At 46.6% G+C, this 72089-nt stretch overlaps 1 long non-coding RNA gene across 2 annotated transcripts; it reads right to left on the bottom strand.

Moving 5' to 3' along the window:
- Window positions 1-625: 625 nt before the first annotated feature.
- On the bottom strand, window positions 626-12886 carry LOC110121952 (uncharacterized). Of its 2 annotated transcripts, XR_011484782.1 has the most exons (4): window positions 12569-12886; window positions 11071-11127; window positions 6520-6629; window positions 626-6060 (listed from the first exon to the last, which is right to left on the bottom strand). It is a non-coding gene; the product is annotated as an uncharacterized lncRNA (long non-coding RNA). The 2 variants fall into 2 exon arrangements; XR_011484781.1 differs by having other exon boundaries at window positions 626-6629; window positions 12569-12884.
- Between the last annotated feature and the right edge of the window lie 59203 nt (window positions 12887-72089).

The following is a 72089-nucleotide window of genomic DNA, read 5'->3' on the forward strand; positions in this document are numbered from 1 at the left end:
ATGATCCCACCTGGGTTTACATGTGTTAAACTCACTTATTGCTCAGGACAACCCTTGAGGTAGGCATCAGTGATATATTCATCATATAAATGATACAGTTGAAGCTCAAGATGATGCCCAAGCTTGCCCTGGTATCTGGACTCTAAAGACCTGCCTGAAGATGAGCTTGATTCCTTGTAAATGCTGCCAGGTAGGACTGTTGAAATGTTGTTGTTCAGTTGCTAAGTTGTATCCAACTTTTTGTGACCCTATAGACTCTAGCACACTAGGTTCCTCTGTTTCCCACTATCTCCCAGAGTTTGCAGTGTTTCAATTCCCTGATTTTTCAAGAGAAATCAGAGATCTTATGTTTTTCTATGAAATTTCCAAATTTTTATACTGCATCAAGGATCAGGTTTCTGCTCGAGGCAACTGATTTTCAACATCTGGGCTAGTGGAGAGAGCCTGGGATTTCCATTCAAAGGACCAAGACTTGGAGGCAAACACTCCAGTTCAAATTGTGTACATGGACTTCTCCTCTCTGAGCCTCAGTTTCCCCACATGTGATGGTCGAGGAGGAAAAAATTTTCCGCTCCCCTTTCACATTCCTCTGATGGGTCTAGTCATTAAATTGACATGAGACAGATTCACAGGAGAAAATCAAATTTTAATTTTGTGTGTACAGGAGTTTATAGAGATGTGAGACTCAAAGAAATGACCAAAGCAGGAAGTTTTTGTATGCTTTACACAAAGAAATAATAAATTTGTGAAGAACTGACAAAGACAAAGAAACTCAGGCTTGGGCATTAATTAGTGAATTACCAAGGCAGAATTTGTTTACACAGCCGTCTTGGCTCCAAAATTCCCTATTTCTGGTGATGAGGATGCCTTGCTACCTCCTGGTACAGGGAGGGCACCTTTCACGCAGGAGATTTATCTTCTGCCTTCTGGGGACAAAGGCGGGGGGGTCAGAGTGTTCTTGCACTGGCTGTTCCTCAAGGAGCTTTAATTCAAACTAATGAATATGCCACTTTGGGGTGACCTGCCTTGAGCTCCAACAGATGTCTCCTCTGAAACGTCTCTGGAAGTTTTGCATGTTAACAGTTGAGCTGGCAGCAGTGGAAAGAAGCCAGGTTAGTAGCTGAGTGGTAGTTTATTCCATATTTCACTGAACCAGTTACTTAGTCCTGAGAATTGGTCAGTTTAGTTAAACTCATTTCAGGAAGTGGTGATGTAAATGGGCTCCCAAAGTTAGGCCTATGCTATTTTGTACAAGAGATGAGGTGTTTAATAAGAGCCACTGCTATGGAAACGAAGAACAATTGTTAATTATTGGAGCAAATTATAAGCCAGTTGTTGAATTCAGAAGGTAGCCAATCAAGAAGATTTCTAGATGTTAGACTTGAGGCATCTTTAGATGGAGTGCGGGCAGGCGGTGGCAATCTGAGATTCTCCTGGCTCACAGCTGGAACACCTCCAGTGATTTTTCTGTGTGACCACACAGCAGCAAGCAATTGCAAACTGTTACACTGACATTTTTTAGACTTGAAAATTTATGAATACATTAAATAATTTCTAGAAACATACATTTCCTCATAGCACATTTTTTTCAAATGTGGCACAAAATATGTTTTTTAATGTTTAATGAACATTTAATAAAACATTTTAATGTTTAAAATGTCTATAGTTTCTATAATAAGGCATCAAAAGTAGATAAACTTAGACTTGTTTAGCAATTAATGTTTCAGTATTTTATCTTATTTGGAAATGATCAAGACATTCAATGCATTCCTATCATTAAATTTAACAAAGCTTCGAAGTTTCAAATTACCAAAAAGATTTTGGAAGACATATACATGCCATAGCACACAATTATTTTAAAAAGTTCAACTATAAACACTTATCCCATTTATCTTTATTTATATATCATTTGCTCCTAGCATTTATGTTTAGACTACTCATGAAAACTTCATGAGACATTAGACAAAGTCATCCATCATTCCAAAATATTTTTCCTGATGACAAATTTTGTAACAGATAACATAAGCTTGTTTGACTTTAGGTAGACCTAGGTAGATGGGCTTCCCAGGTGGTGCTAGTGGTAAAGAACCTACCTGCCAATGCAGGAGACACGAGAAATAGGTTTGATCCCTGGGTCAGAAAGATCCCCTTGGGGGTGTGTGGTAGGCAACCCACTCCAGTATTCTTGCCTGGAGAATCCCATGGACAGAGAAGCCGGGTGGGCTATAGTCCATAGGGCTGCAAATAGTTGGACACGAATGTAATGACTTAGCATGCATGCACAAACCTCAGTTCAGCTCAGTGGCTCAGTCATTTCCAACTCTTTGCAACCCCATGGACTGCAGCACATCAGGCTTCCCTGTCCATCACCAACTCCCAGAGCCTGCTTGAACTCATGTCCATCACATCGGTGATGCCATCCAACCATCTCATCCTCTGCTCTCCTCTTCAAAAGCATCAATTCTTCGGTGCTCAGTTTGCTTTAGAGTCCAGCTCTCACATCCATACACGACTCCTGGAAAAACCATAGCTTTGACTAGACAGACCTTTGTTGGCAAAGTAATGTCTCTGCTTTTTAATATGCTGTCTAGGTTGGCCATAGCTTTTCTCCCAAGGAGCAAGCGTCTTTTAATTTCATGGCTGCAGTCACCATTGCAGTGATTTTGGAGCCCCCAAAAATAAAGTCAGCCACTGTTTCCACTGTTTCCCCATCTATCTGCCATGAGGTGATGGAACCAGATGCCATGATCCTAGTCTTCTGAATGTTGGGTTTTAAGCCAACTTTTCCCACTCTCCTCTTTCACTTTCATCAAGAGTCTCTTTAGTTCTTCTTCACTTCTGCCATAAGGGTGGTGTCATCTGTGTACCTGAGGTTATTTACATTTCTCCCAGCAAGCTTGATTCCAACTTGTGCTTCCTCCAGCCCAGCATTTCTCATGAAGTACTCTGCATAGAAGTTGAATAAGCAGGGTGACAACCTTGACTTTCTCCTTTCCCGATTTGGAACCAGTCTGTTGTTCCATGTACAGTTCTGACTGTTGCTTCTTGACCTGCATACAGATTTCTCAGGAGGCAGGTCAGGTGGTTTGGTATTCCCATCTCTTTCAGAATTTTCCACAGTTTATTGTGATCCACACAGTCAAAGGCTTTGGCAGAGTCAATAAAGCAGAAATAGATGTTTTTCTGGAACTCTCTTGCTTTTTCGATGATCCAACAGATGTTGCCAATTTGATCTCTGGTTCCTCTGCCTTTGCTAAATCCAGCTTGACCATCTGGAAGTTCACGGGTCACATACTGTTGAAGCCTGGCTTGGAGAATTTTGAGCATTACTTTGCTAGCATGTGAGATGAGTGTGCATGTGTTTGAGAATTCTTTGGCATTGCCTTTCTTTGGGATTGGAATGAAAACTGACCTTTTCCAGTCCTGTGGCCACTGCTGAGTTTTCCAGATTTGCTGGCATATTGAGTGCAGCACTTTCACAGCATCATCTTTCAGGATTTGAAATAGCTCAACTGGAATTCCATCACCTCCACTAACTTTGTTTGTAGTGGTGCTTCCTAAGGCCCACTTGGCTTCATATTTCAGAATGTCTGACTCTAGGTGAGTGATCACACCATTGTGGTTATCTGGGTCATGAAGATATTTTTTGTATTGTTCTGTGTATTCCTGCCACCTCTTCTTAATATCTTCTTCTATTAGGTCCATACCATTTCTGTCCTTTATTGTGCCCATCTTTGCATGAAATGTTCCCTTGGTATCTCTAATCTTCTTGAAGAGATCTCTAGTCTTTCCCATTCTATTGTTTTCCTCTATTTCTTTGCATTGATCACTGAGGAAGGCTTTCTTATCTCTCCTTGCTATTCTTTAGAACTCTGCATTCGAATGGGTATATCTTTCCTTTTCTCCTTTGCCTTTAGCTTCTCTTCTTTTCACAGCTATTTGTAAGGCTACCTCAGACAACCATTTTGCCTTTTTGCATTCTTTTTCTATGGGGATGGTCTTGATCACTGCCTCCTGTACAATGTCATGAAACTCCATCCATCATTCTTCAGGCACTCTGTCTATCAGATATAATCCATTGAATCTATTTGTCACTTCCATTGTATAGTTGTAAGGGATTTGCTTTAGGTCATACCTGAATGGTGTGACTACCCTACTTTCTTCAATTTAAGTCTGAATTTGGCAATAAGGAGTTCATGATCTGAGCCATAGTGAACTCCCGGTCTTGTTTTTGCTGATAGTATAGAGCTTCTCCATCTTTAACTGCAAAGAATATAATCAATCTGATTTCAGTGTTGGCCATCTGGAGATGTCCATGTGTAGAGTTTTCTCTTGTGTTGTTGGAAGAGCGTGTTTGCTAAGAACAGTGCATTCTCTTGGCAAAACTCTGTTAGCCTTTGACCTGCTTCATTTTCTACTCCAAGGGCAAATTTGCCTGTTATTCCAGGTATTTCTTGACTTCCTACTTTTGCATTCTAGTCCCCTATAATGAAGCAAACATCTTTTTTGGGTGTTAGTTCTAGAAGGTCTTGTAGGTTTTCACAGAACCATTAGACTTCAGCTTCTTCAGCATTACTGGTCAGGGCATAGATTTGGATTACTGTGATATTTAATGGTTTGCCTTGGAACTGAACAGAGATCATTCTGTCATTTCTGAGATTGCATCCAAGCACTGCATTTTGGACTCTTTTGTTGACTGTGATGGCTACTCCATTTCTCCTAAGTGATTCTTGCCCACAGTAGTAGATATAATGGTCATCTGAGTTAAATTCACCCATTCCAGTCCATTTTTAGTTCGCTGATTCCTAAAATATCGATGTTCACTCTTGCCATCTCCTGTTTAACCACTTCCAATTTGCCTTGATTCATGGACCTAACATTCCAGGTTCCTATGTAATATTGTTCTTTACAGCATCAGACTTTACTTCCATCACCAGTCACATCCATAACTGGGTGTTGTTTTTTCTTTGCTTTTCTCTTCATTCTTTCTGGAGTTATTTTCCAGTAACATATTGGGTACCTACCAACCTGGGGAGTTCATCTTCCAGTGTCATACCTTTTTGCCTTTTTATACTGTTCATGGGGTTCTCAAGGCAAGAATACTGAAGTGGTTTGCCATTCCTTTCTCCAGTGGGCTGTGTTTTGTCAGAACTCTCTGCCATGACCTGTCCATTTTGGGTGGCCCTGCAAGGCATGGCTCATAGTTCATTGAGCTAGATAAGGCTGTGGTCCATGTGATTAGTTTGGTTAGTCTGTGATTGTGGTTTTCATTCTGTCTGCCCTCTGATGGAGAAGGATAAAAGGCTTATGGAAGCTTCCTGATGGGAGAGACTGACTGAGGGGGAAACTGGGTCTTGTTCTGATGGGCAGGGCCATGTTTAGTAAATTTTTAATCCAATTTTATGTTGATGGGCAGGGCTGTGTTCTCTCCCTCTTGATTGACCTGAGGCCAGAATATGGTGGAGGTGATGAAGATAATGGTGACCTCCTTCAAAAGGTCCCACTCACACATTGCTGGACTCAGTGCCCCTGACCCTGCAGCAGGCCACCACCAACCCACGCCTCTGCAGGAGACTCCTGGACACTTCCAGGCATGTCTGGGTCAGTCTCCTGTGGGGTCACTGCTCCTTTCTCCTGGGTCCTGGTGCACACAAGGTTTTGTTTGTGCCTTCCAAGAGTATGTTTCCCCTGTCCTGTGTATGTTCTGGCGGCTCTATGGTGGGGTTAGTGGCGACCTCCTCCAAGAGGGCCTATGCCATACCCAGGTCTGCTGCACCCAGAGCCCCTGCCCCTGTGGCAGGCCAGTGCTGACCCGTACCTCCACAGGAGACACCCAGACACAGTTCTGGCTCAGTCTCTGTGGGTTGGCCCTGCGTTTTGTGCCCTTCCCCAGGTTTGAGCAGCTCAGGTGACCAGGTGCTTGGTGCATGCACTGTCCCAGGTGGGCCATGCATCTTAATCACGGTCCCTGTGGCTTGGTTTCCTGGGTATGCTGGGAGAGCATCATCTCAGGTGTGCCGTGTGTCTCCTCTGGGGAGCTGATCTCAGGCTGTGACCCTCCTGGTGGATGTCAACCATACAGAATCTCAGGAAGACGTGGTAAGCAGCTGGGAGCCTGCTCACAGTTTGGTGGAAGATGCAGCAGCTCCGTGCCTTCCAGCTCTGGCTGTGGTAAGTCTGCCTCTGGGCGGGGAGGAGCTGGTTTGCAGTGGCTAGCTCTCCTTTGGTATTTGCTCAATCCTTTGTTCTAAGAGTGGGCCAGGTGGCTCGTTAGGTTGTTAGGTTAGAGCCTTTGGCAGGAAAGTTCTCTTTTCCGCAGTAGTGGTTAGGTGTGTATTCTGTTGATTTTTTTTTTTCTCCCAGTTATGTTGTCTTCTGAGATTCTAAAACTCCCCACAGACCCACCTGTGAGAGCATTTCCTACTGTGTGGAAACTTCTCCTCCTTCACAACTCCCTCCCCAGAACAGGTCTCTGTCCTTAACTCTTATCTCTCTTTTGTCTTTTATATTTTGTCTTACCTCCTTTCGAAGAGAATGGACTGCCTTTCTGGGTGCCTGGTGTCCTCTGCCAGCATTCAGAAGTTGTTTTATGGAAGTTGCTCAGCATTCAAATGATCTTTTGATGAAACCTAGGTAGAATAAAAGTTCTATATTTAATGCTGATAACTCTAAAGACACGTCTGTATTAATTCAATCAACACACTTACAACACAATTAATTTTTATTTACCAAAGGGTTTTTTTTTTTTCTCAGATCACATGAACTTGAAGGCATTTGGGTTAGTTTCTATATTTCTGAGCATTTAGAAATACTAAATTTATATGAGTGCTTATTTTTAAGGTGGTTAAATAGGGGTCTTTTACAAATTAATTTTGGCAATACCATCTAGGAGTAGAAAATATTATATTTATAACATACAAACCTACAGAGATTTTATAGCTTTTGTTGTAAAACAATTTAAAACTCACTAGTGTATTAATAATGGTTTGTGCTCTAAAAATGTAACCTGTGATATCAGTAAACAAAGGATGTTGCAGCCATCATTGTGTTGTGTGTGTTTTAGTCGCTAAGTCGTGTCCAGCTCTTGTGACCCCATGGACTATGCCTGCCAGGCTCCTCTGTTCATGGGATTCTCCAGGCACGTATACTGGAGTGGGTTGCCATTTCCTTCTCCAGGGGATTTTCCCGACCCAGGAATCGAACCCGGGTCTCCTGCATTGCAGGAGCTATGAGGGAAGTCCAAAGTATTACATTACAGCTGCCTAATAGTGAGCTCTGAGGGAACTCAGGATGGATGTAGGATTTGCCTGCCATCTAGCAGTCAGCCACTACAGCCACCCCCTGCCCCCGCCATATGCCCCCTGAGGGGACTTGGGATGAGACACAGGATACCAGCCCCAGATAGGTGAGGTGTACATCAAAGGAAAGATTTCAATGAGCCCAGGCTTCCCATTCATACAAAAATGTTAAATTCCTTGAGATATCTTGTTGCTGTTGTTCAGTTGCTAAGTTGTGTCCATTGCTTTGTGACCCCATGGACTGTAGCACGCCAGGCTTCCCTGTCCTTCACCAATTCCCAGAGTTTGCTCAAGCTCATATCCACTGAGTTGGTGATGCTATCTGACCATTTCATCCTCTGTCGGTATCTGGTCTTCTTCCTCTGAGATATCTGGTTTTCTTTAGTTAACAGTAATCTTTTGATGTTCCAACTACCTAGTCTTTGTTGGAAAAATTCCTATATATCTTGGCTCTACCCTTGCCTCTTTGGAGCAGTTTCTTGAAGTTGTCTGAGATGCTGTGTCCTGGGCTTAAGTCCTCAGTTTTGTTGGCCAAATAAAACATAACTCTCAACTCCTGGGCTGTGCATTTTTCTTTTTTTCAGTCAACAAGTTGGAATAAATTAAATTTACTTACTCAGATGGCTAAAGGCTTTTACTATTTGTGGAGACAACTTAAGAATTGTATTTGTCTCTGAAGTAATCTTAAGGAGTCTGTGGTCTAGAGTTTGGCAAGAGAGTTTTTTTGCAGTTTGTATTTTAAAAGATTTCTTTCCATTTTACTTTCCTTCCCTTTAGTCTCAGGCAAATGTGGGCTCTGTTTATATTTCAAAGATAAGATAAGGTGTATAACTTCAAGGGACAGAGAAAGAATGCAAGTTTTTTTCCTCTAGGAGTTTTGAGATATATTTGTCTATTATTAGAAGCATAAAATAATTGTTATTAAAAATTTCCTTTTCTTTTCTTAAGTGCAGGACAGTTGTATTTCAATGTCCTGATTTTTCAAATATCTGCAAGTTTCTGAAGGGAAATAAGAAAAGTTCTGAGTGGATTTTGAGTTGTTTTCAGAGTTACACATTTGTTTTTCTAGAGTCAAGTTGTGGATTAAGAATTGTTGATTTTAACTCTTTTTCATTTCCATTCCTTCAAGCTGTCTTCAAAGGATTGGGCAGCCATTTTCATTATAATACTTAGAAGTTTGTTTGCTCACTCCATCACATTATTTTGAACTTTCCCTTTTATATCAGAGAGAAAATTTCCCACTAAGATGGAACTAAAAGGATTTCTAAATTCTGGAACCCTGAAAACATGGATTTTGGGGTGGAATTCTAGCATTATACCTGCAAAGGACATTGCATAAGATGACCTGAAGTTGGCAAAGCCTGAGAGCAAAACAAGGCTTACTCTCTGCCTGGATGCTTCTATTAAACTTTTTCCCCTGGATTTTAATATTTACATGAGTAACCTGTATACTGTAAGCCTGGAGATTAGGCTGGAGTGCTCTTTATAAATCTTGTAGGGAAAGGGAAGTTAAACAACTGGGTGTTTAAGGGATTTTCTAGGGAAGGTGGAGTTTTGGGAGTTAAGGGAATTTGTTGAGGACATGCACCTGGATTTTAAGAAGGTGAGTTAATGTTGGGTGTGGACTTAAATTTTGCTCTAAATTTGATTCCTGTTCTTTCATCTTGTTAGGGAGTCCCTAAAATCCCCAAAGCTGATGCTGTTAAAGTGCTGCACTCAATATGTGAGCAAATTTGGAAAACTCAGCAGTGGCTGGAAAAGGTTAGTTTTCGTTCCAATCCCAAAGAAGGGAAATGCCAAACAATGTTTAAATTACCATACAGTTGCACTCATTTCACATGCTAGCAAGGTTATGCTAAAAAATCCTTCAAGTACGTGAACAGAGAACTTCAAAAGTACAAGCTGGGTTTAGGAAAGGCAGAGGAATCACAGATCAAATTGCCAACATTTGGTAGATCATAGAGAAAGCAAGGGAATTCCAGAAAAACATCCACTTCTGCTTCACTGACTATGCCAAAGCTTTTGACTGTGTGGGTCACAACAAACTGTGAAAAGTTCTTCAAGATATGGGAATACCAGATCACCTAACCTGCCTCCTGAGAAACCTATGTGCAAGTCAAGAAGCAATAGTTAGAAGCAGCCATGGAACAACAGACTGGCTCAAAATTGGGAAAGGAGTATGTCAAGGCTGTATATCGTTACCCTGCTTATTTAATGTCTATGCAGAGTACATCATGTGAAAGACTGGGCTGGATGAATTACAAGATGGAATAAGATTATCAGGAGAAATATCAACAATTTCAGATACACAGATGACAACCACCCTAATGGCAGAAAGTGAGGAACTAAAGAGCCTCCTGATGAAAGAGGAGAGTGAAAAAACTGGCTTAAAACTGAACATTCAAAACACTAAGATCATGACATCTTGTCCCATCACTTCATGGCATATAGAAAGGAAAAAAGTGGAAACAATGATAGATTTTATTCTCTTGGGCCTCAAAATCACTGTGGACAATGACAGCAGCCATGAAACTAAAAGATGCTTGCTCCTTGGAAGGAAAGCTATGACAAACCTAGATAGTGTATTAAAAAGCAGAAACATCAGCTTGCCAACAAAGGTCCACATAGTCAAAGCTATTGTTTTTCCAGATGTAAGAGCTGGACCTTAAAGAAGGCTGAGCGACAGAGAACTGATATTTACAAATTGTGGTATTAGAGAAGACTCTTGAGAGTCCCTTGCAGTTTGACTGCAAGAAGGTCAAACCAGTCAATCCTAAAGGAAATCAACCCTGAATATCCTTTAGAAGGACTGATGCTGAAGCTGAAACTCCAGTACTTGGCTACCTTATGTGAAGAGCTGACTCATTGGAAAAGACCTTGATGCTGGGAAAGATTGAGGGTAGGAGTAGAAGGTGGTGACAGAGGATAGATGGTTGGATGGCTTCACTGACTCAATAGACTTGAGTTCGGACAAACTCTGGGAAATAGTGAAAGACAGGGAAGCCTGGCATGCTATATAGTCCATGGGGTCACAAACGGTCGGACTTGACCAACAACAACAAAGTCTGGCCATTATATATATACTTTTTTTTTTTGTTTGGTCATTATACTTTTTAATTTAGTCTGTCCATAGATACCAAGAAGACAATTGTCTAAAAATTTTTTTAAATTTATATTTTCAATTTAAAGCATCCATTGTCTGGCCACCAACAAGTAGAATCTTATTAGCAACGCAAACCGATAAGCTTTTATAGGTAAACAAGGATGCAAGGGGTATCCCATAAGAAAGTACAACCCTCACTAGCTCCAGAAAGTTCATTTTCAAAGAAAGTCGAAGAAAGCAAAGGCCTTCATTGCACAGGTGGTGAGAATGGTGTCGCGAAAATGTTGTTTTCTGTCTCTCATGGGAGCATGAGACACCTCCAGTTATAAATGTGCTAGTCTGCGACACCAAGAGAGTGTTGCTGGAATGGGATTTTTCCAGCACTAACAAAGTAATGAAAATTGAGATGACAAGGTCTCCTGATGGACTGGGACCCCTCATGACAAGCTCCCCCTGAGAGCTGCACAGCTAGACATTCTGTCTTGAAATCTTAGTCTATTTGGATGGCAGAGACCAGAGAGAATATTCCGCTTGGCCACAAAGCAAGCTCTCAGAAAACGAAACAAGAAGAAAGGAAAAACATCATCCAGTTTTTACATGGGGATTGTTTTAGATAAACAGAAGATTTTGCCTAAACAAACTCCAGTCTGATGAGAACTGTGAGCTTACCAGTCTGTGAGTAGCTTGTAGGGTCTCTGCCTGTGTTTTGTTCTGTGGTTTTTCCTCCTGATGACAAATGACACAACAAAGACAAAGAAAAACAGTAACCATCTCTGGGAAGAAAAATATCAATGGAAATTGAGAGTCTTTGTTCCCAAGTTTTGACCAGAGTTACTATGTCTCACGGAAATAGTTCCACAAATATTTTCTTCTGATAATCAAAATTTTTATAAAGAAAAGGCCTCTTACCACTCTTGCTAGCAACAGATGCCGTAGGCAGAGATCCAGGAGGCTGAGGCAGTAAGAATTCCTACCTTCTGTCTGCACTTATCAGGGGTCCCAGGATCTAAGTTGACTCCGCCAACACTTGGGGAGGAAAAAATTTTTGTCTCTACCCTTCTAGGTTCTTCTGGCTGATCTAGTCATTAAATTGACATGAGACAGATTCACAGGAGAAAATCATATTTTAATTTTGTACATACAGGAGTGTACAGAAATGTGAGACTCAAAGAAAATGGCCAAAGCAGGCAGTTTTATGCCTTTTAGACATAGAAACTATATTTTAATATTTGTGAAGAACTGATTAGACAAGGAAACTTGTGCTTGGGTACTAATTAGTGAATTCTGGAAGCAGAGTTTGTTTACATAGCCTCCTTGGCCCCAAATTCCCTACATCTGGTGATAGGATGTCTCTCTACCGCCTGGCACAAAGAGTACATCCTTCACATGGGAGATTTATTTTCTGCCTTCAGGGTACAAAGAGGGGGGGTCAGAATGTTCTGCTTGCTCTGGTTGTTCCTCAAGGGTCTTTAATTCAAACTAATGCATTTGCTACTTTGGTATATCTTGGGGTGACTTGCCCTGAGCCCCAGCATGACGCTTGCCTCATGGCTGCTCTCAGCAGTGGAGGAGATCATGGTTTGCATGTCACAGGCCCTGGACCCGCATCACGTCACACTGGCATCCTCACTTCCGGGATGCGTGGCCCCTCCCCCAGTCTCCCACCACCCACTTCCGGGCTCAAAGCAGGGCTTTCCTCGCCTGCCAGGGCACTCCGCCAGCTGCACTGAAGTTTCATTTCTGCCCAATTGGACCTGTCTCAGAGGCTCCTCCGTAAAACCCACACGGACTCCGACCAGTCCAGCCCTCGTCTGGCTCTGAAGCGTGCTCCAGACTCTCCCCCAGCCTGAATCTGCCTCCAGGAGTGACCGTCATGACAACAGTCAACGTCATAAAGAAAACAGTGACTTGCGCAGAGCGGCCATTCGTTGGGCCGGTGGTCAGCGCCCCCTGCCTCATGTCCCTTGGTCTTTCCCCTTATACAACCATCACTGTCCCTGTTTCAGAGCTGCGGAGACCCCGATGAGACCCAGGCTCAGAGAGGCTGCTGCTGCGGCAGGTCCCACAGCTGGGAGGTGGCTGAGCACGGCCTGAGGAGGTGGCCTGCTTCCCTCCCTCCCATCTCTGACCTGGGAGCTCCTGGAGGACAGAGTCCAAATCTACTCACCTCTGGTCCGCACCAACACCAGCCAGGCCACCAGGGCCCCCGTGTATGGCCTGGGGAATATGGGAGGCGGCCCCACACTCTGGACTCCGTGGACTGGGTTCGAGAAGCTGGCCTAGATTCAGCTCCCACTTTTCTAGATGACTCTGTGCAGGTCAACTTCCCTCCCTGGGCTTCAATTTCCCCATTTGTAAAACGGAGGCATTGGAATCCAGGACTATTCACTAGTTTTCCAGGTTGAATTCCCAGGTTTCTGCCGCTGGTGCTGGCATACGACACCCAGGCCCTGCCCCTTCCCCTTAGCCTAATCCTCCTGAGCCTCTGACCGAAGGTCAGTCAGCCCTGCCCTCTGCCCCTGGCACATTTCCCCCTATGCGCAGAGACAGCAGGATATGTTGTTTTTCAGTCACTCAGTAGTGTCTGACTCTTTGCAACCCCGTGGACTGCAGCATGCCAAGCTTCCCTGTCCTTCATCATCTCCCAGAGTTGGCTCAAACTCATTCCACTGAGTCGATGGTGCTATCCACCCATCTCATCCTCTGTCGCCCCTTCTCAGCGTCAGTCTTTCAGAGTGTGTACTTCTGGAATTCTCAATCCAGGGCAGGCTAACCCCTATGGATCTGCCTCATGACAGAGGGACGTTAATAAACAGATAAAACCCTGTGATACCTTCCATGGCAAATATGAAATGTTTTATTAAAATCAAGATAGATATGCAGTGGAGTCATAAAAATTTTAAAGATAAGCAGAAATTCAAATTGCCCATGACTCATTGACCTCTGCCCCCACCCCCACCTTTGGCCTCACTCTCCTGAACCTTCTACATGTAAAAGATCTTTGGAAGCATAGGACTATAGGCTCATTCCCATCATTACCTTTCAGCAGCTGTGCATACCTTGGGCAACTTGTGTTGCCTCCCTGGGCCTCAGTTTCTTCATCTGTTAAATGGGCATAGGTGTTTTGGATGAATAGGACCTGGGGCCCAGATTCTCCTGGCAAGTAAACTTAGGAATCATTCCTTCCATAAGTATCTTTTTTCATTATTCAAATACATTAGATTAAAAGAGAAGAATTTATTTCTGGAGGCAAGTGCCTGCAGGTAAAGAGGGAAGTGATGATGGTAGATGGGGGGAGGGAGGGATGGCTGCCTGCATCGTGTTCTTTTCTTTTCCCGGCTGCAGGGGCAGGTTTCCAGTTCCATGGGGAGACGAGTGAAGGCCAGAGCTTGGTTATATTTATGACACGTTGTGTGAACCTCAGCTCCCAAGTAGTGTGACTCAGGGGCCCAGGTAGCATCCAGACAAGAGATGGGGCATTCTCTCCAGGGCAGGCCATCTGCCCAGTACCTCCTAGGCCTTCCAGGGTCACTGCCTGTTGGAGCAGGGAGAGACCCAGAGGCTCGGACTCCTGGAGACATCAGCACTGGTGGCAGAGTTGGGAGGCCTCACTGATGGCCTGCGGGGGTCAGCAGTCCAGGAGGAGGGCAAAGTGGACGCTGAGGATGGGTGGAGCCCTCAACATGTGACCCCCCAACACAGATGCTCAGAGCTAACAGGGGGTTCTGTGGTCCTTGGGTGGGTGAAGGACTGTTGTCTGACGTTAATTTGGCCCCTTTATTTCTTGCTTTGAGACATTCTGATCACAAGAAGAACAGTCTACCCTTCCTGGAGCAGCAGGTTCTAAGGGACATGCAGTGCTGAGAGATGCCAGCAGGTGTTTTCTATGATCGAATCAGTTTGCGTAACTGTATTAGTCAGTTTTTTGCTATGTAGTTAGTCATCTGGAAATTTCAATGGGTTACAATAGCAAACATGTCTTTTCTTGATCACGGCAGGTGAGATGGCTTTTCTTCAGGGTGTGGGTGGGCTCCAGGTCTGTTCTCAAGTCCTTTATGAGCCAGCAGCTCCCCTGGGCATGCTCCTCCAGAGAGAATGAAGAGACCTTAAGAGGGGTGAGTGGGAACCTTCAAAGGCTCTTTTTCAAATATTTTGTCTTAAATATTTAAACAGAATTACAAACAGTAAAATCCACGTTTTGGCAGTGTGCAGGTCTCTGAGTTTTAACACATGCATGGATTAGTATTACTACGGCCAGCACCAGGATACAGCAGTTCCATCACCCCCAAACTCCCTGTGTGCCCCCTTTTGGTCATACTCTTTCCCCACCACTAAGCCTGGCAACCTCTGGTGTGTTCTTCATGCTTAGAGTTTTGCCTTTTCTAGAACGTCATACAAGTGGAAACACAGCATGTAGCCTTTTAAGTCTGGCTTCTTCCACTTGGCATAATTATTTTAATATCTATCCATGTTGTGTGTGTCAGTAGTTTGGTCCTCTTTGCTGCTGAGTAGTGTTTCATTGAATGGATGCACAGGCTTCCCTTGGATTCTGAGGGGCATTGGCTCCAGGGTCCCTGTGAATACTGAAATCTGAGGATACTCAAGTCCCTTATGTAAAATGGCATAGTATTTGTCTAGAACCTATGCACATCCTCGCATACACGTTTTCATCTCTGGATTACTTACAATCTTCCCAAGTGGTGCTAGTGGTAAAGAATCCGCCTGCAAATGCAGGAGACTGTAGGTTCCATCCCTGAGTCTGAAAGTTGCCCTGGTGTAGGCAATGGAAACCCATGCCAGTATTCTTGCCTGGGAAATCCCAGGGACAGAGGAGCCTGGCAGGCTGTAGTCCATGGGGTTTCAGAGAGTTGCGCACGACTGGGCACACACACAAAGATTACTTGTAATATCTAATACAATGTAAATGCTATGTAAAAAGTTGCTGGTATACCATGAATTCAAGTTTTGCTTATTGGAATGTTCTAGGCAAGCATTTTTTCCCCCAAATATTTTTGATCTGCATTGAATCCATGGATGCGGAGCCCAGGGATCTGGAGGGCTGATTCTACTGGAGTTTTTATTCATTCACCTGTTGAAGAACATTTGGGTTGTTTTCAGTTTGGGGCAGCGGTTAATAATGCTGCTCTAAACATTTATACGGGCTTTTCAGGTGGCGCTAGTGATAAAGAACCCATTTGTCAATGCAGGAGACATAAGAGATGCGTGTTCAATCCCTGCATTGGGAAGATCCTCTGGAGAAGGGCATTGCAACCCTTCTTGCAATAGAGAATCTTAAGAATTCTTTGCTGGAGAATCCCATGGACAGAGGGACCTGGCGGGCTACAGTCCATAGAGTTGCAAAGAATCAGACGCGACTGAAGTGACTTAGCATGCAAGCATTTACATGGGCTTCCCTGGTGGCTCAGTGGTCAGGAATCCATCTTCAATGCAGGAGATGTGAGTTCAATCCCTGGGTCAAGAAGATTCCCCTGGAGAAGGAAATGCAATTCACTTCAGTATTCTTGCCTGGGAAATTTCATGGACAGAGGAACCTGGTGGGCTACACGGTCTATGGGGTCTCAAAAGAAAAGGACATGACTTAGTGACTAAACAACAAAACATTTATATACAAGTTTTTGTGTGAAGCTAAGTTTTTATTTCTTTAGTGCAAATATGTAGTAATAGTATGGCTAGGTTGTGTGGCAAGTGCATGTTCAACTTAATGCACTTAGAAACTGCTAAACTGTTTTCCAAAAGACTGCATCATTTTGCATGCTGACCAACTCTGTACTGAGAGCTCAACATCTTTGTTAGCACTTGGTACTGCCAATTTAAAATAAATTAATAGCCATTCTGATAGATGTGTAGTGGTATCTTATTATGGTTTTATTCTACATTTCCCTAATGACTAATGGTGTTGAGCATCTTTTCATGTGCTTATTTTCCATTCACATGCCTTCTTTGGTGAAGCAACTTTTGTCTTCAAATCTTTTGTCTATTTTTTCAATTGGTCGTGCATTTTTATATGGCTGTGTTTTGAGAGTGGTTTATATATTCTGAACGTAAGTTCTTTGCTGGATATGTGATTTGCAAAATTTTTCTCTAATCTATAGCTTGTCTTTTCTTTCTATTACCAGTGTTTTTCACAGAGTAAGTTTTTAATTTTGATGAAGTCCAATTTATCCATTTTTTCTTTGATGGATTGTGCTTTTGATGTCACATCTAAGAGTTCTGCCTAACTCAAGTTCACAAGGATTTTCTCCTATGTTTTCTTATAAAGTTTATAGGTTTACATTTTACATTTAAGCCTATGATCCATTTTGAATTAATTTTTGTGTAAAGTGTGAGATATGTTTTGAGGTTCAGCTTTTTGCACACAGATTCCATCATCATTTGTTAAAAAGATGATCCTTTATCTACTGAATTACCTTTGCACCTTTGTCAAACATCAATTGACCATCTTCTTGTGAGTCTGTTTTTGAGCTGTCTCTTCCACTCCACTTATCTGTATGTTTACGCTCTTACTAATGTCACACTGTCTTCATTACTATAGCTTTATAGTAAGTCTTAACATTGGGGAGGCTGAGTCTTAAGAATTTTGTTCTTATTTTACAAAATTGTTTAGACTAATCCAGTTCTTTATCTTTTCACATAAATTTTGGAATTAGCTTAATATTTCTGTGACAAAATATTTTGTTACAGTTCTGATTTGTGGTTATGTTAAATGTAAATAATAATTTGGGGAGAATTGACATATTAACAATAGTGAGTCTTTCAGTCCATGAATATATGTCTTTCCATTTATTTAGGTCTTTGATTTCTTTAATCATTTTTATTTTTGTAGTTGTTAGCACATTTCATTACATTTATACCTAAGATTTTTTAATTTTTTGAAGCTATTATACATGGTGCTATTTTAAAATCTTTGATTTCTAGCTGTTCTTTGTAGTATTATAGAGATTTTTTATATGTTAACTTTGTTTCTTATGGCCTTGCTAGAACTTCTTAGTTCTAGGAAAGTTTTTTAAATAGATTCCTTGGGATAGTCAATTCACCTGTAAATAAGAAGAGTTATTCGTTTTTTCAACTTTATTGAGATATTACTGACAAACAAAATTTGTGTTGTTAAACTGTTGCTTGAAGTTTTGTATATATGTGTGTGTGTGTGTGTGTGTGTGTGTGTGTGTGTGTATACACACATTGTGAAATCATTTATTCTATTTATCTTTTCCCCCTTATTAGACTGCTAGGACTTTCAGTACAATGATGAATAAGAATAGTGAGAGTGGACATCTTTGTCTTGTTCTGTATCTTAGCAGAAATGCCTTTCATATTTCACTATCAAGTATGATGTTAGCTGTAAATTTTCTGCAGTTGCCCTTTATCAGGTTAGGAAAGTTCCTTTTTATTCCTAGTATGTTGAGAGATTTTTTAAAAAATCATGAGTATGTATTAAATTTTGTCAAATGTCAAAATGTTTTCTGTATCAACTGATATGTGCTCAGTTGCTCAGTCATGTCTGACTCTTTGTGGCCCCATGGACCATAGTTCACACAGCTCCTCCTGTCCAGGGACTTTTTCAGACAAGAATACAGGAGTGAGCTGCCATTTACTACTCCAGAGAATCTTCCTGACCCAGGGATTGAACCCACGTCTCTTGTGTCTTCTGTACTGGCAGGCAGATTCTTTACCACTAACACCACCTGGGAAGCCCCATCCATTGATATGATCATATGTATGTTTATATATGTACATCTGTATGTATATAAATATGCACATACACATATATATTATATAGATATGTATACTATACTATATATAGCTTTCATCTTTTGTTTGTTGATACAGTGGATAATCTTGATCAAGTCTCAAATTTCAATCCTCATCCTTGCAATAAGCAACATTGGCCATAATGTATTATTCTTACTATATATTCTTGGATTTTTTATGCTAATATTTTATTGAGAATTTTTTCATCGATATTCACAAGGAATATTAATCTTTAGTTATTTTTTCCCTACATGGTCTTGGTCTGATTTTGTTATCATGGTAATGCTGACCTCATAAAGTGTGTTAAGAAGTATTCCTTCCTCTTCTACATTCTAGAAGAGATTGTGTAGAGCTGGTATTATTATGTCCCTTAAATGTTGATAGAATTTGACAGTGAAGCCATCTGTGCCTCAAATTTTCTTTCTTGGAAGGTTTCCTAACTACAGATTTAATTTTTGAGTAGACATGGGGCTATTCAGATCATTAGTTTCTTTTTGAGTGAGCTTTAGTAGAAGGTATTAACACCTTTCAAGAAATTGGTCTGTTTCATGTAAGTTGTCAAATTTATGGGTGTAGAGTTGGTCAAAATAGTTGCTTATTCTCATATTAATGTCCGTGAGGCCAATAGTAAAGTCCCTAGTTTCATTTATGATATTGGTAATTTATATAGTCTCACTTTTTTTCTTGATCAGTCTGACAGAGAAAATCAACTATCAACTATCACTTTATTGATAACCATATCAATTTTATTGACTTTTAAAATTAACCAAATTTTGATTTTGTTGTCTTTCTCTGCTGTTTTTGTTTTTAATTTTCCTGATTTCTGCTTTTGTTTTTGATATTTCCTTCCTTCTGTTTGCATTTTTATTTTGCTCTTTTTCCTCTACTTTCTTTTTCTTTTTTTTTTTTATTTTACAGTTATCTTCTCTTTATGGTAAGTGAGTCAGGCTTCCCATATACACTTGTGTTGTAAAGTTGTCTTTTAAAGTTATTTAAAAAAAATAGTTTATTTGAAGAAAAATGATAAGCATCAAATGGTCAAAGTAGCATTTAAATAGGACAAAAATTGTGAGGGTGATGGAGGTTTGCGAAACGCTGAACAAGATGACCATTAAGCTTCCCACCAGGTCTGAGAACCCAAATATGGCTTAATCTATAACAATGCTGAGCTAACAGGTCTAAAAAGGGGATTAGCAAGCATTGGATGTTAAAAAGAATCAGTCGCAACTGAGCACGCACACACACACACATACACACACAGATGTTAAAAGTGTACTAACACCAAACCCAGAGTTTACTCTCAAATTTGTTCTGTGAAATTGCCAAAATCTTAGCCACCCCTGCTCAGTCAAGTTTGCCTGCTCACTCTGGAAGATTCAGTCTACATTAGTATTCAGGATTAGAAAGTTTAACAATAAAGAAACTTATTTTACTCTACTTCAACTGCATTCCCAAAACATTACATATTGACTGTGAAGCTTTTGTTTTTTTCTTTAAAGGGACAGTTATTAATATTCCAGGGAACCAATTTTCTGCAGAACACATTTCAGGAAGCCCTCATCTATAGTGACCCCTTATGCTCATCTAGCTTTTATTTTCATTTGTCGTTTTTGGACAAAAACCCATTTTGGATCCATTATCTGATCCTTCTGTTGTCCTATTGACAGGTAATAATGAGGATCATTAACTGAGCACTACCCTGCCGAGTTCTTCACAGCCACTATTTCACCATCACAACCTCACTGCGAGGAAAGTGTCTGTACCTCTGTCAGCTGAGGAAGCAGGCTCCCAGAGAAGGCCAAGGGCTTAAAGACCTCTTCCAAGTCACACAGCTGGTAAATGACCCAGCTGGGACTCAAACCCAGGCCGACCCAATTCCAAAGCCTGTGCTCTTAACCTCCAGGAGATGTTGAAGCAGGATTTGTTGCCTAGTCACTCAGTCGTGTCTGACTCTGTGACCCCATGGACTGTAGCCCAAGAGGCTCCTGATTCCTGTGAGATTCTCCCAGGCCAGGCTTAGCTCTATCTTGTCATTCTCTTCCCAGAGCTGCTCCCAACTTTCCTCTCAGCTGCTCCTTGCGCCCCCTTCCTGCGCATGACCCCCAGCCAGGACTTCTGCGACTCAAGACTCCATCATCAGTCAATCCCCACTGAAACTGGAGCAGCTGCCCCGTGGGCGTGGCCCGTTTTTCACTGAGAGCCTCAGAGAGGGGTGGAGAAGTCCAGATGTGGGACAGGGCTCCAGGCCCCCTTCCTGCTGAGTCAGAAATGGAGGAGGGTGGGGAAGAGGAGGGAAGTGAGAGGCAGGGAGCTGCTGCCGCCACGACCAGCCAGGTTAGGCTGGGTTTCAGGACCAGGCCAACCGCATCCTCCATGTGTTTCTCCTTTCCACAGTCAGGAAATCAGCTCGCACCCCCCCAGCCTCCCCCACTGATTGATCTTTACCCCAATCCACCAATCCCCTGGTGAAGGAAATGGCAACCCACTCCAGTATCCTTGCCTGGAAAATCCTATGGACAGAGGAGCCTGGTGGGCTATGGTCCATGGGGCTGCAAAGAGTCGGACACGACTGAACATACACACACATACCAATCCCCTAAATCCAGTCCTTCAGACAAGCTTATTTTGTACAGGCGTGGGTGCTGGAGAACTGACTCTTCGTGGTTGCAGAGAGGCCACAACAGGACCTAGATGCCTGACATTTTCAACCCAAAGTAAAATAGTAATAACAGAACTATCATTTATTGAGCACTTCAAGATGCCAGGCACAATGCTAAGGGCTTTCTGTGTACTGTCTCATTTAACTCCTGCATTATTCCCATTGTTCAGGTGAGAAAACGGGTTAGTCAAGGTTTCACAACTCACCTGAAGTCAAACAACTGGTAATAACTGGGATCTGAATCAAGATCTGGATCCCAAACCCATTTTTCCAACCAATGCCAACTTGGTCTCAAGTCTGACTCAGATGATATTCTTCCCCATGTATCTTGCATCTTCTGACAGTTTGCAAAAGTCCGGGGGGCAGAGGACATGCACAGTAGTTCTTAGTCTCAAAACCGGGATAGGATAGGTTCATTTGCCTGAGGATTTGTTCAAGTTACAGCCCTTTTCTGGCCTCGTTTCCCCATTTGTCACATGGGGCAGCCATTTATAACTACACAGCCAGATCACCCAGGATGCTGAAGTTTCCCCTACTTTCTCTAAGCCAGGGTCTTCTAAGATTCATAGCTCAGGGTCCTGGACCCTCACTCACCACGTACTTGGAGGGCGGGTCCTTAACCACGGTGGCGTTGGTCACCTCAAAGAGCAGCCGCTGGGGTACCAGGGTGTTCCTGGACTTCTTCCAGAAATCTTGCAACTGCCGGGTCAGGAGCTGACTGCCCCGCTGCCCATCAGGTGGGGGACTCCTTTCTGCTTGAGCACAGGATGGGCCTGGGGCCACATATGATGTAAATTAGGTGCCCTGACCTCATTCATGCTCCTCCCAATGAATGACAAAGGCTTTATCCCTAACTGACATAAATGGAAACGGAGGGCCAGAGAGGGACCCGGAGCCAAACACCTGCCGGGCAGACAGGAGGCGTTAAATAAACATTTCCACACCCAAAACATCCCTAGCACAGTACTACCGTTTGTATCCCAGACTGTACATTTCATGCCCTAAACAACCCTGAGATGGGAGTGATTTGACACAAGGGAACTTGGCCCAGAGAGGTGTTTTGACTCTCTCAAGGTCACACAGCCAAGAGGCAGCTGGACGCACTTAAAAGAAGTGTCTTGAGTTTCGGCTGGATCAACCCGGGAACGCGGCTGGGGTGGAGGCCTAACCGAGCCCAGGGTTCCCGCCTCCATCCTCCCGCACTCGCCTGCGTCTTCTCCCGCCACCCGGTCGCCAGCGGACAGCGGGTCGGGGTCACCGTCGTCGTCGTCCTCGCCGTCCTCCTCGTCGTCGTCCTCGGCGCTGGTGAAGCTCAGGGTGCCGCTGAGGCGGGACGACAGGCCCTCGGCATCGTCGTCCTCCAGTTCCGAGCTCTCCGGGAACTGCTCAGCGTCGGGGCCGGCCGCCGCCTCCCCGGGGCCGTCGCCGGTCAGGGCGTGTCGCAGCCGGTGCAGGAGGCCATGGCACCCCGGGGGGAGCGCGCGACGCCGCCCTCTACTTTCTTAAAATGGAAGTTTAGATTATTGGCCTACGACTGCAGATTTATCTGTTTCTCCTTACACTGTATTTTGAAGGTCCTTTGTTAGCTCCGTACATATTTAGGATTGCTATGTCTTCATGGTAGACTGACCCTTTTGTCATTATGTAGCATCTTGCTTTATCTCTGGTAACTTTCCATTTTCTGAAATCTTATTTTTCTGATATTAATAGCCAAACCAACTTTCTTTTGATTAGTGTTTGCATGGTACATCTTTAACTAGTTTTTTACTTTTAACCTACCTGTATCTTTATCTAAAAGGTGGTTTCTTTGCGGACAACACGTAGAATGGTCCAAAAGAAATCCAATCTAGCCATCTTTGTGTTTTAATTGAGATTTTAGACCATTAGAATTTAATGTAACTATTGGTATGGTTGGATTTAAGACGGACATTTTATTTGTTTTTCACTTGTTTGATCTTTGATCTCCCCTTTCCTGGCTTCGTTTGGATTATTTGAATATTTTTATTGTTCTATTTTAATTTATGTCTTGGTCTTTTTACTACATCTCTTTGTATACATTTTTTTGGTGGTTCCCTAAGGATTGCAATATACACATTTAATATACAATATACATACTGAACAGTATACTTAAAATTAATATTTTACTAATATTTTACTTCTTCAAGTGAAATATAGAGATGTTACAATCCATTATTTCTTTAGCTCTCCATCCTTTGTATTATGGTTGTCATATGTTTTACATGTATATACATTAAAAATCCCACCAGATAATGTTATGGCTTTTGTTTTCAACTGTTGTAACTATTTATAAGAACTAAAGGGAGAAAAATAGTCTATTATTTTTCCTTGGGTGTTTACCAATTCAGTTGTGCTAGCTTTATTCCTAAAGCTCCATGTTTCTCATTGGTACCATTTCCTTTCCATCTGACCTCCTTTTAGTATTTCTTTTTAGAGAGGGTCTGCTTGTGACAAATTCTCTTAATTTTATTTGAAGTAAGAATGCCTTTATTTTGCTTTCATTCCTGAAGTATATATTTTTTAGTAGCTATAGAATAGTGGGTTGACAGTTTTTTTTTAATACTTTAAAAATGTTCTATTGTCTTCTGGTTCTGTGAATTCAGTCTAGAAATCCATAGTCATTCGAATGATTTTTCTCCTATATGTAAGATGTTGTTTTTCCATAGTTGCTTTCAAGACTTTCTTTATCTTTGGTCTTCAGTAATTTGACTATGGTATATCAAGGCATGATTTTACTTGAGTTTACCCATTTGGGGTTTGCTGAACTTCTTGAATTCATAAAATTATGTCTTTCTACAAATTTGAGAAGTGTATAGCCATTATTTCATCAAATACTTTTTTCTGAACACACACAGATCTCTTTCCTTTGTCTGTTTGGAAAGCCTGCAAAGACACAAATATTAGACCTCTTGATATTGTCTCATAGTTTCCTGAGGCTCTGTTCATTATTCTGTCATCTTCCCCTTCCCCTAGTCTATTGTTTATATTGGATAACTTCCATTGATCTATCCCCAGGTTAACTGACTCATTCCTCTGTCTTATTCGTTCCTTTATGGAGCCCATTCAATGAAATTTTAAACTTTAGTTACTGCTTTTTTCAGTGCTAAAATTCCATTTTGTTATTTTTTCCCTATTAAAAATTGTGGTAAAATACACGTGACATAAAATTTACCATCTTAACCATTTAAAAATGTATATTTCAGTGGTATTAAATACATTCATAATGTTGTACAACCATCACCACCATCCATCTTCATAACTCTTTTCATGTTGTGAAGCTTTATACTCATTACATAACAACTCCTTGTTTCTACCCCAGTCCTGGTCAATCATCCTTCTGTTTTCTGCCTCTATGATAGTGACTATGCCAAGTACCTCATATAAGTGGAATCATTCAGAATTTGTCTTTTGAGATTGGTTTATTTCACTTAGCAAAATGTGCTCGAGGTTCCTTTACGCTGTAGTATCTGTCAGGATTTTCTTATTTTTTTTTTTAAGGCTTAATAATACCATTTGGTTATTTTTTTAAGCTTCTATTTCTCTTAGAATTTTCATCTTTCCATTTAAGAATATTTTCTCTGATTTCATGAAACTTCATAATCATGTATTCTCCAGGATTCTTGCCTCAAGAACCCCATGAACAGTATGAAAAGGCAAAAAGATATGATACCAGAAGATGAGCACTCCAGATAGGTAGGAGTCATAATCACAGCTGCTTTAAAAATTTTGTCTGATGATTTCAACATTACTGTCATCTCAGGTTTGGCTCTTATTGCTAGTCTTTCCTGTTACAAGTTGTTGAGATTTTCTGATTCTTTGTATATAGAATAATTTTGGAGTATATCTTGCATTTTGAAACTTTGGATTCTTTCAAATTTTGTGGCGAACTTAGATTTATTATTTTTTTTTAAAGCAGGCAGTCAGCCTGGGAAGATGTGGGCCACAAATCCTCACCCATCTTCTGTGGGCTGCCATTTCAATTTCAGCTAAGTTTTCAAAGACTTTGCAACATTATCAAATTATTCCCCATGTGTCTGCCTCCCCCCCCCCCCCCCCCCCCCCCCCCGCCCCTCCGCCCCCCAGGGCACACTACATTGTAATTCAGTTCACCAAGACATTAGTAGTTTTTTTGGGTCCATTCTATACATGCCCATCTTGTGTCCAGGACTTCATATGCAACATTCATTATTGGATGGCCTTCTCAAACTCCCCACTTCCCTCCCAAGGGCCCCGCTACTATTTTAAAAAATATTTATTTGGCTGCATCCGGTCTTAGTTATGGTACTCGGGATCTTTGTACCGGTATGTGGGTGTGTTCCAGTCCGCAGAATCTTTCACTGTGGTGCACAGGCTTCTCTAGTTGTGGCCCATGGGCTTAGTTGCCCCGCTGCCTGCGGGATCTTAGTTCCCTGACCAGGGATTAAACCCGTGTCCAGTTGGATGCATGAGACAAGTGCTCAGGGCTGGTGTGCTGGGAAGACCCAGAGGGATGGGATGGAGAGGGAGGCAGGAGGGGGGATCGGGATGGGGAACACATGTAAATCCATGGCTGATTCATGTCAGTGTATGGCAAAAACCACTACAATATTGTAAAGTAATTAGCCTCCAACTAATAAAAATAAATGGAAAAAAAATTAAAAAATAAATAAAAGAAAAAGAAAAAAAAACAACCCGTGTCCATGTCCCCTGTATTGGAAGGCAGATTCTTAACCACTGGACCACCAGGGAAGACCCAGCCTCCTTACTTTTTTTCCCCCCAGATTATCATCTGTTATCATCACTCTTTACTTTGATGCTAGGTTGTCTCAGGTTTGACCAGTGACAACTGTTTCAAGCTGCTTCCAATGTGTCTTTTTTAAAGATGCATCATTTTTTTGATTTGATTTTTTTAAAATTTATTTTTTGGGGTCTGTGCTAGGACTTCATTGGTTTTGTGTGGGCTTTCTCTAGTTGCGGCAAGTGGGGGCTCCTCTTCGTTGCGGTAGGTGGGGGCTCCTCTTCGTTGCAGTAGGTGGGGGCTCCTCTTCGTTGCGGCAGGTGGGGGCTCCTCTTCGTTGCGGCAGGTGGGGGCTCCTCTTCGTTGCGGCGGGTGGGGGCTCCTCTTTGTTGCGGCGGGTGGGGGCTCCTCTTTGTTGCGGCGGGTGGGGGCTCCTCTTTGTTGCGGCGGGTGGGGGCTCCTCTTTGTTGCGGCGGGTGGGGGCTCCTCTTTGTTGCGGTAGGTGGGGGCTCCTCTTTGTTGCGGTAGGTGGGGGCTCCTCTTCGTTGCAGTAAGTGGGGGCTCCTCTTCGTTGCAGTAAGCGGGGGCTCCTCTTCGTTGCGGCAGGTGGGGGCTCCTCTTCGTTGCGGCGGGTGGGGGCTCCTCTTTGTTGCGGCGGGTGGGGGCTCCTCTTTGTTGCGGCGGGTGGGGGCTCCTCTTCGTTGCGGCGGGTGGGGGCTCCTCTTTGTTGCGGTAGGTGGGGGCTCCTCTTTGTTGCGGTAGGTGGGGGCTCCTCTTCGTTGCAGTAAGTGGGGGCTCCTCTTCGTTGCAGTAAGCGGGGGCTCCTCTTCGTTGCGGCAGGTGGGGGCTCCTCTTCGTTGCGGCAGGTGGGGGCTCCTCTTCGTTGCGGCAGGTGGGGGCTCCTCTTTGTTGCGGTAGGTGGGGGCTCCTCTTTGTTGCGGCAGGTGGGGGCTCCTCTTTGTTGCGGCAGGTGGGGGCTCCTCTTTGTTGCGGCAGGTGGGGGCTCCTCTTTGTTGCGGTAGGTGGGGGCTCCTCTTTGTTGCGGTAGGTGGGGGCTCCTCTTTGTTGCGGTGGGTGGGGGCTCCTCTTTGTTGCGGTGCACTGGCTTCTAACTGTGGTGGCTTCTCTTGTTGTGAAGCACAGGCTCGAGGCGCGTGGGCTTCAGCAGTTGCAGCAGGTGAGTTCGGTCGTTGCGGCTCTTGGGCTCTAGAGCAAGGGGTCAGTAGTTGTGGCACATGGGCTTAATTGCTTTGCGGCATGTGGATCTTCCAGATTCCAGGGATCGAACCCGTTTCTCCTGCATGGGCAGGCGGATTCCTATCTGCTGTGCCACCAGGGAAGTACTGCCCTTACTTTTTAAGGCCTCAGTGTGAAAGTGCCATAGTCACTGGCACCCACTTTATGTTGGCCAAAGCAAGTCATATGGCCAAGCCAAGACTGTGAGCCCCCCTGTTCTAGGGCTCTACAAATCCACATGGCAGAGGGAGGAAAGAGGTAAAAGATGGGAAACAAAGTCCAACCCAACCCTGTAATCCTGAGACTCAGAATCAGAGAACACCCAGGTCTCAGGTAGCTCAGCTGGGATGCCCCCTATCCTCCAGATTACTGGTGTCACCTTTCCTTTAACGTCTTGGAAACTGGCTTGAACCACAGCTCAGGCTCTTTGCAAAGTCCAGGGAATTCCCAAAGAGGTCTAAAATTTCCTGGGGCTAAGGGTCTCCTGATCTCTGCTTCTCCTGGTTTCCTTTTCCTTTTCAGTTTTATCCATTTGCTTCGAGTGTCTGTTCTTCTTTTTCCACCTCCACTTCCACCCCACGCTAAGCTTAGGGCTTATGTTTCCATAATCAAAACCTCTTGCTTTGCTTGACAGAGCAAAAAGCCATCTCTTTAGCCTCATAAAATGCTTGTGCATTTTTTTCCCCCCATCCTGTTAACTCAATAATATTCTGAGCCACAGAAAACTACCTGTCTGGGTGAAGACATAAACCAAAGGGGACTAGCATAAGGATTTATCCCATGCTGACTCCTTTTTGGAGTTCTGGTGCTGGGAGAGTGTCTTTTCTTTCTTCCTGCTGCTCATATTAGTGTAGGAAGGGCATTAAGAAATACTATGGTGAGAAAGTCAGTTTGTGGTTGTTTAGCTCAGCTTTTCCAAAACTTACTTGGCCATGGAACACCTTTGTCATGGAGCATCTGTGAACACCTGCAAGCTCAATGAGTGGGAAAGCCGTCAAGAATGGGAGGAGGGCATGAGGATTAAAAGAAGGAAGCTGAGAACTTCCCCGGTGGTCCAGGGGTTGAGACTCTGTGTTTCCAATACAGGGGGTGTGGATTTGATTCCTGGTCGGGGAACTAAGATCCCATGTTCTGTGTGCGTGCAGCCAAAAATTTTTAAAAAAAAAAAAATAAAAGAAGGAAGCTGAGCTCAGGTACTTCTCACTGCTGCTGGTTCCTTTGCCTCTCCAGACAGCCACCCCGGCAGGGACCTTGAAAAATTTCCCCACCTGTGAAGTGAGGGCCTCTCAGTTCAGTTATTTTTCCACTTATTCAATCAGTTAACAAATACATAACAAAGCTTTCCTAGGTGCTAGCACTGTGCCGGGCCTTTAGGAGCCAACAGTGGGATGAGACCCTCCTCATCTTCAAGGGGGTCACCAGACAGGAGACACAGATGATGGTACTGCTCAGGGATCGTGGTCTCTGCTTCACCTTGACCTTTAACCTCACATCCCCGAGCAGAGACCATCCCAGAAGGGCCTTTTGGAGGGGAATCCTGGGCCGTATCAGGAAGATAATCCTATAGCACCGGGGGCCTCCCCTCTCCTCCACTGGATCCACTCAACCTCCAGGCTGGAGTCCTAGGGAGCTGGCGAGCCACCTCTTTCTCTGCCCGGGAGTGCTAATCACGACTCACCTGCTGCTCTGGGGAATGATTACCTGTCAGGGTTCATTTGAGCCCTTGGCCTCCTGGAGACTCTCCCATCCCCCACCAGGCCGTCCTGCTGGCAAGTGAGGAGCTGACCCCCAGGAAGTGAGAGAGAGGAAAATTACCTTCCACTGTACGTCACCATCTATTTGGACTGGCGGTCACAGCAACAGCTTGTGTCCTGCCAAGCCTGATAACAGAACTGTCATGGTGCATGGACAGACTGGCCCTGGGAGGTGAGTGGTGAGGATTCCAGGAAATTGTGGAGATTGCCGGCAATTTCGGTCTCCTTAAATCAGATTGCCTTGCTGAGTAATTTTAGACTCTGCAAATTGCGTCTTGAGCAGGGCCTGTTACTTTGCTTCCTAAAGCCCAACTTTTTTTCCTTTTTTTTTTTTTTTAAACAAAAAATATCGATTTTGTGTATTTGGCTGCATCAGGTCTTAGTTGCAGCTTGTGGGACCTTTTGCGGTGGCTGGTGGGCTTCTCTCTAGTTGCTGCACGAGGGCTTAGTCGCCCTCGTGGGATTTTAGTTCCCTAACCAGGGATTGAACCTGAATCCCCTGCATTGGAAGGTGGATTCTTAACCACTGGCCCTCTCAGCCCAACTCTTAAAGCTTTCTTCTCAGACCATCACCACTAGAGACAGCTGCATTTGGACTTGAATCTCTGTGTATCACCAGGTACATGACCATAGATAAGTTACTTCCCAGGGACAGTATTTCATGGGAATAAAAATATCCTTTTGATTATAAGGGGGAAAAATGCAGAAAAGGAACTATAAGCTTATTAAATGAGAAGTCCAAGGGAATTTCAGGTATGGCTGGATCCAGGGGATCAGATGAGGTCTTCAGGAATTCATCTCTTCCTGTAAGCTGATTCTTATTGCTCTCATTTTCCCTTTCTCTACCACACAACCCCTCTCTTCCTGGAAGCCCCCATAAGTTTCAACAGAAGGGAGAGCTTCACTAGCTCAGTAATTCCAAAGAAGTCTCAGGATGGAATTTCATTGATCAGTCCTGAGGTACACACCCATCCCTAAGGTACTTGCTATGGCCAGAGGTTATGCGCAGTATTTCTAATTACTAATTGGCCAGACTGACATTTCTAATTACTAATTGCCCAGGCTGACATAATGGGCTCATCTTCTAGAACCCAAGCCACCAATGATACCACTAGGATGTGGTATCAGGGGGCCCTCAAAGAAAAATTGAGGAGGTGGTACTCTAAAGAAAGAGGGAGTGGGTTTCAAGCAGGCAAAAATAGGGACTTCCATGGTGGTGCAGTGGTTAAGAATCTGCCTGCCAGTGTAGGGGACTCGGGTCAATCCCTGGTCCGGGAAGATTCCACATGCTGCGGGGCAGCTGCGCCTGTGCGCTACGATAGCCTGTGCTCTGAAACGAGGACAGCCACTTCAACAAGAGGACTGTGCACCAAAACTAGAGAGTAGCCACTCATGCACTGCCCCGTCCACTGTAGCTGAAGCCCACTCAGCAGTGAAAACCCAGCACAGCCATAAGTAAATAAGCAAACAATTATATATATATAAAATTAAATTATATATGTATATAATTTAAAAAACAGACAAAAGTAGTCTCCATCAGGGAGAGATTGAAAATACTTACCAACCAGTAGACCCAAGACTCTGACCAATAGGGCTGCAGGCTGCTAGAGCTGGGTTCTCCCTGCTGGGCTGGATGGTAACTATTTAGTTACTGGAGTGCGGGTGGGGGGGCACCTGGAGAGGGGCTGGGGCGGTATGAGAGTGCACAGGGGCTCAGGGTAGCAGCTGATCAGATCAGTTCAGTTCAACTCAGCTCAGTTGCTCAGTCGTGTCTGACTCTTTGCGACCCCATGGACTGCAGCATGCTAGGCTTCCCTGTCCATCACCAACTCCCGGAGCTTACTCACATTCATGTCCATTGGGTCGGTGATGCCATCCAACCATCTCATCCTCCTGCCTTCAGTCTTTCCCAGCATCAGAGTCTTTTCCAATGAGTCAGTTCTTTGCATCAGGTGGCCAAAGTATTGGAGCTTCAGCTTTAGCATCAGTCCTTCCAATGATTATTCAGGACTGATTTCCTTTAGGATGGACTGGTTGGATCTCCTTGCAGTCCAAGGGACTCTCAAGAGTCTTCTCCAACACCACAGTTCAAAAGCATCAATTTTTCGATGCTCAGCTTTCTTCATAGTCCAACTCTCACATCCATACATGACTATTGGATAAACCATAGCCTTGACTAGATGGACCTTTCTTGGCAAAGTAATGTCTCTGCTTTTTAATATGCTGTCTAAGTTGGTCAAACTTTCCTTCCAAGGAATAAGTGTCTCTTAATTTCATGGCTGCAGTCACCATCTGCAGTGATTTTGGAGCCCCCCAAAATAAAGTCTGTCACTGTTTCCACTGTTTCCCCATCTATTTGCCATGAAGTGGTGGGACTGGATGCCATGATCTTAGTTTTCTGAGTGTTGTGCTTCAAGCCAACCTTTTCACTCTCCTCTTTCACTTTCATCAAGAGGCTCTTTAGTTCTTCTTCACTTTCTGCCATAAGGGTGGTGTCATCTGCATATCTGAGGTTATTGATATTTCTCCCGGCAATCTTGATTCCAGCTTATGCTTCATCCAGCCAAGCATTTCTTATTATGTACTCTGCATAGAAGTTAAATAAGCAGGGTGACAATATACAGCCTTGATGTACTCCTTCTCCTATTTGGAACCAGTCTGTTGTTCCATGTCCAGTTCTAAATGTTGCTTCCTGACCTGCATACAGATTTCTCAAGAGGCAGGTCAGGTGGTCTTGTGTTCCCATCTCTTGAAGAATTTTCCACAGCTTATTGTGATCCACCCAGTCAAAGGCTTTGGCATAGTCAATAAAGCAGAAATAGATGTTTTTTTTTCTGAAACTCTCTTGCTTTTTCGATGATCCAGCAGATGTTGGCAATTTGATCTCTGGTTCCTCTGCCTTTTCTAAAACCAGCTTGAACATCTGGAGCAGACAGACTGAAAACCACAGCCACAAAAAACTAACCAATCTAATCACATGAACCTCAGCCTCCTCTAACTCAATGAAATGATGAGCCATGCTGTGTGGGGCCACCCAAGACAGACGGAGCATGGTGGAGTGTTCTGACAAAAACGTGGTCCACTGGAGAAGGGAATGACAAACCACTTCAGCATTCTTGCCTTGAGAACCCCATGAACAGTATGAGCAGTATGAAGAGGCAGCTGATACCTTCCTCTCAAGGCACATTTCTGCATTTTTACCAACTGCTCTGGCTGCGCCAGGGCCTCCTGGTGAACACTCCCTGCTGACTGTTGCTCTGCCCAGAATACCCACCTTTTTCTTCCTGGTCAACATCTGCACGGGGCTTTAGCAGCATCCTCAGGCTTGTCTGTGCACACTCCCCCCTTAGTTCTTTATTAACTCACATGGGCTAATGTTCAGAATAGCCTGCCCCACGTGCCTCCAGCCTTGTAGTTGGACATCAGCGTGGAGCCAGTGGCAGTAAGAAACGGGCCCAGCCTCTCCACGTTTCCTGAGCAGGGTATGTGCTGTAATGTGTCCAATAACCTTAGGCCTCAGGCTGCCTTGTCTGTGCCAACCTCAAAATAGCTGACGTTTGCACCTATTGGTGTTGGGGACAAGTCAAGCCCATCCCTGTGTTAACTCATTTAGTCTGCAGAGCAACCTCATGAGGGAGGCACGGTGATTATTCCCAATTTACGATGAGAAACTGAGGCCCACAGCTTGCCCAGGTCACACAGCTCGTTGGCGAGAGGGCTGAGACTTGAACCTAGGACGTCTGGCTCCTCATGAGGGTTCAGTGGGACGGTGGAGGCAATAGTGCAAATGCCTGCACAGGGAGAGCCCGGTGAAGTCACCTCTGCTCTGATGAGCTCTTGGCTCGAGACTGGCCCTGAGCACCTGCCGTATGTATGGCCTGTGCTGGGGCCCAGGGTTTGGGGATTTGAGTCAGGAAACGGGATTCACAGCCCCCCTGGGAGGAGACAGTCCAGCGGCAATGATGAGATACATGGCCAAACACCACTGATGAGCAGGAGGGTCATGGGGAAGTTCAAGGTGTTGAAGTTGGAGGTGGCAGGAGACACCCAGCCAGGGTAGGTCGGGATGACCCCACTGAGGGGCCGCAGATGAACAGGGCCTTGAAAGAAGGGTGTGCAGCCGTAGGCCATGAAGCTTTCTTGGTGGCAGGAACCAGAAACTCACTCAGGCTAATTTACACCCAGAGGAGGATCCAGGACCTGGGGTGGCCCTCCAGATCCAAGGGCAGAAGAGCGGTCAGACCCCAGAACAGAGAGATGGGGAGTGGGCAGAGCTAGGGCTCCCCTCCCAGGTCTGGGTCTCTGCTCCTCTTACACGTTGTGCTCCCCACGCCTCCCTGTGCCCCCCTCGTCCCCCTCCCCCCCGCATCCTCCTTGTCCAGACTCATGGCAAAGCCCCACTGCAGACTTGAATTTACGTGGTTTACACATCACAGGTCTGACCAAGGGAGAAATTAACTCGTGGGTCTGCTACCAAACTCCTGCCTGGCCCAGCCTGGGTCAGGTGACCACTCCCGGTCCAGCCACCTGTGCTGGGAGCAGGGTGATGCACAAAAAGGCTGTGGGGTACCCCTTTTGGGTGGTGGGGCAGTGGGGAGGGGGAATCTAACTGGTAAGGCTGCCCCCCGGGAACCCCTCATGGGGAGAATGTCACTTGCAGCGACAAGGCGGTGACAATTCTGGAGATGGGAGGTGCCCTGGAGATGGGGGCGGGGCAGAAACACTGTCGGGAAAAGCTAAGGAGGTGCCCTGGCTGCTTAAGTTGACTGTGATAGTGGAGTGTTCCAACAATGAGCTTGAGCATTTAATACTGATGGGAGACCCTCCAGAGCTTTCTGTTGATCTGCTACAGGGACTGGCAATGTAGCAAGTGGTGGCCACTCGCAGGCCCAAGTCCTTGAGTGAAGACCCCAAGGGCAGAGGCTAGCTGGGCCTCAGTGAACACAAAGCCTGAGTGATAGATTTTTGGTCTTTGGTGATTTGGGGACTATTTGTTACCGCAGCAGAGCCTTGCTTGTCCTGACTGATAAAGTTTCAGGGGCTGGAAAGGGAACCCCTCAATCACCTGCAGAACAATATCTCTTTAGGATAAAGTACGGCTTGCTGTTGCTGGGTGAATTCAGGCCTCATCAATTCTCTGGTTCCTGGAGAGGAATAGCGGCCTGGAAACCAAAAGGACCTAGTTTTCACACCCAATTTCTCTGTACACCAGCTGTGTGACCTTAGACCTCTGTGTGCTCTTCTCTCTGTGGATTGATTTTCTCTTCAGACATGTAGAGATAATTAGAACTTTCTTCTCCCACCCTCCACCACACACTCAGGTTCTTGAGGTAATGAATGTGGGAGCATTTCAGGAGCATGGGCCATGGTTAAAATGAGGAGCCTGGACTGGCAACTCTTCTGGGGTCCCTGCCAGGCTCATGACTCTGTGACCTTTGATTTCCTGGTTCCTACAGCCTCCTGAGGAGGGGACCCTGGTCACTCAGAAACATTAGCATTGCTCAGGTGAGGAGACGTGATGAATGGCTGTGTCTCCCAATTCTCCTGCTGTCACATTTAATGAAGGCTCAAAGCCTGGCTACTCAGTCCCTGTCAGGGAACATTCCAGAGCTTGTACCCACATCCTTCCCACTAATGAGGCTCTCCTCAGAAACCCAGTCCTCACCCCAATCTTGTTTCTCTTTGCCCTTCCTGTCACACCCAGGAGAGAAGTGGTTCAAGTTGTCTGTCAGCCAGAGGAAAAGGGATGCCTTGCTGAAGTGACATTCTCTAGGGACTATCTTTCTGGTGTGGCCCTTTCTGGGCTCCTGAACTTGACTGTGGTCCTGTGGTGCCTGCCTCTCCATTAGGCTGTGTGTGGTGTGATCTCAGGAGTTCCTAGTCTCAAGAGCTTTAGGACACTGACTGGATGATTCCTTGAGAAAGATCAGCCTCTGTGAAGAGAACTGTTAACAAGTCACTGCATGAACTATGAAACTAAATGCAACTTTGAATGATACTCGATGGAGCCTGTGGTCAAGCCATTGTAGAGTTGTGGATGTTACCAACATCATTACGGGGAAATGCTGGCAGCACTCCAGAACTTGCTTGGGGTCTTGCTCATGGTGGATTGAGCCCCAGGATGTGGAGTCTTGATCACTGCCGGATGGCCCCTCTTCCAGTACCTGGCAATGCTTCTCATCATGACGGTGTCTTTCTAGCTCTGAATCTGCTGAAACCCAGATGCTATACTGAATTTCCCAATGTCCCCTGCAGCTAAGTCCTCACCATGTGACTCGTTCTGACCAATGGACCATGAGCAGAAGTAACATGTCACTTCCAGGCTGAGACGGCAAAGAGCTAATGTGACTCCACGCTACTTTTCCCATTCAGAGTGACCTCAGGGGCTACCTGTTCCTGCAAAGCTCTAAGGTGGAGAAGAGCCAACAGACCCACATCATACTGTGATGTGAATGCGAAGGACATTTTTATTAAACCATTGAGACTTGCAGGTGTGTCCATGGTGTTGGCCAGCATTCAGTATCCTGACTGATGGGGGTCCTGGAGAATACACGCTCCCTGTGGGTAGAGCCTGGTCTGTCTTGACCACGCCTGTGGTGGGCACTAGCACATAATAAGTATGTAGAAGCTGCTAATAAGTCTCCAAGAAGGAATGGCTGAATGAAATCTCTGAGTTTCCAATAATTCTTCACTAGGCAACCAGTGATAACGCTTCATCCAGGTGTGGTTGTGACAAAGGTCTCTGTTCCTCCCTTCCTGCTAAGCCTGGTTCAGGTCCTATGGGTCCTCGTGTCTGAGAGTCTGGCTGTATCTTCTCATGTTGCTCTGTCTTCAGGTGTTGCTTCCCCACGATGCAGGCCTTTCTAGCTTTTGCTCTGCATCTGAGTCTTTGTCAATAGTGGTCCTGAGGAGCACATGTGCCCCCGGTGATGTATATGCCATTAACCACCGACTTGGGGGCTTCCCGGTAGTCTGGTCTAAAGCCAGCATGGGAACCTGACACATTCATATTTGGGCCCAGAGATGGTGCCATGATCCAGCAGATGTGACCAGCTCACTGGACAGTGGTCGTGTGTTTCTAAACCTATTTCACCAGGTTCCAGTATTGTGTCCCCGAACTGACCACCTAGACTGGCTGCTGGAAGACTCTTCCCAAAGTCAAAACGGACCCACCCCTTGGTTGCCAAAAAACAGTGTAGTGGTTAAGAACATGAGTTCTAGAACCTGAGTGCCTTAGTTCAAATCCCTCATCCACCACTTAACTGGCTGTGTGACCTTTGGTAATTTACCTAACCTCTCTCTGCCTCAGTTTCCGCACTGTTAATGGGGAAGCTCGAGGAGAGAGGAACACCCCCCCCAAATATAAATGGTGACATTTTAGCATGGCCACTCGCTGGGCATAGCTCTGTGCTAGGCAGGGAGGTCACCTTCTTACAGAGGAGGAAAGGCAAAAACAGGCTTAGGAAAGTTGACTCACTCTCCCAAACTCCTGAGAAGTGTGAGTTGAGAAATAGACCCAGGTATGGTCCACAGTGGGCTTCCCTGGTGGCTCAGGTAGAGAATCTGCCTGTCAATGCAGGAGATGCAGGAGATACGGGTTCGATCCCTGGTCCAAGAAGATCCTCTGGAGAAGGGAATGGCAACCCACTCCAGTGTTCTTGCCTAGAGACCTCCGTGGACAGAGGAGCCGGCGGGTTATAGTCCACGGGGTCACAGAGATGGACGCGACATAGTGGCTAAACCACCCCCCCCCACCATGGCCCACCACCCTCACTCCTCACTGTCCCCACAGTGACCACACTGGGCTCTGGACACTGCTGGCCTTGCCCCTGGCTTCCTGATACAGTTCGCTTGGTACCAACCAGCTCTGATGATCAGAAGTGCTTCTTCCTTTGAATCCCACCTGCCTCCTGGAAAATTCTGCCAGCTGGTCCTTGTTTTGCCCTCTGGAGCTACACAGTGAGTTTAATCTTCTCAGTTCCTGCAAAATAAATTTAATAAACTCCAGAAAGTGTGCAGTCTTACAGACAGGGTGCAGAATTTCTGTGCTTCAGACATTTTCCTCATAATTACTAACACCATGGAAATTGCAGGGATTAAAGGCTCCACTGGAGACAGAAATGGATTGTGTCACCAAGAAAGTACAAATGAATTGAGACTCCTTCACAATAAGGTGAGCTGGGATTTGCATTAAATAAGGAGGCAGATTCGTGCCCATTAACTCCATGGGACCCACAGTGACATTCTAGGGCTTATTTAGGAAATGGGGGAGCAGGGTGGGGAAGGGAGTCGAGGTTGGGGTGGAGTGGGGTGATTTGGTGGCAGTCTCCCTTTAACAGGCTGACTCATTGCATATCTCAGAGTTCATCTGGGCTCATCCCATTTTGCAGGCAGATAGCCTTCCTTCTCCCCCCACTGTCCCTTTCTTAATGTCCTCAATCCCCAGGTAGGAAGAGACTCATACTGACATCACACAGGTCCGTGGGACCTGCCTGGGACCAGAATACAGGCTTTCTGGAGACTCACAGACTTAGAGAAGGAATTCATGATTGCTGAGGGGAAGAAAGGGGGGAAGGGATATGATAGGGAGTTTGGGGTTGTCATATGTACCCTGCTATATTTAAAATGGATAGCAAACAAGGACCTACTGCATAGCACTGGACAGCATTGAGCAACTCTACTCAATGTCATGAGGCAACCTGGATGGGAGGGGAGTCTGGGGGAGAATGGATACATATATATGTATGGCTGAATCCCTTCGCTGTTCACCTGAAACTATCACAACATTGTTTGTTAATCACCTATACCCCAATACAAAATAAAAAAGATTTTTTAAAAAGAGGATATAAAAGACAAAAAGAATATAGGCTTTCTAATGCCATATCCAGTGACCTTCATTTTGCACCTGTTAGTCCCGGCCCCTATCAGCTTTGGTGAAAAATGTGGGCTAATGAAGGGGCCCCTAACCTCCAGGCCATGGACCAGCACCTCCTGTCACATCAGTGCTGGTGTTAGATGAGAAATAAAGAGCACAATAAATGTAAAGGGCTTGAATCATCCCGAAATCATCCCCCACCCCAGTCTGTGGAAAAACTGTCTTCCACAAAACCGGTCCCTGGTGCCTAAAAGGTTGGGGACCACTGGCTAACACACTGCCATCAGGTTAGCAAAAAATGCCACACTGTGAAAAGAAGAGCCTTCTTTGATGCACCTGGTCCTCACTGCGGAAGGAGCGGGGAAGCAGGGCTGCCTCCTCTGAGCCCTAGTCTCTCTGCCCAGCTCACCATAGCGCACTCATCACCACCTCCTATCACATACTGACAACAGACGCTGTTGATGGCTTTCAGCACCAATCCCACTAAGCGTGGATCTCACAATCTTATCCAATACAGGAGTTAACTCATGAGATAAAAGCTATTTGCCATATCCAGTCTTTATAAGCTCCATCAACCAAGAGAAAAAGTAGGCAATTTGTGACGTTTCTTTCCTCTCAAACCCACTATTGAGCTTCAACCATGGCCATTAGTGCATGAAGGGCTATGCTAGATTCTCTGTGAGAATGGCCACAATTCTCCACCTGTCCCAATAATCAAGCCCTTAGCGATATGACTTCGCAGCTCCTTTCATCAAGCGGTGGCGTTTATTTCTTCCCGTCTTGTACTTGGACCGGCTTGTGACTTCCTTTGCCCAATAGAATGGGATGGAAGCAACGATGTGACAGTTCAGAGCCTCACCCCAAGAGACCCTGCCGTCTTCTACCCAGTCTTTTGGAATCCAACTGCTGCCACAGCACAAGCCTGGGCTCGCCTCCTAGAAGATGAGAGACTCCCCCAGGCCTAATCACCCACCTTCCATTACCCTGGATGACAGCCAGATAACTATCATTCATTTGAGTAATGCCACCTAAGACTGTCCAGCTCAAGCGAACCTGCCAGCTGATCATAGATAGATGTGTAAGTCCAGGTAAGGCCAGCCAAGTTTGTCCAGACCGAAAGAATTCCTTAGCTATGTTGCAGATGCATGACATAAATAAGTGCTTACTGTTTTAAGATACAGGTTTTGGAGCTTTTAAAAATGATTTTATTAATTTATTTAGCATTGGCCGTGCTGGGCCTTCATTACTGTGCTGGCTTTTCTCTGGTTGTGGTGCTCAGGCTTCTCGCTGTGGTAGCTTCTCTTATGGAGAACAGGCTCTAGGGTGTGAGGGTTTCAGTAGCGGCGGCACTTGGGCTCAATAGTTGTGGCTTCCAGGCTCCAGAGCACAGGCTTAATAGTTGTGGCACATGGTGTTAGTTGCTTTGCAGCATGTGAGATCTTCCTGGACCTGGGATCAAACCCATGTCTCCTGCATTGGCAGGCAGATCCTTTACCACTGAGCTACTGGGGAAGCCCTGAATTTTTTTTTTTTTTAAATGTCACCATGACTAATATGCACTATCTAATGTGGTTTCTTTAATAATTTTATGTAATAACAGTGATCCCCGTTTTACAGATGGGAAAGTTGAGACTCAAAGGAGGAAAGCCTTGTTTGAAGTCATTCTGCTCGTAATCCCAGAGCTAAAATTCAACCCAGGTTTTTCTGACTCCTCTGTCATTTTTTGATGTAGCTGAAGAATCTCTAATACTGGGGTGGCAAACAGGCTTCGTTTCACTTGCCAATGTTAGCTGGTAATGTCTGCCTGTAATGTAGTGTGGATAAGATGCAGGGGGAAATAGGTTACTTTGGTTGATTGGTGATGTCTGCTGTGGATGGTGAGCACAGAAGCAGCGTGAGTGCTATGCATTTTTCATGGAAGTCTTGTGGATACCCAAACCCATGTGATGAGGGAATTTTAACTGACATATCAGGATTTGTCCCTGAGGCAGAGCAGGGTGCTCTTACCTAAGATGACCATGCACTCTTGTTTTATGCTCAGGCTCAATGTCTTCTAGTTGTCAGCCCTGCTGCCACTGCTATCCAGCCCAGGATAATAAAACATAGTTCACCTTTTAAGACTGGTGTTAGAATCAACAGAGATAATGGATGAAAAGGCATTTAATTTCCAGGCAAAAATGATGGCTAAAGGACACTTGAATCACTTTCCTCTCTCAAGATTAGCTCAAGACAACAACAACCAAAACTGGAATATAGGGGAATTTTCCCCGTGAATTTTTGTTGAAATCAGAAATTGCCACAGCCCCAAACCACAAACGCTGAAGCCTTTTTGCCCAAATACTATGAAGTCTAGACCATTGCCCAGAGGAAATAGAATCTATGCAAACACCCCTAGTATGTTTCGTGGATAGGAAAGTTAAGGCTTTGAAGGATATATCCCAAACCTGAAAACTTTACCCAAAAATCTTAGGCTTAGAGCACTGGAACCATCACAACCTTCCTAGTGGCTTTGCAGGGGCCACACTGACCACTGGGTGTCAAACACTGAGCTATGTTCCCACAGCAAAGGAAACAACTGATGTGGTGAAATAGTCTAAGATGACAAACCCAGATGGAAGCTGTGGTCTCCCTGAGCCATCCCTCCCACCCTTTCCCATGCTTCCCTCCCACAAAGAGCTGGCCCCATTCAAAACTGAGGTAAGAAGAAACCAACACTGGAACTGTGCTTAGATGTTGCAAAAAGGGAGAAAATGAACATAAGTGAAAACAGGTGAGGAAAATTCTACAAAAGAAATTGCCCAAAGAAGCAGGGAAAAACAACTGCTCTTTACAGCCTTCATCAATTTCAAATGACACAATGCCTCTTTAAGAGACTCAAATAAGGACTCTCCTGGTGGTCCAGTGGTTAAGACTCTGCCTGCCAGTGCAGGGATCATAGGTTTGATCCCTGGTCTGGGAAGATTCCACATGCCATGGGGCAACTAAGCCCATGTACCACAACTACTGAAGCTTGTGTGTCCTAGAGCCCACACTTTGCAACTAGAGAAGTCAGCACAATGAGAAGCCCACACACTGCAAATTGAGAGTAGCCCCCACTCATCATAGCTAGAGAAAACCTGTGGGCAGCAACAAAGACCCAGGGCAGCAATGCTGGACTATGCTTAGTCACTTAGCAGTGTCACACTCTTTGCATGTGACCCCATGGACTGTAGCCAGGCTCCTCAGTTTATGGGGATTGTCCAGGCAAGAACACTAGAGTAGGTTGTCATGTCCTCCTCCAGGGGATTTTCCCAATCTAGGGATTGAACTCAGGTCTCCCACACTGCATTTCATTAAAAATTTTAAAAAAGATGCAAATAAGAAATATAATAATGGAAATAAGTGATTATAAAATAGTGAAAATTAAGCTGGTAAAATAGTGAAGATCAAGCTGATGGTTCTCAGGAATGAAATAGAAAAAAAAAGCAGAGAAGATTAAACCACATTATAAACACCAACAAATAAAATGGATATGACTAAACTATATTAAGAAATATTGTGGATAAACTATGGAAAGCCATGCAACATTAAATAGAAAAGAACTTTTGAGGGTAGCCAAAGATTCTGAGTGATGACAGGCATAAAAGACAGACAAAGGTTAGCCAACAAATAAACCTTGTACGAGACAAATGGTATAAAAATATTCAAAGTTATACTAAAATAAAAATCTGGAAATAAAGTCATGAATCTGCAGGTCCAAAGCATACACAATCTTTCCAGAAAAACTACTGAAGAGATAACGGCTCTAAGACAAATCTGAATAAAATAATTGAACTTCAGAAATAAAATGTTCATCTGTTCATCTAGGTAGGAAAATCAAATCACAATGTAGGCAGAAATCAGATTGGCACAAAAGATCTCTACAGTAATGCTAGAACACAGTGGAACAATGTCTACAAAATCTGAAGGAAAGAAAATACAACTCCTGAATTTTATACCTAGCCAAGTTGTCTTTAAAGTAAAAATGTATCAGGGACATTTTCACAGGTGTGGACCTAAGGAAATAACATTCATGAGTCTTTCTGGAGAAAGATATTCTATTAACAAAAAATTGAAAGTAAAAAGGAAAAAAGGAAAGGCAAAGATATAGTTAAAAATTAAAATAAGAAAGAAGGAAGGAAGAAAGGATTGGGGCTGAGAAATGATTCTATTTAAATGCAAAGCTCACTCTAAATTGCCATGAGAATTGTGCTTCCATAACAGCATGAAACAGTTGTAAACCCTGACAAGGTAATAATAATGTTTTAAGGTATAGTATAAGTGCACTAATTTCCTAACTTTTATTACTAGGGAATCAACACATTGAGTCTAAAATAAAAACATAGTTTTTTTAAAAGCATGACCATAACATCTTAACATTTTTACTAGCTTTCTTCTTAACTATAAAAATATTTTTAGGAAAAAATATATCATGAAGCAACATTTCTCTGAAGTTAATACTTATTTCAGTTTAACCTCAATTTTAAATTATTCTGTTCAATTTAAGTAAAATTATATTTAACAACCTTTTATTAAAAATAGAGTGTATAATTTCATTTTTCCTCAACTATTTTTCCTTCTAGGCTACACATATGCACAGAGAGGTGCCTAGAATGAGATTTATCAAATCTTGATCTTATTTTTTTTGTAATAGTCTATATTGCTTAAATGTTTACATTAAATGTATACACTATACATGTGCCATTTTTACCAAATTAAAATTCATTCTTTTAAAATTATTTTGGTGGCATCCATCAGATCTCAGATTGTGTCTTGCTCTATGAAGTCAAAGCTGGTGTTTTGACAAAAGTGGGGTTTAAGGGGATATCTTAGCAGAAACAATGAGAGGATATCAGAGGGCCAGAGGAAGGAAGAGCTGAGAGAGGGCCTCTGTGAGGGGGTGAGAAGCAGATGGCCAGTTTTGGGGTGACACTGGGGACAATGGGCACAGTGCAGTGTTGCCTAAACACCATGACTAAGGTGGTGTTCATCTCTGTATCTGCCATCCAAGTGTGGGGAAAGGGGTGGGACCTATGGACTCCAGCTTTTCTGGCATTTACTATAAGCCCACTCTGTAGGAATCTGTTTAGGTCTGGACTATAACTACAGATGACAGCTCTTCACACCCAAGCTGGCTCCTTCCAATCCATTTCTCTGCAAACCCAGTTGCACCACCCAGTCCCCACCTGTTGAAACCCTTCCCTGGGTTCCTCTTGTTCTCAGCCCAACAAGAGGTCACATCACTTGCCCACAGCCACATAGTTAGTAACTGGAAGATGAGGGATTTGAATTGGTCAGTCTGGCTCCAGAGTCCATGGGCTTTGTAGCCAAGGCTCTGAGTATGTCATGTCTCACACCCCACCTATCCAACAGGCCCCAATTCTTCTCTCACCCCGGGGAAGCATGGATTGAGGGGGCTTCAGTTTGGAAGAGGTGGATGGGTTTGGCATCTCTCCTTTGGCTCCTTCTCTCCTCTTTTTTCCGCCCCCAACTTTCACTGTGAAGTTAAGAGTGGTTGGTAGTGAGAGACTGGCCTGGGAGTGATGAGTTAAGGATTTGAGTCTTGTGACCCCCAGTAAGTAAAACAGGTTTGCTCAAGGGCATTAATTAGCTGATCCTTCCTTTCACTCATGGGCCCTATCATGGGCCCTGGTGATTTCTCCCAGGGTGCTGACCAGCCAGGGTGATTTCTCCCTGACGGATCACAGGGGCATGGATAATAAGGAGAATAAGTGGGTGGTACAGGTAGGGTTGACTCCATTTCAGCTGAGACTTCAAAGGCAGGGGAACTTTTGGGATGGAGAGCTGGGGAAGAGCATTCCAGGCTGTGGACAGACAGGAAGCCGTGGAGGTTGTGGCGAGAAGGCTGGATTTTATTCTAAGTGCAGTAGGAGGCCACTGGAGCATTTTAAGCCAGGAGGCACGTGATCTGATTTACTTTTTAGAGCATTACCCAGGCTGCCTGGTGGAAGTGGGAGGTGGGAGGCAGGAGAGGAACCAGTGGGAGGAGGTTCCATGGTTGTTCAGTTTCTAACTCACTCTCCTGCCTTTTTGCTTCCTGGCTGGCCTGGGGCAGACAGCCCTGGGGCCTGGTCCTTCCTCCACTCCAGGCTTTAGAAGTTGGAATTCGGGGCTGCTGTGCCCTGGGAGGCAGAGATATTGGGCCCCTGAAGAAACACATGCTTAATTCCCACTCAGCCCTCCTGACCCCCAGAATCACCTCCTAAACAGCCACGCCATGTTTGCACAAACACAGGGGATGCAAAATGGCTAATTTGATGACAATCTTTGGCATTTGTACAATCCCTGACCTCAGCTTGGCCTTCTGTGCCCTAGAGGGAGAGAGAGGACAGGAATGGGGTGTGAACCTAATGCACCAGGAAACTGCCTTCCTGGGCTCCCTGTTTCCTTTTCTATGTTCTGATGCCTTGTTTTGGCATCTCAGAGTGGTTTCCACCCAACCACAAATTCATCTGTTCTTCACGCAGACCCTGTGAGGTCCCTGATTTATGTCCACCTGTCGATGTGGAAACTGAGCCTGGGGAGGGGAAGTCACTTGTTTGGATCACTACCCAGTTGGTAGAGGCTTAGTTCCGTAATGACTATGTGACCTTGGGTGAGACACTTAACCTCTCCTGGGGTCTGCTTCTTGCATGGTGCAATGGAGAGGTTCAAGTGGATTAGGATACATTTTACACACCTGAGAGGTGAGAGAGATTACTGTTACCCAGAGATACTGCCTGGGTATCACTCTTACCACTGAGCACCCTGGGCTCAGTAGGAAGCTCTTCTTTATTTCCCCGGCACCGATTCTCCAAACCAAAGCCCCCAGCAGGCGAGCAAGTAAAAGCTGAATGACTCGTCTTTATCAATATCCCTCCCACTGCTTGCCGTCCTCCCTGTGGCCTGAGTAAGGAAAACCCATTCCTGCTTCTGGGAGCTCCAAGACTTGCCAGGCCTTAAGTTTCCTTAGAATCCCAGCACATCAGAGCTGGATTCAGATTCTGTCAGACTTTCACTTTCACTGTGCTGATGGGGAAACTGAGGCGTGAGGGTAAATAATAACTAATAATAATAAAAGGCCTGTGTCATTGCTTTCAGTTACAGACGATGAGAAGAAAATTCATATCAAACTGACTTCAGCACAAAGGAGAAGTATTGACATAAGTAAATGAAAAGTCAAAGAGGAGGGTTTCAGGAATGGTTTGATCAAGAGCTCAAACAAGGTCTGAGTCTCACTCTCTCTCCCTGCCTTGGTTCTGCCCCATCGGCTCCATCCTCAGACTTTGAACGGTGGTAAAATGTTGCAGCATCCTTTTTGTCTCCTAAGGCTCAATTTCAGAGGCAAAGCGCCAGTGCTTCAGTCTCAGCAGCCCCAGTTAGCATTTCATTGCATCTCATTGGATCTCATCAGGGCACGTGACCATCCTTGAGCCAATCACTGTGGTCAAGTGAATGTAAATCCCTAACTGGTTGGGGCTACCCAGAGCAACAGACTGACAGTAGGAGGGGTTGCCTTTGGTCCCTCCCAACTCAAGGACTGTTGTTGGAATAAAAGGACATGAGTCCTGGAGTGGTGAAGAACTGATACCTGCTGGAGTACCTGCTGCCACAGATGTCGGTCTAAGTCCTTGGCATGCAGGACCACAGATCTCCCCAGCAAGCTGCAGGTGGGCATCCTCAAGAGGAAGAAACTGAAGTCAGAGCGGGAGGTGACCCACCTAAGGCATAGCCAGGGACGGTTCAAAGTCAGCAACCCAGGTGTGTTTCAGAACAGTTACCCCTGGAGGTAACTGGGGCTCAGTCCCAGTGAAGAATGCTAGGAGACATTCTAGAACATGCCTGCCAGCTATCCCACAGGGGTCCTGCAGATCCTCACCCATTCCTGGTGGAAGGCTGTGGGCCTGGCATGCAGGCTGAGAGGGGGCCTCAGATAGAGACTCGCAGATGCTTGCTGGACCATTCGAGTGGCTGGGTCTGGGGTGAGGTATGCTGAGGGGATGTGCCTGGGACCTGGGCAGCATCTGCTGAGTGTGTGGTTGACAGAAGGTGAGGGAGTCTTCACTCTCCTTTCCAGCCTCACCCTCCTCTTCCTGACCACCCCTACCCCACAGAGGAGGAGAAATTGTTTCATCAGAGCCACAGTCACTGGGGAACCAGGGTTACTGTGTTACAGGACAGAGACCATGTAGCCTTTCTCTTCCACTTTCTGTAACTCCTGCGTGGTGGGCAGATGTAGGCAGGGCTCACCTCTCCTTCTCTACTTTGTCCAAGAAACGACTGGATAAGTTAGGTCAGAGACTGCAAACTTGGTCCTGTGTCCCCCTTCCCTTCTTGAATGTCCTTCCCTCTTGTATAGTCAGCCAAATGTGAACTAATCTCAAAACTGTCATGAGTGGGTTTCCCTGGTGGTGCAGTGGTTAAGAATCTGCCTGTCAATGCAGGGGCACAGGATTGATCCTGGTCTGGGAAGATTCCACATGCCTGGGAGAAACTAAACTCTTCAGCCACAACTACTGAGCCTGTGAACCTAGAGTCCTAGAGCAACAAGAGAAGCCACTGCAAGGAAGAGTAGCCCCCACTTGCTGCAACGAGAGAAAGCCCATAGCAAATAAAGACCCAAATGCAGCCAAAAAAACCACAAACGAAACAAAACGACCCCCCAAACTCCCCAAAAACTCACATAGGAGCAAAGAGGCCCCATCTGTTTTGAGCCTAAGCTAGAAACACCTAGAAGAGGCATAGTCAGGATGTGGGAGAACACAGCCTGCACAGAAAGACCCAGAGCAGAGGGCAAGAGAAACAATGGACTTGGCAAAACATGGCCTTGTCATCGTGGCTGGATTGCTGGGCCACTTTTAAGTGGGCTGCCAAAAATTTCACGGTGCTGTGAACCCCAAATATTGAGAACCATCCTGGCCTTGGCAGACGGGCAGCCTCTCCTTTACTTCTGGGCTGCTGGCTTGCACAGCCATCCTGGTTGGAGGGACAAAGAGACCTACATGCCCCTTCCCCACCCCCGTGCTGGCCACCCCCGGGCACCATCCCCTGATTTCCTTTCCTCACCGGTTGGGGCTCCGGGTCCATGGATGTCCGTGCAGACCCGGAGGAGCCAGAACTGTGCCTCCACTTTTCTTCCTTCTCTGCAGCCTCAGCCACCTCGTCCTTACCCACACATCAGGCCAGAGCCCCGGGCTCATAATTTCAAAGGCCTTTTAACTTTTCTAGGTCAGAATTTTATTGCTTTTGGCCAAAGGCCACTTTGAAATTTGCCAAGTGAAGAGTAGGCACAACACGGTCTTTAGAGTAAATGACGGGGCTCAGGATGGAGCGCGTGGGGCTGATTCAGCAGCTCCATCTGGACTGATTCTACCCGCTCTTCCTGCAGCCCGGACCCGACCCGGGTGGCAGACACAGCGCATCGGGTGGGGCTGTGATTTCTCTCTTCCCGATGAGCGTGGAGCCCAGGGCACCATCACGGCCAAGGGGCTGCTGGAGGCCCTGGCAGAGGCAGAGGGGCTGGAGGGAGGGCAGCGCTGCAGGGGTGAGGGGGTGGGGAGGATGAGGGCCTCCGTGTCCACCGCCTGCTCTGTCCCCGATGAGGTCACATGCATTGTGGCTGGGATGCAGACCCCTCCGGGCCTCAGTGTCCCCAGCCAGGACACTTGTGGCTGTGGCAAGGGTTCAGTGAGGCAATGAAGAGGGAATCCATAACCCTGGCACAAGTCAGCTTCCAGGGACCTTGAGCTCAGGCATTCCGTAATTTTCCATCAGCTCCTCAATCTCCTGGGGACGCAAAGTTTGGAAGCAAGTTTCGGCAGTGGTTTTGTCTCTCACTGAACCATGAACCTGGGCGCTGGGGTGAGATCTGGCGGCTGTAACGGGAAAAAGTAGTCAAGACTCAGGCCCCTACTGACCGGTGCTCCTGTGGGTCTGTGGGCATGCGGGTCCCGTGGCTGGATTGAGGCTGGGCATGGACGGAGGGGCGGCTGTAGACGGGGTCATGGAGCACTGTTGGGGTGGCCGAGTCACAAACATCCAGGGCTTCTGGATTCCTTCCTGGGGCCGCAGGACTCTGAAGCTGAGTCCCTCCTCGGGAGCCAGTGTGAGCGAGTCAGCAGTGCCCTCCCTACCCAGGACTCCCCAGAGGCTGTGCCCATCAGGGTCCTCTGTCCCAGGTTGGGGTCCAGGAGGAGGGAAAGGGGTGGGACTGGAGCTGAGAGCAGAGCCTGGACAACCAATCCCCCTCTGAGCCTCACCTGACACCCTGAGAAAGGCAAGTGGTGGTTCTGGCCGCAGGGCTTCTGGGAGGAGGGGATGGGAGGCCAAGGCGGAGATTGGCCAGGGCTGGCACTGATGGGAGGGTCTGGGAGGAGGTGGGAACAGAGTGAACTAACCGGGACAGTGGTTCCCAGAGGCTGGAGTGAGGCAGACTCACCCAGGGAGGTGGTTAAATACAGATCCCCTGGCCCCACCCCTTCCCAGAGGTTCTGGTGTCCGGGTCTGGGGAGGGTCCTGGGAACTTACATGTAAACAAGTCCCTCCCCTACTCAGGAGGCGGCAGATCACACTTTGGTGGCCTGGGGGTATCTTCTTGGGCTTTGGGCTGGAATTGGAGGACCCTGAGTGGACCGGGGTCTGGCAGATGACTGGTGAAGGTGTGGAGGGGGTGCAGAGCTCATGGAATGGGAAGAGGGCTTTACTGGAAAGGCATGTGGAACTCATGGACCAGTGGTGGTTCTGTGTGATTTGCCCCTTTGAATCTGGTCGGGGGCGATCTCGGGCTGCTTTGACCAGTAGGAGATGGCAGAAGTGATGTTGAACTGGTTTCTGGACCCAAGCAGCTTCCCCTTCCTGCCTCTCATAACTCTCCCTCTGGGGGAGGCCAGAGTTATGTGTCTGATGGGCTGCAAGGAAGCCCAGGAAACCACGGGAGGGATGGCTCGGGGAGAGTGATGCCCGCTGACCCCAGCTGTGGCGGCTGAGCCATCCCAGGTGACATGCTCAGTGAGGCAAGATGGTGTCTGGCCCTTCACAGCCCCAGCGGGCCTGCTGGGGGAAGAACTGAAGCCGCTGACAACCAGAACCGAGGCCCAGACACACGGCCCCATTGAGCCCTGCCGGCCACCCTGACAGTCCACGGCCTGTCACTGCAGAGGTCTATGCTGTCCTCCATGTGCCAAGTTCCTGGCCCTGAAAACTGTGAGCAAAATTTTAAGCCACTGAGTTTCAAAGCAGTCTGTTTCACAGTGACAGAACCAGAACACCTGGACGAGTCTGGTATTCCATCTATAAAAATGAGGGAAATAACACAGCCCTGGGAAGTCAGAGTCAGACACTTGAGGACACTTGAGATTCACTTCTGCCACTCAGCACCGAGCTGGCTCCCTTAAGGGCCATCTCACTTGGAAGTTGTTCTTCAGTTGCTCAGTTGTGTCCCACTCTTTGTGATCCCACGGACTGCAGCACACCAGGCTTCCCTGTCCTTCGATGTCTCCCCAGAGTTTGCTCGAACTCATGTCCTGTGAGTCAATGATGCCATTCAACCATCTCATTCTCTGTCATCCCCTTCTCCTCCTGCCTTCAATCTTTCCCCAGCATCAGGGTCTTTTCCAATGAGTCAACTCTTTGCATCAGGTGACCAAAGTATTGGAGCTTCAGCTTCAGCATCAGTCCTTCCAGTGAATCTTTAGGGTTGATTTCCTTTAGGATTGACTTGTTTGATATCCTTGCAGTACAAAGGACTCTCAAGAGTCTTCTCCAGCACCTGGAAGTGGAAGTTAGTATTAGTGCTTGTCTTCTTTGTCTTTGTCAGGATTAAGGGCTAATCCATTTGAAGTGCTTAGAACTGTGCTGGCCTATATCTCAGATTAATACATGCTAATAATTGATGCTTTTGAACTGTGATGTTGGAGAAAACTCTTGAGAGTCCCTTGGATTGGAAGGAGATCCAACCAGTCCATCCTAAAGGAGATCAGTCCTGGGTGTTCATTGGTAGGACTGATTTTGAAGCTGAAACTCCAATACTTTGACCACCTGATGTGAAGAGCTGACTCATTTGAAAAGACTCTGATGCTGGGAAAGATTGAGGACAGGAGGAGAAGGGGACGACAGAGGATGAGATGGTTGGATGGCATCACCGACTTAATGGACATGGGTTTGGGTGGACTCCGGGAGTTGGTGATGGACAGGGAGGCCTGGCTTGCTATGGTTCATGGGGTTGCAAAGAGTCAGACATGACTAAGTGACTGAAATGAACTGAACTGAACTGAATAGATGCTAGCCACGGTTGTCACCCATTATCACACACATCACTGGGTTAAATTAGAACTTGTGGGGGCCAGGTGCCCAGTAAGTACTCAGTGTACATGTTATGTTGTCAATAAGGATGCATTCTATATCCAGACTGAACTAATTAAAAAAAGATATATATATCCCAATCTTCATAGCAGCATTATTCACAAGACCCAAGACATGGAAACAGCCTAAATGTTCATCAGCAGGTGAATGGATAAAAAAGGTGTGATATAGGGTTCCCTGGTGGTCTAGTGGCTAAGAAACTGCCTGCCAATGCAGGGGTCATGGGTTCAGTCCCTGGTCCGGGAAGACCCCACATGCCGAGGAACAACTAGGCCTGCATACCACAACTACTGACGCCTGTGCGCTGCAACAAGAGAAGCCACTGCAATGAGAAGCCTGCGCACCGCAACTAGAGAAAGCTTGTGTGCAGCGATGAAGACCCAGTGAAGCCAAAAATAAATAATAAGTAAATCTTTTTTGAAAAGCACACACATTCATAAAAAGAAAGCATGTTATATACATATACTGGAGAAGAAAGTGGCAACCCACTCCAGTATTCTGGCCTGGAGAATCCTGTGGACAGAGGAACCTGGCAAGCTATAGTCCACGAAATTGCAAGAGTTGGACACAACTTAGCAACTAAAACCACCACCACCATTAAAAAAAGAATGAAATATTGCCATTTACAGCAATGTGGATGATCTAGAGATTATCTTCATATTAACTGAAGTAAGGTGGAAAGAAAAAGACAAATACCATATGATATCACCTATATGTGAAATCTACAATATGCCACAAATGGACCTATTTACAAAACAGAAACTGACTCATCAAAGTAGAGAACAGATCTGTGGTTGCCAAGGGGGAAGGGCAGTGAGGGAGGGTCGGACTGGGAGCTTGGGATTAGCAGATGCAGACTAGTTTACATAGAATGAATAAACAGCAAGGTCCTACTGTGTAGCACAGGAAACCTATATTCAACGTCCAGTGATAAACCACAATGGAAAAGAATATGAAAAAGAATGTGTATGTATAACTGAACCACTTTGATGTACAGCAGAAACTAAAACAACACAGCAAATCAACTATATTTCAATCAAAAAGGATGTACTTACTGATTGACTGAGCACCTACTATGTGCCAGACAGTGTCCCAGGAGCTTGGGGTCACAGCAGAAACACACATACCAAGATCTGCCTGTGACGGGTCAGGAGGAAAGTGAAGGGGAACGGTAAACTGGTGAAGTCCCCCCTCCCCACAGTTATGTGATGTGCAGACCTGGAGAAAAGCAAGGCAGAGGTGAGGGAGTTATTGAGTGAAACTGCCCTGAGGCCCAGGGAGGGTGTGGCTCTCCTGGTGGATGCACAGATTTGCTGTCCAGCCCCATCTGCCCCAGCACCCTCTGTGACCCTCCAGCAGGGGAAGCAAGAGCCCAGCCAGCCCTCCCTGGGCGGTGCCCTCGAAAACAAGCCGAGTTTCCTGGTGACCCAGATGAAAAACAGACGGCCTGGAAAGTGCTGCTCCCACAGAATTATCTGAACCTTTTATTATCAGAGCCTGAGTCTCACAGTGGACATCTGGCGAAGGTGTCAGTTGTCATAATTAATTAAAGCTTCCCCAGATTCCTGGCACCACTCCTGTCAGCAGCAGCCACCTGCCTTATCTGCAAGGATAGGGGATGGAGAGGGATTGACCCCGTGCCTGGGTGCAATCCCCAGCCATAAGGGCTCAGGGGTCTCCGTGGCCCCTGGCAGCCAAAGAGGAGCAGCTTCACCCAGGGGAGGTAGCGCTTACCCCACACCCCTCAAGTTGATGACTTCTGAGACCTCGGAGCAGGGGGTGTCTTCAGACAATAATAAGCAAAGTGTAACAGCAACGGTGATACAGCTCTTGTGTCCTGAGAGCCTATTGTGTGCCCATCTCTTCAGTTCACTGCTGCACTCCAATGTCTAGATCAGTGCCGGCCCATAGTAGTTGCTCATCAGAGGATGAGTGGATGGGAGGCTGGGTGAGTGAATGAGTTTAAGAAAAACATTCCTTAGTTCAAACATTCCTTAACTCCTGGGCTTCCCTGGTGGCTCAGATGGTATCCACCTGCAATGCAGGAGACCCGGGTTCAATTCCTGGGTCAGGAAGGTCCCCTGGAGAAGGGAACGGCTACCCACTCCAGTATTCTTGCCTGGAGAATTCCATGGACAGAGGAGCCTGGTGGGCTACAGTCCATGGGGTCGCAAAGAGTTGGATGTGACTGAGCAACTAGCTTTCACTGTCCTTAGCTCATACCAGAGGAACTGGCATATGAGTCCATGTTTCCTCTCTGTGCACTTTGCCAGGGTGACAGCTCTTCTGGGGGAATCTTCTATGATCTCAGTCACTTCGCAGGCTGGTGGGAGGGAGGGCAGTTCCTGGGGAAGAGCCGAAGAGTCTAAGAAGCAGGCTGGCGGGCAGGCAGAGGGCCCTGCAGGGTGGCCAGAGGGCAAGAAATGCTCAGGAACTTTGAAAGCCAGAGCCTGGTGTTCAACCATCCACAGAGCTGGGAGGAGGGAGAGGGGGAGGGATGCGGGTGAATCAGGGAAGGGCTGCAGGTCCCACTTCCACTGCCAAGAGCTGCGTGACCCTGGGCCTGTCACCTGCCCTGCTGGGTCTCTTTTTCAGGAGTAAACAGCATCGTCCTAGCCCAGGGTTCCAGCTCCAAGGCTGCTTTGAAGATGAAGGGAAGCTGCGGGGAAGGACGTGGGGGCGCTTTGAACCAGGGCCCAGGGCTCAGTGCTCTGGGAGGGGAAGGGGCTGACTTTGGCTTTGCTGCAAGTGCGCGGACAACCCTCTGCCAGCGGCCTGCTCTCCCCCTGTGCGGGACTGGCTGGGGCCCCGGTGGGCTGGGAAGGTGCTTCTGAGAAGCTTTTCGCAGTTTACAAGGGATGAAACCAAGGCCTCAAGAAAGACGGCCACCTGTCTTGGGGTGACACGGTGCCTTGAGGTTCAGGCGCCTGCTCCATGCCACGTCAAGGCAGGAAGGTGCCCAGAGTTGCAGGCTTTCTGCGGAACCCCTGCTGCTTTCCAGGCTCACTTGCTGCCTGAGGGCCACTGCTAACTTTCCTCCTTCCTGCCCAAGCCGGGCTGAATAATGGAGTGCAGTGGGGGGCCCTTCCGTCAGGGCAGAGGGCAACTATGGTACAAAATGGGGTAGGGGGCTGGTGAGGAGACAGAGCAAAAAGAGGGTCAGAAGCGGGAGAGGCTTCCTTCAAGAAGCTTCCTGAACTTGCCCAGGAGCTCCTACTCTGTCCCTCCCTCAGGCACGTCTCTGCCTGAAGTATCCCCCCGTCTGTGTGTGGGTGAAAGAGGCAAGAAAAAGTGAAAGAGGAAAGTGAAAAAGTTGGCTTAAAACTCAACATTCAAAAAACTAAGATCATGACATCCAGTCCCATCACTTCATGGCAAATAGATGGGGAAACAAAGGAAACAGTGAGAGATTTTATTTTCTTGGGCGCCAAAATCACTGCAGATGGTGACTGCAGCCATGAAATTAAAAGACGCTTGCTCCTTGGAAGAAAAGCTATGACCAACCTAGACAGCATATTAAAAAGCAGAGGCATTACTTTACCTACAAACGTTCGTCTAGTCAAAACCATGGTTTTTCCAGTAGTCATGTAAGGATGTCAGAGTTGGAATATACAGAAAGTTGAGCGCCGAAGAATTGATGCTTTTGAACTGTGGTATTGGAGAAGACTCTTGAGAGTTCCTTGGATGGCAAGGAGATCCAACCAGTCCTAAAGGAAATTAGTCCTGAATATTCATTGGAAGTACTAATGTTGAAGCTGAAACTCCAATATGCGAAGAACTGACTTATTTGAAAAGACCTTGATGCTAGGAAAGATTGAGGGCAGGAGGAGAAGGGGATGACAGAGGATGAGATGGTTGGGTGGCGTCACTGACTCAATGGAAATGAGTTTGAGCAAGCTCTGGGAGTTGGTGATGGACATTGAAGCCTGGTGTGCTGCAGTCCATGGGGTCGCAAAGAGTTGGACACAACTGAGAGACTGAACTGAACTGTGCGTGGATCTGTCCCCTCAACCCCAGGGAGGGGCAGCTCAGAGATGGGAGATCATCCATCATCATGAGCCAAAAGTCTGCACGGATCATCTGCTACATCCCAACGCAGCTTCTAGGGGCTTCAGCTGCAGTGCTGGGTGACTCAGACAAAAATCCCTTCCCTGGATAGTTACTGAGTTTGGGATGGACATGAACACGCTGCTATATTTAAAATGGATAACCAACAATATATGGCACATGGAACTCTGCTCAATAAAAATCCCCTTCCCTAAAGTGTCTGTTAAATAAACCCACAAATAAATACATGATTATCATTTGTGTTATGTACCCTGAGGAAAAGAAATAGAACTGTAGAGGATAAAACCTCATTTAGGTGGTAGATGGTGGTCAGCGAAGGTTCTCTGAGGAGATGACATCTAGTTTGATGTGAGGAAGGAGAGGGCGCTCCAGGTGGAGGAACCACCTGCGGGAGAAGGAGTCAGTCCCTCTAATATCCATGGCCATGAGGGTGGGGACCTGATCTGAGAGCAGAGGGATGCAGGGAAGGGTTTACAGTCAGGAAACGGTGGGGCGGTATTCCGAGTCGATGACTCTGTGGAAGGATGGCGAATGGGGGACAGGTGTGGAAGTGGGGAGATCAGTGCGGAGGCCATGGGGGTCACAGGAGGAAGGACTGGGCTGGGGGAGGAGGTGGGAGACGAACAACAGGGGAGGCGTGTCAAATGCCGCCGTTGGTTGGATTGAGCGGCTACGACGTGGCGGGGCATGGTGATGGTCGTGGGCAAGGGGATGGCAAGCTGCCCCCGCCCCGTCCCTCCAGGACTCCTGTCAGCCCAGGCTCTGGGGTCAAGTCCGCCCCCACCCTCATGCTGCAGGACCCCTGGCCCCGCACGTGGCTTGAAAAACGTCAGACTCTAGATACTCCCCATATCGAGGGTCTGGGGCTGGAGGTGGGTCAGGAAGGAGTCAGATGCTGGGATGAGGGACTGGTGTCCTGACTCTCCTTGTCCTGATGGGGAGCGTGACCTTGGGCAAGACTCTTCTCCTAGACCCCCAGCGGAGAACGGCGGCAAGAGGGCAAAGGGGTCTGGGTCAGGTGACCCCAGGGAGGCTCTGGAGACCCCCCCTCCCGCTGTGGCCTCAGTTGGGAGGAAGGGTTAAGGCCTGAGGTGCTCTGAAGGTGCTGCCGGTCTGTCTGCTCCTCCTCTCCCGTGATTAATTCAGTTTGGTAAAGCGGTATTTACGCTGGAAATTTAATCGTCATTTATGATGGGAAAGGAATAGAAAAATAAATTGAAAGTGTCAGACGATGCATTAGGGTGGGTGATGGAGTGGAGCGGGGGCGCCTACCTGGCCTCCCTGCTGGGCGATTTACAAGACCAAGAAATTTATGTTTCTGCAACTGTAGCATCAAGAACCAGGGGGAAGGGGGGAGGGGGAGGCTAGGGGGCCGGGAGGTGAGAGAGAAGGGCAGGGCTTGTCTGTGATGACACAGGACGCCGGGGGTGGGGGGAGGCACAGTGAGACTCCCTCCTTCTACCGCCAGGCTGGGAAGGATCCTGAGGGGTCTGGCCTCCCAGGAAAGAATGGTCTTGGCTGATCCAGGGTTCACTCATCTGGGGAAGGTAGTCCCCACCTCCTCTAGCTACCTCTCTGCTTCAGGCAGAGGGCCCACCAGTGAGAGGGCCCACCTCACTTGGGGTCTCTGTTGGGACACTGTGATGATAGCTTATGGTGAACGGTGTCAGATTTGTGATCTCCAAGAAGATTTAACTTCGGGACCAGGGACCAGTCTTAATCACTCAAGAAGCTTCTGACATAGACATCTGAATGGGGATGGAGAATGCCTCCCTCACTAGTCTTAGAAAAGGGAGTTATATACTTTTACAATTGGTTATTACAATAAATCAAAAGAATATCTCAAGGTTGTAAAGGTCTTCCCAGGCCCACTCCCACGATATACATTTTAAGGTAATGGGATTAGCCAGAAGGTTTTCAGGAAGCGGAATCTGTCCTCAAGCAGGATACTTTGTTGTTATATAATCCTTAGTACAGAGTTTAAACTGAGTTGTTTGTTGTGTAATCATCAGTTCCGGGCTTAAAGAAAAAAACGTTTAATGTGACTAAGACTAAGGAAGTAGAGAGAGAGAAAAAAAGAGGTTTGTCCTTTCTTCCTCCTTGAGAATTCCAGACCCCTATCTCTGCTTCAAGAGCTCCAGACTCCTTCCTCTTCCTTGGGGACCCCGGACTTCTTATCAACCTGCCTAGGAATTGACTCAGTGAGCTCACGTCTCTGTGAGTTTGCAGGGAGCGGGTCTCCTCAGTAGTTCCCGGGCTCTCCGGAGGCTCCTGACCAGGGAAGACTAGGCTCCCCCAGCTGGCAGCGGGCTTCCAAAGGTGGGGCCATATCGTCCAGTGAGCTAGCGTCTCCTTAGGACAAGTCTTGATGCCACCACGAGGCTGGACAGTCTCCAGCCTCCAGTCTTGGGGCAGGTCTCTTCTCTGAATCTGTCCCCAGGTTGGTGGGTCCTGAGAGCAGATGTGAGTTTCCTCCCTCAGACAGGGTTCCTGAAGTCAGGACTGTCCCTTCCCCCACCACCTGAGGCCTCCCTGAAGGCAGTGGACAAACCTCCCCCATTAGACATCCTGTCTTCAGTTCTCATAACTGGCCAGAGGGGGTGGAGTCTGCTGAAGTCTCAGGGGTCAGGCTGGTTCTGCCCAGACCTGGCAGATGTATGAAGGGAGGGCTGGAGATGGAGGGGAGGCTGCCTGCTGACTCTCAGACCCCTTGGACAAGGGGAAGGGACTTGTCAGGAGGGGAAGGGCTCCCAGGAGCCCAGGGAACATGAGGACAGGCTCCCACTGTGTCCTCCAACCCTGGAAGTACCTGGTGGGACAGGACCCTGAAAGTGTTTAAAATCTCCTCCTTCCTGATTACTGTGGAACAGGGAGAGCCCAGCACTGGAGGCGGGGACTCTGGGCTCTGGCCCATTCACTCATTCATTCATTCACCAAGTATTTCTGGAGCACCTACTATGTGCCTGGCACCATGCAGGGCAGGCGGGTGCAGCAAGGGCACACAGAAAAGTTCCTACCCCACAGAGCTTGCATCCTTGTATGGGAAATTGGTAATAAGTACACCAGTGAACAAATAGGGCTTCTTTGGTGACTCAGTGGTCAAGAACTCACCTGCAGCACGGGAGATCCAGGTTCGATCCCTGGGTTGGGAAGGTCCCTGGATTAGGAAATGGCAACCCACTCCAGTATTCTTGTCTGGGAAATCACATGGACAGAGGAGCCTGGTGGGCTGTAGTCCACGGGGTTGCAGAGTCAGACAGGACTTAGCAACTAAACAACAACAGCCACACCAATGAACAAATAAGCAAGATAACTTCTGAAGTGTTGGGTGAAAGTGAAAGTGAAAGTCGCTCAGTCGTGTCTGACTCTTTGCAACCCTGTGGACAATACATTTTATGGTATTCTCCAGGCCAGAATACTGGAGTGGAGAGCCATTCCCTTCTCCAGGGGGATCTTCCCAACCCAGGGATCGAACCCAGGTTGTGACATAAATAAAGCAGGATGAGGTGGTAGAGAGTGCCTGGGGTGGGGGAATCTTTCTCCAGGGGGTCTGGGAAGACTTTCAGACTTTAGGCTGAGATCTGTGGATGAGAGGTTATCCCAAGTGTCAGAATGGTGAATACGATGACCTCGGTGTCATCTTGGAGTCACCCAGGGATCAGGGTGGCTGAGCTGTGTATACGAGGGGCTGCAGAGTTGAAGGAGGCCGTGGGATTGGCTGTCATTGCACGCACAACCTCATGGCTGTGGTGAGGTACCTGAAATGTATTCTTGGAGCAGCAGAAGCCCCTGGAGGTTTTCAAGCAGGAGAGTTACCAGCTGTGTATGTTTTTATGAGGCCACACTCACTGTGGTGGTTAGCGGAGTGCAGAGGAGCACGAAGGAGTAGTGGGATGTGGGGGCACTGAGGGTGTCCAGTGGGGAACTGGGGGCCTGGACCAGGGTGCCCGCAGTGCAGGTGGGCAGAAGTGGGTGGAACTCAGACACACTGCGGAGGTCCAATCAACAGAACTGGATGATGAACTTGACATAGGTAGTGGGAGGGGCGACTCTCAAGTTCTCAGATTGATGATCTTGCGGATGGAGGTGCAGTGTGCAGGCTCAGGGAAGGCTTGGAGTAGGTAGGTTTGAGGAAGAGGAAGTTCTAGTTTGGATATGCTGGGTTTCAGCCACCTCTTGCACAACAGGGGATATCAGACACATCGTGGTGGGCTCTTGTACAATGCAGCAAATTTTCCTGGTCTCCTCCCAGATGTGTGGGCTTCCCTGGGGGCTCAGATGGTAAAGAATCTGCCTGCAATGCAGGAGACCTGGGTTTGATCCCTGGGCTGGGAAGATCCCCTGGAGAAGTGAATGGCTACCTGCTCCAGTATTCTGGCCTGGAGAATTCCACAGACAGAGGAGATTGGCGGGCTACAGTCCATGTGGTCACAAAGAATCCGAAACAACTGAGCAACTAACACACACACACACACACAGACACACACACACACACAGGTCCCAGACATTTGGGATTGCATGCAGCTGTCCAACTGAACTTGAACGAGGCCATTTACTTGCTTTATGCAATGAAATATGAGTGAAAGTAACATGTACAGGTGGGAATTTAAGAATCTGTGCACAATTTCCCCTGTCCCTTTTTCTCTCTGCTGGAATGACCAAAAGTGCTCAATTTAGGCCCAGCATCCAGGGTCTCAGTCAGTCGGTCAGTCAGTTCCGTCCCTCAGTCATGTCCGACTCTTTGCGACCCCATGAATCGCAGCCCGCCAGGCCTCCCTGTCCATCACCAACTCCCGGAGTTTACTCAAACTCATGCCCATCGAGTCGGTGATGCCATCCAGCCATCTCATCCTCTGTTGCCCCCTTCTCCTCCTGCCCCCAATCCCTTCCAGCAACAGGGTCTTTTCCAGTGAGTTAGCTCTTCGCATGAGGTGGCCAAAGTACTGGAGTTTCAGCTTCAGCATCAGTCCTTCCAATGAACACCCAGGACTGATCTCTTTTAGGATGGACTGGTTGGCTCTCCTTGCAGTCCAAGGGACTCTCACATCCATACATGACCACTGGAAAAACCTTGACCAGACGGACCTTTGTTGGCAAAGTAATGTCTCTGCTTTTTAATATGCTATCTAGGTTGGTCATAACTTTCCTTCCAAGGAGTAAGCGTCTTTTAATTTCATGGCTGAAGTTACCATCCGCAGTGATTTTGGAGTCCCAAAAAATAAAGTCTGACACTGTTTCCACTGTCTCCCCATCTATTTCCCTTGAGGTGATGGGACCAGATGCCATGATCTTAGTTTTCTGAATGTTAAGCTTTAAGCCAACTTTTTCACTCTCCTCTTTCCAGGGTCTAGGAGGAAAAATAACATGGATCAGAAGGCCCAGCCAATCAAGCAGGACAGGTAGCATGAGTGAGGAAGAAGCCCGTTTAGTTTTAAGCCACTGAGATTTGGGGCATATCTGTTACCATAGTATATCCTAGCTTAACCTGACTGATATGAAGCTCAGAGTCTGGAACTCAGTGAAGTGCTCCTGTAAAATTGGGAGTCTTTAGTGATTGATTTAAAATCTTTTTTTTTTTTCTCTCCCAGATTATAAGATACTGGTGTGGGGGACTTTCCTGCTGGTTCAGTTTAGTTCAGTTCAGTCGCTCAGTTGTGTCCGACTCTTTGCGACCCCATGGACTGCAGCACTACAGGCCTCCCTGTCCATCACCAACTCCTGGAGTTTACTCAAACCCATGTCCATCGAGTCGGTGATGCCATCCAACCATCTCATCCTCTGTTGTCCCCTTCTCCTCCTGCCTTCAATCTTCCCCAGCATCAGGGTCTTTTCCAATGAGTCAGCTCTTTGCATCAGGTGGTCAAAGTACTGGAGTTTCAGCTTCAGCATCAGTCCTTCCAATGAACACCCAGGACTGATCTCCTTTAGGATGGACTGGTTGGATCTCCTTGCAGTCCAAGGGCCTCTCAAGAGTCTTCTCAAACACCACAGTTCAAAAGCATCAATTCTTCAGTGCTCAGCTTTCTTTATAGTCCAATTCTCACATTCATACATGAGTACTGGAAAAACCATAGCTTTGACTAGATGGTGGTTCAGTGGTTAAGAATCCATCTGCCAATGCAGGGCACATGGGTTCAATCCTTGGTTCGAGAAGATTCCACATGCCTCGGGGCAACTAAGCCCATACGCTGTAACTACTGCGCCCGTGTGCCTGGAGCCCGGGCTCTGCAACAAGAGAAGCCCGTGACCCACAACTAGAGAACACCTGTGAGCAGCAAGGGAGACTCAGAGAAGCCAAAAAAAAAAAAAGACAGACAGAAGATACCGGGAACGAGAGTAGGGAGATAAATGCTCCTTGCCTTTTCTGCTTCTTATCACACATCTGCCCAAGGGGGTCACTACCTTCCCCCAAAACCCAGGCTCCATCCCAACGTCCCCTCAGAAGCTCAAGCTCCCAGGCTGATTCTCTGAAGCTCACCCAACTCCGCCACCTCCCTGCCACCTCCCCTGCCAGTTTGCCCTCTCAGGCCGGGTGTCTCTGGCAGTGTTCCTCCTCCCCACCCTCACTGCCACAGTCTCAGACATGTCACCCCTACGTGGAGCAGCCAGGACTGGGTTCAACCCCGGGGTCTGCCGCTTAATTCATGTGTGAATCTCAGGGCGTAACTTAACCTCTCTGAGCCTCAGAGTTGTGAAAAATGGGACTATTATTAATGGGTCAGTTTTGAAGTTTACATACACTGAAATGCATGAAGGTGCTATCGCCATGGTCACTAGGGTTACATCACTGTTTTATGCTCACTCCTCATCACTAGCCCTCCTGGACTACTGTCTCCAGACTCATCATCTCTAATCACGTCCCCATGTTGCTTCCAGAGACAGTGTCTGTCCTGAAGTCAGCTGTGGCCATGCCACTCTCCTGCTCAAGAACCATCCATGACTCCCAATTGCCTAAGTAACAAAAGTCCAACCTTCTCACCTTGACATTAGGGGCTTCCCTTACTCGTCTTCTCCCCCAGAGCAGCAAACGGATCCATTTCTTCTCCCATAAATGTCTTTTAATCCCCAAGTCAGAGTGGTTTGAGGAGCCTTTGCTTGAGAGGTGACCTAAGTTCTAATCCCTGCTTTTAGCTGACATTTAATGTTATGCTGGGAAAGTTTTTCACTCTCTCTAGACCTCAGTTTCCCCATCTGAAAGCAAAAGGGAGGGCAGGGACAGAATTCTGTCATCTAAATGCTTCATTCCAAAGCAAACATTCTGCCTTTGGGAGCCAAGCTGCTACTCTGTTCCCAGCGCAGCTAGGCCTGTCCCCGACTCTATCTCGCCCCATCTTCCCTCTCCTGAAGTGGGAGAGAATTCAGCCCAGGTGACCAAGCACAGCTGTGCAGATGCTGGCCCTCTGGGCTCAGAAGTGGTGCAGACAGAGGCAGCTGGGACCCCGCAGGCCTGGGTAATTAAACCTCAGGGAGCCGGGTTCTGATGAGCAGGAGGACTGGATGGATGATTAGACGGAAACTGCTCTGTTTCCAGGATTCAGAGTGTCGGTCCTGGGAGGAGGTGGGCAGAGCTCTGAGTGCTGAGGGTGTGGGTGGGGGCCTGTGAAAGAAGGTTGGTGGGTGGGCTCCCCCTGAGGCCCAGGGAGAGGTCAGCTTGGGGTGGGCAGGCAGAGATGGGGACAGTGACAGTCCCTGAGTTTGTCTTGAATAAAATGCTCACCAACATCATATCCTTTTTTCAAAGTGCTATCTAAGTGTCAGCTATTACTATTATGCTTAATCTTTGTAATTACCCATCATCACATTAAAATATGCTCCCATTTATTGAGCATTTACCTTGCACCCGGCCCTGCTGTAACTTCTCCAAGGCTCCTGACTTCGCTAATCTTCATGACACCTCTACAAGACACCTATTATTTTATTACGTCCTCCCACTTTATGGGTAAGAAAATTGTGCGGTTAAGCGATTTACTTCACACAGCTCGTAGGTGCTGAGGGCGGGATCTGAATTCAGGCTGTCAGGCTCAGTACCCTGCGTATAAACACTGCACTGCACGGTCTCCATGTGGACCCCACTGCCCCCCAGGGTGGGGTCCTTGTCTTCATATGACAGGTGAGGAGAGTGAGGCTAGGAGAGGGGGAGGACCAGCCCAAGGTCATATTGGAAAGTCCCACAGTGGAGTCTGCACCCTTCTGGGGAGAGGGTGTCTGCTCTCCTTGTATTCTCTCTGCCAGCCTGACATTTAGAGGAAAGGGGGCTCAAGGGCTCACCCCAGGACCCCCAAGTGGGTGGTCAGTGGAGGAACCACGGGAGAGGAGTGGGCCCGGTTCTCCGACAGACCCAGGTTCATGCCACTCTGGCCTGTGGCTCTGGGCCAGTCACTTAACTGTTCTGAGCCTCAGTTTCCCTCTCTGTAAAATGGGGCAGTGGCAGCTTGTCAGGAGATTGGGAACGGAGGCAGGCACAGGTGTTGAGTGATAGTAGGTGCTCAGGACTGGTTGTGCCTTCCCATCCCTCTTGGAGCTGAGGTTCCTGCAGGCTGGGCTCCAGCATTGGGCCTGATGGTCCCTGCTGTGGTCCTAAGCTCCCACTGCGGAGTGCTGGGGGCGGGAGAAGAGGCCTGTCAGAGCCCACAAGCTATCTCCTGGGAGGATGGACAGGTCTCTCCAGGGAGGGCCTCTGGGCCCCCAGCTAAGGCGAGTCTAATGCCTCAGCCCTGCTGCCTGGACCCTCGGACCTGACTCCTCATGACCTATGGTCATGCCCTGTCACCTCTCATCACACTGTCCCTTCACTGCTTCCAATGCTAATAACTAACCCTCCCAGGGCACTCACAGCCCATCTCACATAATTCTCACATCTAACAATCCTATGCAGGAGGAGCAGTCACTGTGCCCAGTTGGAGATGAAGAAAAAGAGACTTGGAGAGGGGAAATAAACAATCAGGAGGTGGGCACAGGGGCCCACCTTCCTCCAGGACGCTTGTTGCTACCCCTAGGGAGAGACCTGCAGCTGCCCTCCATCACCCATTCCCAGGTGCCTTCACCTGACTCCCCTCCCATGCCCTGCCCCTGACAAGGTGCCGCCTGCCCCCTGCCCACCCCATCACTGCACATGCACATAAGCACACGCCCGCACACACACCCTCATGCACACTCAGGCAAACACGAGGGGCCCTCACACCCAGATGTGTCTCCACGTCCACTTTCACACTCACTGCTATAAACTCCTTCCTGCACAAAGTCTCCCCAGGGTCTTTCTCTTACCCACTCTTGTTTCTGGACATGTTACAAAACTCGTTGTCAGATTTAAAGCTGAAGGGAGAGACAGGCAAAGAGGAGCCAAATCTTATTTTATTTATCAGTGGTAATAAAACAATATTTCAAGTGATAATTATAATAATTAAAAATTCTGTTATCTTCTGTGGGGAAGAAAGTGCTGGCTGGACAGCTGGCTGGGGGTTGATGAGCAAAGCAGAATGTTCTGATAAGATTTCAACTCAAAAACCTCCCAAGTCCTGAGGTAAGTGTGCTGGGTGCTCTGGAGCTAGTGGACAAGGTGACAGAGTTTAGAATGGGGAAGTTGAGAGGTACTCTTCCATGACTAGGTGACCCTCACCTGTATGGCCTGTGAGCCCTGGGGTAGACCCAAGGAGACAAGGGGATCCAGAAGGTCTCAGCCTTCACCATGAGCTGAGGCCTGATGTCCCTGCACTAGGACATGACCTCACATGTGGGTCTGGAAATCCACATCAGTTCAGTTTAGTTCAGTTGCTTAGTCGTGTCTTACTCTTTGAGACCCCATGGACTGCAGCACGCCAGGCCTCCCTGTCCATCACCAACTCCTGGAGTTTACCCAAACTCATGTCCATTGAGTCAATGATGCCATCTAACCATCTCACCCTCTGTCATCCCCCTCTCCTCCTGCCTTCAATTTTTCCCAGCATCAGGGTCTTTTCAAATGAGTCAGCTCTTCGCATAAGGTGGCCAAAGTACTGGAGTTTCAGCTTCAACATCAGTCCTTTCAATGAACATTCAGGACTGATTTCCTTTAGGATGGACTGGTTGGCTCTTCTTGCAGTCCAAGGGACTCTCAAGAGTCTTCTCCAACACCACAGTTCAAAAGCATCAATTCTTCGGCGCTCAGCTTTCTTTATAGTCCAGCTCTCACATCCATACATGACTACCAGAAAAACCATAGCCTTGACTAGACGGGCCTTTGTTGGCAAAGTAATGGAAATCCACATGGTGGGTCCCATCACAAGGTGTGTCACTGCAGCCAGCCTGGCTTGGGCTCGATGAATGACCCACCCCTGACTTTGGGTGTGTCGCCCACACACACGGCATAGCCTTGGCTCTTGGCCATTGCAGACATCTTCCCTGCCAGCTCCTCACTGCAGCCACCCAACAACCCACCACAATGGAAGCTTGAGAGAGCAGAGTCCTGGTCTTCACTGCCCACTTCCCTGTCCTCAATGCCCAGACCAGGGCCTGGCACACAGGGGGCTCCCAAGAAATGTTTGTCTAAGGACCATGGGAGAGTGTAAATAATCAAGACACATTCATGTGGTAGGCATTCTCATCCTCATTTAACAAGGAAGGAACCTGAAGCTCAGAGAGGTGAAATGCTTGCCCAAAGTCACACAGCTGGTGAGGGGGGCAGGGATTAGGAAGGGGAGGGTCAGTGGTGGCACTGGGGGAGCAGCGGATCCTGGGAGAGAGGGCCAGAGCCATTGTGCATTTTAGACAACAAATCACATGCTTTTCAATGCTGTAGCCATTCCTGGGGAAAATCAAGCCAGCCCCAGGGACCTTGGCCTTGGGGGAGAAGGGGAAGGAGGGAGGGAGCAGCCTCATTTGCTTAAAGGTCTCGTCTCATCCAATCAACTGGACCCTCAGGGGCAGGAACACCAGGATCTGGCCAATCACCAAGAGGCTGAAAGCAGAGGCAGGTGGAGCAGAGCCAGGCCTGCCTACAGTGGTCAGGGTGGTCCCTCCCACCGGGTTTTTGCTCCTTGACCTCCTTGAGTTCTCTCAACAGCCCCACATCCAGTGCAGGAATACTCACCTTCACTTTGCAGATGAGGCAGAAGAAGCACCAGAACTGAGCCAGGCCCTGGCTTCTAGCCCAGGGTGCTGAATTCTGCCCCTCTGGCTTCCTCCTGGCTGCCCTGGCCCAGGGCCCTACTGGGCAACCCCTCTCCCAACCTGTCCTCTGTGACCATCAGCCCCCTCTTCCCATCAAACACCCCCACCCAGGGCTCAGCTCAGAGCTGCTGCCCCCTCCCAACCCCCCTCTCAAGCCTCCGTCCCTGAGCCCCAGACCCTTTGCTCCAGCTGCCCCCAGACACGCAGACACCAGGTCAAGGACCCCCAGAATGTAGGGGCTGGCAGCAGGCTCAGGAACATCTAGTCCACCCCTGGGGGCCCAGGTGGGAGCGGCGGTCCCTCACCAAGCTCTGCCCCTCCCCGATGGAAGCCCCCAGGGTTCGGCTTGGGGTGCTGCTCTTCTCCTAGCAGCCCTGCTTCCTGCCTTACTCATCCCCACCCCCTCCACCCAGCAGACTCTGCAAATCCAGGTTTAAGGTTTGATTTATAAACTTCCTGGGGAAGAAGGGTAGTGTCTGTACCTGCCATGACTAAAGAGGCCGGTGATTTACTCTGCCGGGAAATGCTGGCTCCTCCCGAGGGATGGTCTTGGCCCCTCCTGGTTGAAGGCTGAAATTTATTGAGGCTTCTCTTTCCCAAGGATCCTCCTGGTGGCTTTGGGGGTGGGGGCAATGGAGGTAGAGGAGCCACAGGGACTCCCGTGCAGTGGGGAGCAAACCTAGACAGTGTGGTTGGAACAAAGATGAATTTAGGGGTCACCAGGGTCTTGGGTTTGAATCCCTGCCCCACTGCAGCAAAGCTATGTGACCTTCAGTGGACCTTGATTTCCTCATCTGCAAAATGGGTATAATCACACAATGGCATTGATGACTTCTGCCTCCTAAGTTGATGAGGCTTAGACAAGGGGTGTGTATAAATGCCAGGCACATAGGAGGTGCCCAGGAAAGTTGGATTCTCCCCTCTAGCCCATTGAGGTCTCCCTTTTCCTGCCAGGTCACTTCCTCTGGGTCTCTGTCCTTGCTTTCCTCTAAGTGCCCTCCTGCACCCGTCTCAGTCCTGGGGGAGAGCAGACCCTGTCGGTCTCACAGGTTCCAGGTTCCTGTGGCTCAGGAAGGAGAAGGCAGGGATCCCATGGGCAGGATGGTCCAGCTGCATGCCAGGACACTGGGCACAGATGGCTCACATGCCCAGGGATGGTTAGCAGTGCGGGTGTTTCCTTGCTGGTGAGTTAGCACATCTTGTCTACAAGGGGCTCCTGGCAGAGGAAGGGGCCTCTGGGGCCAAAGTTGTGCTGTGATCCAAAGGGTCAGCAAAACTCTTTAACCTGTCTGGATTCTAATAAGTAAGAGTGGTGGGCACTGGCCTCATGAGGCATCTAATCCAGGGTCTGGCTGGCAGAGGTCATAGCCCTGAAGGCAGTGGGAGGGAGGCAGCTCCATGCGCTCTGAAGGGATCTCTGGGCTCCTTGGGGTGAGATCCCAAAACAAGCCCTTCCGTTCTCAAAGTCACTGCTGCTGCCAGCAGGGTACGGTGTTGGAAGGAGAGGACCCCTGGAGTCAGACCAGCCAGAACCCAGCAGGGCCGCCAGAGACCAGGGGCTGTCTCCTGAGACTCAGTCTTCTCACTAAAAGTGGAACGCCTGGATCATACGCTTTACATTTTAAAACGCTGCCAAACGCTTTCTAAGTGCTTAAACCATTTCACACTTCCATCAGCAGTATATGAGAGTTCGAGTTTCTCCACACTCTTGCCAACTCTTGCTATTGTCAGAGTTGCTTTGTTTTAGGCATTCTAATAGGTATGCAGTGATGTATCATTGTGGTTTGGTTTGCATTTTCTATTTACCTAGTGACTAATAGTATTGAGCATTTTTTCATGCATTCATTGACCACTTGCTTATCATTTGGAGAAATGTCTATTCATATATTTTGCCCATTTATGAATTGGATTATTTGTATTATTGAGTCGTAAGAGTTTTTAACATATTCTGGATACAAGTCCTTTATCTGAATATGATTCACAAATGTTTTCTCTCATTTTGTAGCTTTTTTTATTCTCTTACTAGTCTGTTAAAGAGCAGTTTTTGTTTTTTTTTTTTTTTAGCTTTTTATTTTTATTGAAGTGTAGCTGATTTAAAATACTGTGTTAGTTTCAGATGTACAGCAAAGTGATTCATATATATATATATATATATATATATATATATATATATATGAAAGTGAAAGTGAAGTTGCTCAGTCGTGTCTGACTCTTTGCGACCCTGTGGACTGTAGCCCACCAGGCTCCTCTGCCCATGGGATTCTCCAGGCAAGAGTACTGGAGTGAGTTGCCATTTCCTTCTCCAGGGGATCTTCCTGACCCAGGGATTAAACCCAGGTCTCCCGCATTGCAGGCAGACACTTTAACCTCTGAGCCACCAGGGAAGCCCATATATATATAAGTTCATATAAAGGTATTTTATAAGTTATTATAAGATATTGAATATAGTTCCTGTGTTATACAGTAAATCCTTTTTGCTTATTTATGTATATCAACTTGTGTCTTTTAATCCCACACTCCAAATTTATCTCCCCACATCCTCACCTTCAGTAACCATAAGTTTTCTATGTTGAAGAGCAAAAGTTACAAATTGTGATGAAGTTCAATTTAATCAATTAGTTCTTTCAGGAATCTTGCTTTTGATGTTACATAAAAGAAACATTTGCCTAACCCAAGATCACAAAAGTGTTCTACGTTATCTTATGGAAGAGGTTTTACGTTGAGGTCTATTATACATTGAAAGTTAATTTTTACATATGGCATTTTAATATATGGATTGAAGTTCTTTTTTTTTTAATAAGTGGATATTGAGTTGTTCCAATAGCAGTTGATAAAAAGACTGCCCGCTCCCCACTGAATTGCCTTTGTCCCTTTGTCAAAAATCAATTGTATTTTTATGTTTGTGGGTCTATTTCTGGACTTTATTCTGTTTCACTAACTGATGTATTTGTTTCCTTTTATGCCAACACCATGCTGTCCTGATTACTGTAGTTTTATAGTAAGTCTTGAAAACACAAAATATTAGTCTTCTAACTTTATTCTTCATTTTCAAGGGTGTTTGGCTATTGTAGAACCTTTGTGTTTCCATAAGAGTTTTAAAATCAATCTACCGATTTCTAGGAAAAGCCTATAGTTTTTTTTCATGATTCTTTTGCTTAAGCTTTGTTGTATTTTTTGACCTCTAGATTTCATTAAACTTGGTAAATTTTTGGCTATTATTATTTTAAGTATTTTGTTCCTCCCTCCTTTGGGGATTCCAATTATATTTGTACAGTAGAGGATTTGTATTTGTTTCACAACTTAACTAAGAATATTATTTTTTCTGTTCATTCAAAAATTATTTTTTCTCTGTTTTTGTTTGAATAGTTTCTGTTGCTATAGTATCAAGTTTATTGAGTTTTTTCCTGCAATTTCTAATCTGCTGTCAATTCCATCCAGTGTATATTTCATCTCACGCATTGTAGTTTTTACCTCTCAATGTTCCATTTGATCTTTTTAATATCTTCCCTGTCTCTACTTCACTTTGTGAACATAAGGAACACAGTTATAATAACCGTTAAAGTCCTTGTCTGTGAATTCTATCATCTGTGTCAATTCTGAGTTCATTTTGACTGATTCATTTAATGATCTCATTATGGCTTGCACTTTCTTGCTTCTTTGAAAGCCTGCTGATTTTTATTTGAACCCTACCTAGGCATCATGAATTCTACCTTGTTGGACAGTGATGTTTATGTATTTCTATAAAATTTCCTAAGCTATATTCTGGGGATATAGTTAAATTACATGTTAATTTCCAGAATATCTGATGGAAAAATTCAAACAAATTTTTTGGCAACAATTATTTGATCCTTTCAGGTCTTGTTTTTAAGAATGGTCAAGGAACAGAGGACTTCACTTGTGGCTCAGATGGTAAAAAAAATCTGCCTGCAATGCAGGAGACCCGGGTTCGATCTCTGGGTTGGGAATATCCCTTGGAGGAGGGAACGGCAACCCACTCCAGTACTCTTGCTCAGAAAATTCCATGGACAGAGGAGCCTGGCGGCTATAGTCCATGGGGTCACAAAGAGTTGGACAAGACTGAGCAACTAACACTAGAGGAACTGAAGTAATATTTAACCTAGACTCACTGACTTCCCGCTGTCTGGACAAGACCTGTCTATGCACTTTACTCAGTTCCTTGTGAACCAGGAAGTTCTCCAGTCTGCCTGCTGGGAACAGGCATTATTCCCAGCCCTGTGTGAGTTCTGAAACTGCTACTCTAAACCTTTTGGGTGGTTCTTTTCCCAGAGTTGGCTTTTTCCTCCAATGGATCACTCACCAGCTCTCCACTGAATGCCTGGGAGGGACCTTCCGCAATTCTCTTCCTATCTCCTCTTGTTCTTCCGGTTTCTCAGCTTCGTCCCTTTAACTCGGCTCTAGCTGACTCCTCCTAGCATCTTGGCCTGGGAATTCTCTCAGGACAGGAAGCTGGGAAATCACTGGTCTCACCTTTTTATGTCCTGTCTCTGAGGGATCACTGGCCTTCACTGTCTAATGCTCAGCGTCTTGGTCTTGGCACTTTACTCCTGAGCCTCAGTTTCCTTAGCCACAAAAGATGCATAATATTAATAACTACCCCCCCACCACCAAAGTTGTTGTCTACTAAATCACTAAGTGCTCACTAGATGGTGGCTGCTCTCATTATATCACTATGACAACTGTTCAACACCAGTGACTGAAGAAATACATAATAGGCAAAAGTTACTAGGAATTCAGAAATGCTTTCAATGAATGTCTCCATCATTATAATTTCGGTAGCACACATATAATAAAATGGTGGCCTCTTATGTGCTAAGCCAATAATTTCATGTACAAAAAGTGCTTGGAGCTATCGAGTGCTGGGTATACAAGAGACAGATTTGAAAACTCCTTGCAATTATCACCCCTAGGAATGTAATGGCCACACTCTGACTCTGACCTTGTTTTAGTCATAATCAGGAGGGATTTCTGACTGCACAGTGATGACAGCATTGCAGTAAAAGTCCAGGACTCACCTGATTCAGCTTCCTCTCTTTCCCTGCTCCCCCATTCAAGCACAGTGCCTAGCATCCCAGGGCCTTCCTGGATTCAGATCTGAGCCTTCCTCCTCTCACCCACTCCCAAGTCTCAAACACTGGTGGCTAAGGCTTGTGGTTCTTCCCTCCTCCAACGAATACATAATTGTCTCATAGGATGAGCCAAGATTGTAATAAAACCCGTTCATTACATCTTTCTACACAGAACAGTTTAATGAACATAGGACCGCTGACCCTCTTTGGCCCCTGAGCCAGATACAAACTAAATGCATTCCACAGTGCCATTTAATTAGCAGGGATGAGGTGGGGAGAGGGAGGAGAGAGTCTGGGCCTGAGACAGAGAAAACGGAGGGCAGGAGGGTGAGGGAGGGAAGCAGACCAAGGAAAGAAAAGGGTGAGCCAGGAGGCAAAGCAGTGAGATGGGACTCAAGTTTGGATTTGACTTTCTAAATGCCCTTTGCAAGGAGGGCGATGCTGGGTCAGCTCTTCATTCCCACTGGGGGGAAAAAATGCACCAAATCCTACATTCTACACACTGTTGGGTGCTGGATGCCCAAGATTATGTAACTATTAATAGTAAGGAGCAGAGTCAGGAATTGAATTCAGGCAGTCTGGCTTCAGAGCCCATTCCCTCATTCCTGGTCAAATGCACAATTTGCAAGAGCAAATTATGAAAAAATAATAATCAACCAGATAATTCCATCTAGAAAACCATGGGAAATGAATGATCCCAGGAATCTGAAAAGCCATCTAAATGCCCCCATTAGCTGTCCATGGTCCTGAAACTCACATGGACACTCCTATAGACACAAGATGTAATTACACAGTGGCGTGTTACGTGCTAAGCCATCAATTTCATGTACACAAAGTGCTTTGCACTATTAGATGTACTTTATCCACTATCCTGACTGTCACTAACCTTTTCCTACCCACCCCTACTCATCCCCTACCCCTCAGCATATTCATATTGATAAATACTCACCTGCTCTAACTTGACATTCACTCTTTTTTCTTATGAGCTGCTTCAGTTGAGCCTTGGACAAGCAGTGTTCCCTCACTGATCTTTCTCTTGATCAAATATGTGTTTATTCTTAAGTTTTAGGGGGAAAAACATAGTTCCTGCTCTCAAAGAATTTATATACAATCTAAGGATATAATATATACAAGATATACATTGTGTGTGCCAAGTCGCTTTGGTTGTGTCTGACTCTGTGTGACCCTATGGACTGTAGCCCACCAGGCTCCTCTATCCATGGGATTCTCCAGGCAACAATACTGGGGTGGGTTGCCATGCCCCTCTCCAGGGAATCTTCCCAACCCAGGGATTGAACCCATGTCTCTTAGGTCTCTGCATTGACAGGCAGGTTCTTTACCACTAGCGCCTCCTGGAAAACCTTCAAAAGATACACATTAGGTAAGGCCTAAACATCCTAGGATGGTATATAAAACCATGCAGGGTCTCCTGTAGTATGACCTATGATTACCCTCCACCTGTAGTCTCTGAACACAGGATACATCTACCTCTGGGATTTTTCACTGCTCTTTAACTGGCATAGACCCTGCATGCCCACTGAGCTCAGACACCCCCCACCCCTCTTCCAAGAAGTCTATAGTCATTCCTATTGCTCTCAGTGCCATTGCCAGACTGAATAGTTTCTCCAATGCTGAGGCTTTTGAGCATGAAATTAACAACACTGGGGACATTATAAAGCAATGAGATATAACAGCTTTCCATATCAACTCTCTAGTTCTTCAGAGATAATCTGGGGTGGAGAAGAAGCTGTAGGCTTAGAAGAAGAAGAACTAGGTTTCTTCTCGGAGATTTCCAAATATATTGTGTGACCATTGGAAAAACATTTTCCCTTTCTGGGTTTTAGGCAAGTTCTGTGAAACTTGAGGGAGTTCAGGTTAAATGATTCAAGAATTCACTCTTTCCACAAACGTGCCTCAAATGTTTACCAGGAGCATGGAAATGGGGTCAGACCCAATGCAGGGATGAAGTGTGGATGCAGAT

The sequence above is a fragment of the Odocoileus virginianus genome, chromosome 30 (assembly GCF_023699985.2).
Source record: "Odocoileus virginianus isolate 20LAN1187 ecotype Illinois chromosome 30, Ovbor_1.2, whole genome shotgun sequence".
Lineage (NCBI taxonomy): Eukaryota > Metazoa > Chordata > Mammalia > Artiodactyla > Cervidae > Odocoileus > Odocoileus virginianus.